This window comes from Harpegnathos saltator, unplaced genomic scaffold (genome assembly GCF_003227715.2).
Source record: "Harpegnathos saltator strain DR-91 unplaced genomic scaffold, Hsal_v8.6 scaffold68, whole genome shotgun sequence".
Taxonomy (NCBI): domain Eukaryota; kingdom Metazoa; phylum Arthropoda; class Insecta; order Hymenoptera; family Formicidae; genus Harpegnathos; species Harpegnathos saltator.
This window is the reverse complement of record NW_020230515.1, coordinates 32,678-104,582: the sequence shown is the minus strand read 5'-3', so window position 1 is coordinate 104,582 and position 71,905 is coordinate 32,678. Positions and strand designations below refer to the sequence as shown.

The following is a 71,905-nucleotide window of genomic DNA, read 5'->3' as shown; positions in this document are numbered from 1 at the left end:
CAACACGGGAAGTATTAGACCGTGATTACAATGGTCGGTGGATTGGCAGAGGTGGCTCGATTAATTGGCCTGCTAGGTCGCCTGATTTGACATCGCCGGATTTCTTTCTGTGGGGTTACCTAAAGATAAGGTTTATCAATAAGTGCCAACAACTCGTGAAAATATGGTAGAACGCATAAGAAACGCTTGCGCTGAAACTCCCGCAGATATGCCTCTATCCTGTGTACAGTCATTTGAAAAAAGGATCAATAAGTGTATTGAAGTTGAAGGTAAAAATTTCGAACACTTACTCTAATTAATTGAACAGTGAGAGGCAAGGGGACTCACATTAAAAAAGCACCCCGATCTATGAGAGGCAAGAGGACTCACATTAAAAAAGCACCCGAAGGGAACATAAAACTACTACGTCCTCGTCGTTGTTCCTGTGTAACGCTAAAAGTAGTTTCTCGGAAAAGTTCAACGCTATCTATCACGAATTAAAAAAATTGTTTCAATAAAAATTTCACGTACAATCTAATTCTGCAATGAAAAATGTGGGTCCCCATTTGAGATTTGAACGTTATCACCCACCCTACCCCGAGAGGATGGGGGGGAATAACTTTTATTATGTTCTTTAAAAATATTGAACAGGTATTTTTTATTTCTCAATCCAATGATCATTTCTGAAGAATTGCCGAAAATATAATTTTTTGCGATTACAGCGCCATCTATCACGAATAAAAAAAAATTTCGGATAAAATTTACGTATTTTGTGGTGTAGAATCCGTATCTGCAATAAAAAATGGGGGTTTCCATTTAAGATTTCAAAATTTTCCCCAACCCTCACCCTCAGAGGGTGGGGTGGGAGGTCGAGTTTAGTATCATTGGATGTCCCCCTTCGAGACTAACAACTTTCATTAACCACTTTTTTTTATCCAATGCACAGTTCTCGAGATATTTCAATGTCTTCAGATAAATCGTGCACCCTGTATATTGGGTTAAGTAAAAAGTTTTGAGCGTTTTCCGCTAGATGGCTTTAGTGAGGTCATATCTGTGGGGACTTTGAGTTTCCCCAACGCGCACGCATCCGTTTTCGTGCAGCGCTACAGAGCACGCGCAAGTCTCTCGTGCGCAAAAAAGCAACGAAAGAACAGTAACCGTTGGAAGCGCTCACAGAGCGAACTGAAACACAGTCGCTAATTCTTAGCTTCGATTTTTTCCGTTTCTCGTGTGATACTGCGATTCCGACACGCAGACGTGTGTGTGCGAGAGGAAGTAGGCAGGTGCATCGGCCCCTGTCTGTCTACACATATACAAGTCTGTGACCTGTATGCGTGCGAGAGCAATGACTTTTTATACCTTAGAGGCACATGCGCCACATCTGTGATTCACGTGCTCTGCGACTGGCAGGCACGTGCGCAATAAAGATTGCAAAAGAAAAGAACACGCCTAGGTTATTTTTAGGAGCCTAACCTCCACCTGCAATCGGATAAGAGAGCAGGAGAGGACAAAACCCTAAATATCTCACTATGTATACGTCGCATCTGGTCATTCTATACTGCGACTTAAAGGTGACATAACGCTTTAAAAAAAGTTCTTTGACAGTTTTGTGTTTGGTGAAGCCAGTTGTGTATTAGAGCGTTCCAAAATGGAGATAAAAAAGAGAAAATTCGATACATTCTTCAGTACCACTACGACCAAAGGGAAAAAGCAGAGCAGGCGGTCAAAAAAATTTGTGCTGTTTATGGACCCAATACAGTATCGAATGCAGCAGCAAAGCGGTGGTTACAACGATTCCGTTCTGGTAATATGGAGAAGATGAGATACGCTCTGGTAGGCCAATCGTCGAAAATGTCGATAAAATCTTGGAAATCGTCGAGTCGGACAGGCATGCGAGCACTTATTCCATTGCCCAGGAACTGAAGATTAGCCAGAAAACCGTTTGGAACCATTTGCATAAGGCTGGTCTCAAGAAGAAGTTCGATGTATGGGTGCCATACGAATTGACGCAAAAGAACCTTTTGGATCGAATTCATGCCTGCGATTCTTTGCTGAAGCGTAACGAAATCGACCCATTTTTTAAGCGGATGGTGACGCGATGAAAAATGGGTCACATACGAGAACAAGATCGTGGTCCAAGCGCGGTGAGCCGGTCCAAATGATCGCCAAGCCCGGATTAACGGCCAAGAATGTTTTACTGTGTGTTTGGTGGGATTGGAAGGGAATCATCCACTATGAGCTGCTCCCATCGGGCCAATCACTCAATTCGGACCTACTGTCAACAACTGACCAGATTGAAGCAGGCGATCGACGAGAAGCATCAAGACAATGCCAGGCCGCACACATTTTTGACGACGCGCCAGAAGCTCCGAAAGCTTGGATGGGAGATTATATCGCACCCGCCGTATAGCCCAGACCTGGCTCCAAGCGATTATCACCTTTTCAAGCATTTGCAAAAATTTCTTGATGGTACAAAACTGGCCCCAAGAGAGGCTTGTGAAAATGAGCTGGTCTCGTAGAATGCGGCTACGGACACGGCCTCAGTGGACGATACAGCCTGAAGAAATAACTATTGGAAGAAACGTGTAAAGATGTCACCGCGAGTGAATACGCCGATATGATTATAACGTACGGTTTGGCGGGTGAGAACGCACTTGCCGCGGAATGTTTATACGCAGAAAGATTTCCCGCGCGTGACAAACCCTCTCGACACACAATTGTCTCGTGTATTGCAAGATTAAGGGCGACGGGATCGGTCCTGCGACATACACGAGAAGAAGATGAAAGAGCGCAGAATGTAAATACTGAAGAGCGCATTTTGCACGAATTTGAGAGAGACCCCGGCAACAGCATGCGAAAGGTAGCGACTGGATTGGATGTCTCGCGCAATTTGGTGCGGCGCACATTACGGGAGAACAATCTGCGCCAGTATCATTTCCAACGCGTGCAGCAACTTTTCCCAGCAGATGAGCAGAAGCGCGTCTTTTTCTGTGAAGGTATTGGCTTTACAAGTTATTTCTTTTGCTGCCAGTTTATTGATTTTATTAATCACCGTTGAAATGCATAGGTTTACTCATGCAGTGTCGGCGGGATATTTCATTCCCCGACCGCATCCTGTGGACGGACGAGTCGACCTTTACACCGAACGGCGTGTTTAATTCGCGGAATTTTCTATTATGGCAGGAGGAAAATCCACACGCCGTTCGAGAAGGCGCGTTCTAGTACCGCTGGAGTATTAATGTTTGGGCCGGAGTAATTGCGGACCGAGTGGTGAGTATCATTCGATTGAAGAAACTTCTTTCTCGCAATGATTTTCTAATATTTCATAATTTTCAGATCGGTGCATACTTTTTGCTCGGCTTAATGGCGAGATTTACGCGGATTTTATCAAAAATCAACTCCCAGGGCTACTCGAGGACGTCCCTCTACAGGCACAAGCGGAGTTGATCTTTCAACATGATGGAGCTCCTGCGCACTTTAGCCGGCAAATGCGAGATACATTAGATACACGTTTCCCGGAAAGGTGGATAGGTCGAGATGGTCCGATCACCTGGCCGCCGCGATCTCCTGACCTTAATATGCTCGATTATTTCTTATGGGGTTACGTTAAGAATTTAATCGAACAGCGGCGTGATGGTACAGAACAAGAAGTACGTGAGGCAATTGTCGCGGCCTTCAATACTATCACGCCAGGAATGACGCACTGAGCAACGCGCGATATTAAACGAAGAGCCAAATTTTATATGCGAGAAGAAGGACGGCACTTCGAGCAGTTTTTACATTAATGCATTAATGTACAGTAGATTAGGCCTCCTGGGGATACCACTATAAAAAAACGCGCCATGCTATCTACCGCTAGGTGATGTGGAAAGGATAGCACCGATAATCATCTCCGCGAGGAAAACGCGTGACGAAATCGCACTTTATAGGGTGGCCGGTTATAAGCTGCCAACCCGAAGTGTGAAGGTAGATTGGGTTAAGATAAACATAAAAGTCCCATACCGTGTTGCAAAATTCGCAATAATTATCGAGTTATTAATGACAGAAATCTGAGGAGTAGAAGCGCGCCGACATAGCGGGAAGACGAGGGGAAGGACAACGCGCCGCTATTCGTTGTTTTATCTCGTCGGAATTACGTCTCGCCTCACGCCGCACACAGTTGCTGGGCCGAGTGGGCCGCGCCGTAGCCTGAGCAGCTGCAACGTTTCTCCAATCATCTATGCCGGCGCGCTCCCACTCTTCAAGATTTCTGTCATTAATAACTCGATAATTATTGCGAATCTCGGTAAACGGTATGGGACTTTTATGTTTGTCTTAATGTAATCTACCTGTACACTTCAGATTGTAAACTTATAACCACCCACCCTGTATATACAGGGTAAAGAAAAAACCCTGGGACCCTTGAAAATTTCGAAAAATATACACTTTATAAAAAAATATTTCAGACAAAAGTTATAGCGTTGAAGAAGATCTATTTACCGATCTTAACAATTTGACCTTGGGTGACGTCATCAAGATCAGGACAAAGTCACCTCGGATTTTTTAAATAGAACCCCCAATTTTTTATTCTATATTCTTATAGCCCTTCTTCAGACCTTTACAAAGCACTATGGTTTTATCCAATTTGAATAAGCTGTTCCGAAATTATCGAGTTTTTTAAAGTAAGATATCTAGCCAACTAAGGCAAGATCGGAGGATGATCCAGCCAACTAAGGCAAGATCGTAGGATGATCCAGCCAACTAAGGCAAGATCGGAGGATGATCCGGCCTATACTTGACTACACATATACAAGAGGGAACCGAGAAAGAGGAGGAATTAAGTGACTTGTTGGAAGAAGATTCTGAGCTGGAAAGGTAGGATTCAGGACCAACGTTTGGCCAGGGTAGATAATCCTCAAAAGCGGGAAGTTCACCATCGGACTCCGTCAGCATGTTGAACCATGAATCAGGGAAACGATTGCCAGATTACTTAAAAAAATTAAGGGCATCCCCTGGGCCCAACCCAAGTTTAGCCATAATAGCTTTTGTTTTACGATTTTTAATGAAAACGGGACAATCGTTTGAGTAGGCAGGGTGCCTGATTTCCGTGAGCTTTCTTCTAATACAATTAATGCAGCTATGCAGAACAGATTGACACTCTTTGCTAGGATGCTCACCTGAAGCGCATTTGCCGCATACTCTTGCTTTAGGACCACCTCTACTCTGCTTTTCTAGATGACCGAAACGTTGGCAATTAAGGCCTCTCTCTTTGAATATAGGGCGAAAACCTAATTTTAGAACCGTAATAAAGAGCAGCTTTAGGGGCTGAGTACCCTTTGAAGGTTAGTATTACCAAATTGGAATTTCTAAAAGTATTCTTTGATAAAGAATTTGGAGGTTTCCTGTTAATAATTTTAACATCCAAAAGCAGTGACCAGGGGCTCCTCCAGAAGGGAGGGGGAAGTAGATTATTTAAGATCTTTTGAGGAGAATCTGTGATATCACAGTCTTGAGATATGACCTTGATTGTAACCCTGTAATCAGGTATATATGCTATTCAAGAAGTATCTGAAATGATGGACCTACTCTTAGAGTTCATCTCTTTGACCATACGGTTGGCAGTCATTGGATCAGGAAAATCAACGGTAAACTTGTGAGAACCTAAGTTCTTTAGATTAAAAGCAAACTTCCAAGCATCAGGGAAGCATTTATGCATAGTTTTACCAAATCTAATTTCGCTTGTGATGATATTTTGAGTGGATCTACGATCATCAAATTTCTCAAAATGGACCTCAAACGGTCCTTTAGCACTGTTATCATATACATTACGCTAAAGTGTAATGAGGTTGTCAGGAACAGAAGAAAGAGCGAGAGGAACCTTCCTCAAATGAAGTGTGACAGGATGGAGTGAGGTTAGGCACTGAGGCAGAGATATTACCTGAGATCTCCGTTATTAGATTCGGATCCGCACCCTCATTAGAGGAATTCATCCTGAGAATTGCGTTACTCAGGTTAGAATACAGCTTGAGAGGATGGATTATCATTCATCTTATAAACGGATGTCTAGGAGAAAGCGGGAAAGTCCAGATAGCGTAAGAAATCCAATCAGAATAGAAAGAGAATTGGTTGCCAGAAAGCAGTGGTAGTACTATGTAATTTTATAGATATAGAAAGGCGTAAGCAAGAAAAAGAAAATAAATAAGACAGGAAAGTTGATGCTTATAATAATTCGTACTACCTAATAGCTTTTCTATGGCAGATCGGGGATTTCGGTTATAGAGGATTGTGTTATACTATCTTTAATGTTTTAGCTAAAAACGTTCGGCAACGGATAAAATAGTATAGTGATTTTTATGAAATTACTAAATATTATTTGGCTGCTTTGATATTTTTTTCATTATGGATTAAATGAATGTGTACTGACAGCTAATATAACCTCATTTAATAATATACATAAGATTTTTTGTCATCTTTATCTTGTAAGTATACATTTTATTTATATATCTTATTATTAATAAGAATATTAATAATTATAATAAACTAATTTATTATTTTATTTCTAATAACCTCTCTCTCTCTCTCTCTCTCTCTCTCTCTCTCTCTCTCTCTCTCAGTTAGTGATTATTAAACAATCTTCAACTAAAAAGGATTTATTAGAAAAGAAATTAATATTTGTAAAAAGAGAGAGACAAAGAGATAGCCCAATGGATGCAATAATGAGAATTTTAATGGGAGAAGAAATAGAAGAAGAAAAAAAAATTTACGATTAAAATGCATATTTTTAAGAGATTGAAGCAATCCATTTGATTAGCATAAATCTCCTGGGGACGTCCAGAGACATCCCAGGGCCGTCCTAAGGATATAGGACGTCTCCAGGACATCCCTTGGATGTTTTCTGAACATTTTTGCTATCAGGGATGTACAGTGCAGTTAGGGTAAAATATTAAATAAAACCTTTATTTTCATAAATAAATAATGATACTTATAAATAATAACATATACTAATAAGATTTTAATATAATTTTCATGTTTTATTTCATTATTGATTAAAATATAAGAAATGGAACAAATACAAGGTGGTTCAAATATGAATTTAATTTAATAAAGTAATTTTGTGTGTGTGTGATAAGATATATATATATAAAGGGTGGACCATTTTAACCTTTAATGGAGAATAACTCGACCGGTGAGCGAAATAATGAAAAAAGTTTCATACAAAAGTTGTTGGACAAGGAGGGGGACGTATGACCATATCCTTGAATTTGACCTTGACTTTGACCTTAGGGGTTATTTGAAGGTCAAATAACATCTTTTAAATGGAATTGCTTATTTTCGACCCCGGATTTGGAAAGAGCGGGAAATTTTAGAACAGGATATGGTATGATCGATAAGATCAAATGTCATGTTTTGAGGTCATTTCAAAGTCAAAAGGAACTTGTACGTATATTCATGCGAAAATCGTATCTGTATACGGGGATTTCTAAATTATCTTCTACACTTAGCATTACCCAGAGACAACGACGTGGACGTGGTAGAATTCTGCCTCTTTCGGGGTGCTTGTTTAGAGTGAGTCCCCTTACCTCTCACTATGCATATTTTGCTATTGTTAATCTAGCTATTCAAAAGGTTTTCGAAAGTTGCACCGTTAGCATTTATGCAATAATTGAGCCTTCTTTGGAAATGGGCCACTGTGCTGAGCAAGACATTTCGTGGAATCGCTTCACAAGCTCGTCTTATGCGATTTTCCATATCTTCTCTTGTTGTTGGTTCTTCTTTGAAAACAACTTCTTTCAAATAGCCCCAGAGATAAAAATCGAATGACGTCAAATCAGGAGAACGAGGAGGCCATGCAATCGGACCCTCTCGACCAATCCATCGGTTCGGGTACCTTTCATCTAAAAACCTCCTGACTATACGTGCAAAGTGCGGTAGTGCACCATCCTGTTGGAAGAACATCCTTCGCCTGGTTTCCAAGTCTACGTTCTCCAACAAATGAGGCAATTGGTCTGTGAGCAAATCGAGGTACGTATTTGCATTCACAGTACGTTCGAAAAAGAATGGACCGACCAAGTATCCATTAACAATCCCGCACCAGACATTGAGGCTCCAGCGGTGTTGATTGTCAATCGCTCTATGCCAGTGCGGATTGGTATCGGACCAATAATGGCAATTATGCCGGTTCAACTCCCCTGTGTTCTTGAACGTCGCTTCATCGGAAAACATCACAAATCTAAAAAAATTAGGGTCCCGATCGATCTGCTGTAAGGCCCACCGGCAAAACTCGAGGCGTCGATCAAAATCGGCAGGTAATAATGTTTGGGTCAAAGTGATATGATAAGCATGGTACTTCCGAGCCTTCAAAATCCGCAAGAATGTGGACTTCGGTATTCCTGTGGATACCTCCAGTCTACGGCTCGAAATATGAGGATCGAGATAGACCGATGCCAAAATAGTCAGCACTCGAACGTCATTCTCGTCATATTCGTGATGACGACGTTGACGTGTCATTTGCCCAGTACGTGCCCTCGTGGTCAAATTTCTGATCGTCACGTTACACGGATGTCGTCTTCTCGGAAAGCGCTGAGCGTAAAGTGCTGCGGCATTCACATGTGGCCGGTAGGAGCACGCAGGGAAATACAATATGTCCACGTCGCTTCCGAGTAATGCTCACATTTTTCACTCGTAAGGAATTATTCGCTGAGAATACAAAATAGTGTTATCATTGTTATTATTATCATTATCCGCCCAAAAATAATATTGATAATAATAATTATAACAATAATTATTATAAAGCTAGTATAATAAATATTGTTCATTGAGATAAAACTCAATTATTATCATACAGCTTGTCTGTTAGTATTAATAAGCAGAGATTTGGTGTGATTAAAATGGGAGATTATACACTCAATGAGATCGTTGATATGATTTATATTTTAGGAGAATGTCGAGGTGTCTATGTGAATGCCGCAGCACTTTACGCTCAGCGCTTTCCGAGGAGACAACATCCGTGTAACGTGACGATCAGAAATTTGACCACGAGGGCACGTACTGGGCAAATGACACGTCAACGTCGTCATCACGAATATAACGAGAATGACGTTCGAGTGCTGACTATTTTGGCATCGGTCTATCTCGATCCTCATATTTCGAGCCGTAGACTGGAGGTATCCACAGGAATATCGAAGTCCACATTCTTGCGGATTTTGAAGGCTCGGAAGTACCATGCTTATCATATCACTTTGATCCAAACATTATTAACTGCCGATTTTGATCGAGTTCTGCCGGTGGGCCTTACAGCAGATCGATCGGGACCCTAATTTTTTTAGATTTGTGATGTTTTCCGATGAAGCGACGTTCAAGAACACAGGGGAGTTGAACCGGCATAATTGCCATTATTGGTCCGATACCAATCCGCACTGGCATAGAGCGATGGTACTTTTCGTCCCATTGAGCTGCGACACTTACATTGCTCCATGCGCCGTCGCACGCTCGAACCTTTTTTTAGCAACTTTTCATGTTCTCCTTTTTATCACACGCCATTTTGAAAAAATATCGTTGCGCACAATTTCGATAGATCTTTCGAAAAGTACGGTTTCAAAGCTTTCAAGCCGTTTTTGAAATTTGCTGCTAGGATATTTAGGTGTCGAGATATTCAATTTCGAATTTGCATCAAATGTGGATTCAGCGAGGCTTAAGGGGCTAAGAGGCTCTGCGGTTCGTTTGGCTCTTTCATAATTTCAATAGCCGCGTTCATTATTCTCTATACAATAATTTACACAATTTTGCGAATTGGAAATTTAATTTTTATCAAAAGTTATCATTCTTTACCCTTCAGTTACACATGATCACTGTGGTATACACTTTAGTTCGCGAAGCTGTCCCTAGCTCTCTACCTTCTCCGTACGATTGGCCATTATGGTACACAGCTTGAATATGCTGTTCAGGATCGCGCCTGAGTTCGTGGTGACCCGGTGCGCGGGATGCCGAGTCGCTGGACGCCACCTGAACGTCGAAATTCCCTGGCGCTCCTAGTCCACGGAGCCGCCGCGACGCGGCGATCTGGGTTGTCGCGCGCGCGAGCCCCTCGGCTCGCACGCGAGTTCGAGCTGCCCAGGGCATATAAGAGTGCCCGCGGAGACGATCAGAGATTGCCTTCGTACAGCTTTTGGCCTTCGTACAGTCCACCGCCGATAGTGGCACTATCTCTTGTACGCTGGACTTCGCGAGTTTGTCAGTACGCCGGGCTTACGTTCTGGCTGCTCAAGTTATTGCTTTAATTGAAGATGGCAGAAGTCGAAGGTACGTTGCTCAGGCACTTGATTTGTCAGTGTCAACTGTGCAACGTGCTTATGCCAGGTAGTTACAAACCAATTCTTTCCATAGAAGGCCTGGTTCGGGACGTCCTCGATGTACCAATCACAATGATGACCGATTTATTGTTTCAAATTCGTTAAGAGACAGACATCGAACATCTGTTCAAATTAGAAACAATTTAAGGGATGTCCGCAACATTAATGTATCCGTTAACACCGTTCGGAGAAGATTAAAGGAACAAAATCTGCTTTCGCGCAGGCCAGCAGCTGTACCTTTGCTTAAATGTCACCATCGCGTAGCTCGACTCAATTTTGCAGTTGAGCATAGAGACTGGACTTATGCAGACTGGAGCAAAGTACTCTTTAGCGATGAATCTCGTTTTTGTGTCTATTCTCCAGATGGACGAGAACGAGTTTATCGCGCGGTGGAGAAAGATTTGCAGACTGTACGGTAAGTGAGAGGCATAGCTACAATGGAGGCTCTGTAATGATTTGGGCAGGAATTTCAGCTAATGCTCATACAGATCTGCACTTTTTGACAAGAATATGAACGCAGATGTATACATGGAAGACATACTCATTCCGTATGTTGTTCCGTACGCACCCTTCATCGGAGAGAACTTCTTGCTTATGCTCGACCACACACTGCGAGAAGAGTGCTTGATTTCTTCGATGAAGTTGGCATAAATCGACTCGATTGGCCAGCAAATAGTCCAGATTTAAATCCAATCGAACACTTATGGGACAACCTCGGCAGGAAAGTACGAAATCACGTACCTGCTCCTCAGTCACTGCGAGAACTGCGAATAATTCTCGAAAACGAATGGAATACAATTACGCAGGATGAAATTAAAAGACTAATAAGGAGTATGCCTGATCGTATGAATGAGGTAATACGCGCACGAGGCAGTCATACCCACTATTAGTACACACACCACAAGGAGGGTGTGAAATCTTGAAATACTGTGGAGCTGACGAACCACGGGGTCCTTATCCTTGTGGTATACAAACACAGACACACACACACACACTACATACAATGGGACTTTTCCTACCAGTAAAACTCCATGAGGTTTATATTGGGAAGACTTACAACCATAATTTGAGCTAATGACAGCGGTATCTTAAAACGCAATTCATCTTTGTTACGTAATATCGATTACGCAAAATGAAGAACATAAATTGAATTTTACTTTCATTTCCCTGGCTTTCAAAATAATAAATGCAAATCATTGAATATATTGTGCAGGTTATGTAAATTATTATATAGAGAAACATGAACACAGCTATTGAAATTATGAAAGAGCCAAACGAACCGCAGAGCCTCTTAGCCCCTTAAGCCTCGCTGAATCGACATTTGTTGCAAATTCGAAATTGAATATCTCGACACCTAAATATCCTAGCAGCAAATTTCAAAAACGGGTTAAAAGCTTTGAAACCGTACTTTTCGAAAGATCTATCGAAATTGTGCGCAACGATATTTTTTCAAAATGGCGGGTGATAAAAAGGAGAACATGAAATGTTGCTAAAAAAGGGTTCGAGCGTGCGACGGCGCATGGAGCAAAGTAAGTGTCGCAGCTCAATAGGACGAAAAATACCTAAAAGTATAGAATGTTTTCTTTAAAATACTTCGTTATAGAGCTTGATGCGATACTTATTCACTGAATTATGCAAATTTAACAAGAAAACCGTATTTTTAGCAAAATGTGGAACAACTCAGTGAAAAATGATCACATCGAGCTCGGTAAAGTAGCATTTTAAAGATAACACTCTATACTTTCATGTGCATTTGGTCCCATTACGCTGCGATACCCGATGCACACCATGCACCATTGCAAACACGGACTTTTGATTATCAATTTTGCATCCTCTCACTTTATCATCCGACATTTTGAAAAAAATGGCCGAGCATAATTGCCATTCAGATATTCTTAAAAAGGACGTTTCAAGCTTCATTTTGCATTTCTGCGCATATTTGTATCTTCATTATTTACCAAGTTATGATCATTTGAAATTTTGTAATTTTTTCCCAAATTTTTAGTGTACCGGGTTTTTTGCGTTTGAGTGTATATATTGTGTATATTATAAATCAATTATAAAATTAATTTGTTATAGGGGCTCTTACTCCAGAGGAGGCTAAGGCTCGTTGGAAATATTTGCGAGACAACTATATGAAAGCTCGCAAAAAGGTTAAAAGTTACATTCCCAGTGGATCGGCAGCCGAAGTCGCCAGTATACTAAAGAAACCAAAGTTCAGATTTTATGATCTCATGACATTCTTGAACGATGTTTGTGAACGGCAGTAAGTTCTTTCTCTTCAATATAAAAAATTTTAACACTTCTTTTCGTCAATCCATCATGGATAATAGATATTGAGCACAACTTGTTTCATGTTTGACCCAGGCTAAATTCGTCTTACATGCTTTCGTGCTGAAAACATTTCAGCAAACACAACATTACATGTAACGTACATATTACTTTGTTTGTCATTTTCTATTGAATAATATAAATGTTATATAACACGCATGTTATGATTGAATTATAGAATCTATAAAAATATAGAATATTATATAGAATATATAAGATATATTCACTTAGCCATACTCATATAGGCTGGTCAACTGATTCAACTCTAATTATTTCCACTAATTAAATCTGGTATCACTTTTATCATCTTTTGGAGTATATAAGCTAATATTCTAACAAAAAAGAAATATATATACTTAAAGAGATTGTTTAGGAGTGAGTGTGCCGTCCTCGAGTCGCGAACGGAGCCCGCCTGTCATGCATGGTGGGCGGCATGGGTTCCGGATGCCGGCTTACTCGAAGTCAGCGTAGCGGTCTCGCTCGGCGAGTAGCTCCCGCCGTGGCTGCTACGAGGCGCACCATCCGACTCCGCAACCCGCGGGCAAAAATCCGCCGGCCGTGTATATCATCCAGCGCAACGGCCAGCGCGGAGCCTTCGCATGGCCCAACGCCGATTGTGGCATTCCCTGGTGTTAGGTCTGTACGACTTATAGCGCCCGTCTTTACCGGCGTTCTCTCTAACGACGTTCTTTCCTAGAGCACTTTTCGCGCATAGTCAAGATTCAAATCAACGCACTCTACACTCTGCTGAGTTGACTGCGGTGCCAATAGACCCTGCTGGGTTGAGGCTTTATGGTGAGAATCGACTTTAGCTTTGAGTTCACCTCGTGGCCACGATTCTGGAGCGAACTTGTCGCCTCCATGTGGAACGTGGTAACTCTCTATCTCTGAGCGTCCGTTGAAGACCTCAGCTATTAGGAACGGCGTTGCCGTTCCCTTGAGAGTTCGGCGATCTCTCTTTTGCCAAGTATCCGTCTAGGATCTTGGCGCGTTCGGAAGCGACGTGGTCGCCTCTTCGAGAACTCTGAGCTCTCTCTCCAAGCGTCTTCAAGGCCTTGGCAAGTCGCCCCGGAGCTACTAAGTCGCCTCTCGCGTGACACGAGCTCAGCGCATTCTCTAGTGCATCTCCACGCTTCTCAGGAACGTGGTGGCTTGCAGGCCGTTTAGTCCAGAAGGGCAGGCCATAAAGCGAAACGACGGAGGTCGGGCTTTAACGCCCGTGGGCATCTTTGTTACGCGGGTTTTCGGCCCAGATTTAGGACTCGAACAGCCTGTACAAGACCTGAGTCTACTACCATCCTCGACTCCGATCCTTCTGGTAAGGGTGTTCCGGCATCCGCTTATCTCCGCTTATTTGGGAGTGGAGTCGCAAACAGAGATCTGAAATATAAAAATGAACTGTGAATAGCGGACATAGAATGCTATATGTATCAGGTGTAGTAAAAAGAAATCCATTATTTTTGCATGAAATTGAAGGCTTTAATTACCATAGTTAGAATGATCTGATTTAAGTCAAATGCGCCGTTTTATTCGATAACTTGTTGCCATTTTGAAGGTAATTTCATTATGCCTCTCTCATAGAAGCCCTCGTCCCTATTGGCAAAAAATTGAGACAGTCGATTTTCACAAGCCTCTCTTGATGCGAATTTATCACCAGAAAAATTGTTCGCCATGGACAGGAACAGATGGTAATCACTTGGTGCCAGGTCCGGACTATAAGGATATGGATGCATAAGAACCTCCCAACCAAGCTCCCGGAGCTTCTGGCGAGTCACTATCGATATGTGTGGCCTGGCGTTGTCCTGATGGAACACAATTCCTCTCCTATTGGCCAAAGCTGGCCGCTTCTGGGCGATTGCTTCCTTCAGACGGTCCAATTGTTGACAGTACAGTTCCGAGTTAAGAGTTTTGCCGTAGGGGAGCAGCTCATAGTAGATAATTCCCTGCCTCCCACCAAACACACAGCAAAACCTTCCTGGCCGTCAATCCTGGCTTGGCCACCGTTTCCACCGGCTCACCGCGATTCGACCATGACCGTTTTCGCTTGACGTTGTCGTAAGTGATCCACTTTTCATCACCAGTGACCAACCGCTTCAGAAATGGGTCGATTTTGTTGCGATTCAGCAGCGATTCGCAGATGGAAATTCGGTCCATGAGGTTTTCTTTCGTTAACTCGTGTGGCACCCATACATCGAGCTTCTTTTTGTATCCAGCCTTATTCAAATGGTTCCAAATGGTTTTTTGTGCAATCTTTAGCTCTTGGGCAATCAAAACAGTGCTTACATGACGGTCGGACTCGACAATGTCCATGATTTTATCGATATTTTCGACAATTGGCCTTCCAGTGCGTGGTGCATCTTTGACATCGAAATTACCGGAACGGAATCGACGAAACCAAAATTGCGCGTGATTGGCTGTTACAGTATCAGGACCATAAACTATTCACTATTCACATTTTCAGCCGCCTGGCTTGCGTTTTCGCCTTTATCGAAGAAAAACTGTAAAATATAGCGTATTTTCTCTTTGCTAGTGTCCATCTTTGACGCGCGCTCAAGCAAAACTGAGTCAACTAATCACAAAACTGTCACAAAAGTTTTTTTAGTACGAAATCTCATCTTTCTAAGGCCATCTAGTGGAACCCGATCGGACTTATACAACGCGAGATACAGATAACTAAAGCCATCTGTTGGAAAAATAATGGATTTCTTTTTACTACACCTGATATAAACAAGTATATTATTCCAGAACTGTGAATTCATTACCAAATGGCATTGCTGAAAGTGAAATATATGGAACACCTGAGCAAGAGTACAAGAATTATGTTGTTCTTTCATCTTCAGAATCCAGTGATATTTCTTCTCGGATGTTGACTCCCATTCGTGCTCTTGCACGAACGTTCACACCAACTCTCTCCACAACCGGCCTTCCACGGGTCTCGACATCCAACAACGTTCCTCTAGGAATGTCATCAGTTCACAATTCGACTTCGCAAATACCAGCCATAAAATCAAAAAGTTGGTAATTTCTTAATTGAAATTTGTCAATTGCAGTTTTTTATTTTAATAATATATTTTGCTAGAAGTATGTTTGTATTGCGTTCAAATGATGTACATAATGTAATTCGATTGATATTAAACATATCTTATGTTTTAGAACAAAAGAGCGATGCTTTGCAAACAGCTTTAATAGAAGCATTGAAAGAGCCAATAGCGTAGGCTGCTGATCCAGTAGATGGATTTTTATCACGATTAGGAGAAGGCATGCAAAGGTTACCATATCGCGACAGAGCTTGCTTAGAAATACAAATTTTGAAGTTACTCGCCGAAAAAGAAAATCTTTGTGGTAACAATGGTTGAAATACAGCATCAATGCACTATTACTTTGAGAATGTTTAAATTTTTTTTATATTTAGTTTTTTATTTACTTATTAACAGTAATGCGGGTGTAGAAGCTTCAATTTGTTTTTTATTTATAGTTAATATTATTAATAATATATTAATAATATATTTATGTAGAAGCTACACTTTGTTTTTTATTTATAGTTTATATCATTAAAAATATATTAATTAATAATATATTTATGTAGAAGCTTCACTTTGTTTTTTATTTATAGTTTATATTATTAATAATATATTAATTAATAATATATTTATGTAGAAGCTTCACTTTCTTTTTTATTTACAGTTTATATAATTAATAATTAATAGTTAATACATATACCAGAAACGCTGAACACACATTTCTTCCGAGAAGCTACCTTGAATTAGCCCTTCACCCGAGTAACGCACCGACGCGGCGGCGAGCAAGGCATCGCGGAAGCGACGAACACTTGTAAATCTGCAAACAGATACTTAGAAATATCCTGTGCCGGTGGCTAACTGCTGCCGACACAGACGGACGAGCACGTATGAATCCGCGAACAGATACTTAGAAATATTCTGTGTCGGTGGCTAACTGCTGCCGACACAGACGGACGAGCATTTATATTCACGAACAGAACTTCGAAATTATTCTATGTCGGTGGCTAACTGCTGCCGACACAGACGGACAAGTACGGTAAAGTCGCGATGCCTGATCGGCCGACGAGGCTCGGCTGCCGGGTCTTGTAAAAGTTCCCGGTGGTTCGGTACGGTGTGGAAGCTTTACTCACCGGCGGATGCCTTGCCTTCTCGTCGACTTCTCTTCACGATTCTCGCTGGAGCTCTCTTTGGTAGCTGATCTGGTGGACTCACTGTCTCTCACGGTCTGCCCCGATCTCTCGTCGAAAGCGGGTTTTATACCCTAAATTCTTCTCGACGATCGGTGGCCGATAATCGGGGGATTAGTTCCCCCCGATTTCCCGGAAAATCGCGCATGCGATTTTCGCGAATTACCCCTTTCTGGGGGGACCGATCTTCCCCGACCGCTTCGCAGAATTCGGCTTTTTCCGGCGGTCTGGCAGGTTGCCGCGGCATAGGTGTTGCCGGGCGCTTAGCGATGATTTCTCGCGATCGTGTGACGATCGGTGGTCGCCGTCACACGATAGTAACGGGGGTAAAACTCCTCGTTACAAAGTGTCAAGATTGAAAAATTTTACGTTCGGATATGACGTTTTCAACCTTGACCTTGTTCTCAAAATTATGCATTTTACGTTACTTCACTGATCATGAAGTCTACTGAAAGTAAAGCGTCTCGGAACCTGACCACTGAAGGCAAAGTGTCTCAAATCCGACCACTGAAGGCAAGGTGTCTCAAACCCGGCCACTTAAGGCAAGATGTCTCAAACCCGACCACTGAAGGCAAGGTGTCTCAAACCCGATCACTGAAGGCAAGGTGTCTCAAACCCGACCACTGAAGGCAAAGTGTCTCAAACCCGATCACTGAAGGCAAGGTGTCTCAAACCCGACCACTGAAGGCAAGGTGTCTCAAACCCGGCCACTTAAGGCAAGGTGTCTCAAACCCGACCACTGAAGGCAAGGTGTCTCAAATCCGATCACTGAAGGCAAGGTGTCTCAAACCCGACCACTGAAGGCAAAGTGTCTCAAACCCGATCACTGAAGGCAAGGTGTCTCAAACCCGACCACTGAAGGCAAGATCTCTCAAACCCGACCACTGAAGACAAGGTTCAGTTAGTCCCGACCACCGAAGGCAAAGCATCTTGTAACTCGGCCTGAGATTATAAGAGATGTTCAAAATGTTCCCCATTGACCGTTTGATAGTGTGCTAAGCGGACGTACAAATTGTCAGTCATACTCCTTATCATTGGAGGTATTGCAGCACATTCGTCTATGATCCGTTGTTAAAGCTCATCCAGGTTTCGAGGTTTAGTGAAATAAACTTTATTTTTTATGTAGCCCCAAAGAAAGAAATCAAGTGGTGCAATGTCGGGCGATCTCGGTGGCCATTTGATTGTTCCTCTTCTACCTATCCATCGATTAGGAAAAGTATCGTTTAAATAGTTCCGAACAATGCGTCCATAATGTGGCGGTGCCCCATCTTGCTGGAACCAAACATCATAAAAATTATCACCAACAATATCCTGTATTGATGGAACAATTTGGTCTGTTAGAAGCTGCAGATAAGTTTCTGAGTTCAAATTCCCATTAAAAAAGGCTCATAGAAAAAGGCTCAACCACTTGATTATCATAAAGACCTGCCCAAACATTCAATTTTTGAGGTCACTGCGTATGTGCTTCAAGCATCCAATGAGTATTTTCGTTGTCCCAATATCTAAAATTATGACGGTTTACCTTACCAGTAATTTCAAAAGACGCTTCGTCTGAAAAAACGATATTATGCAAAAAGTTCGGTTGCTGATCAATTCTTTACATCATAACTTCTGAAAACTGCATCCTGCGATAAAAATCACCCTCATTGAATTCATGGTGGAGATGAATTTTGTAGGGGTGGAACTTAATGGTCTTTAGATTTTTGGAAATTGACACTCATTTGAAGCTGTTGAGATGCTTTTCTAATTGACAATCTGGGATTTTCAACAAATGATTGGGCTACTTTAAATTGTCGCTCTTTTGTCGTTTGGGACCTTGGCCCCCCAGATTTTTGGCGGTTTTTATTATTCCCAGTTCTACAAATCGTCTGATGGTGCGAGATACAGTCGATATTGAAATACCTTCGCCTTCATTACGAAAGTTTTCATTGAACAGCAATCTCACTTCACTGTATGACTTTTGTCTAACCCCCCATCCTCTCATCATCAATGGCGAAACTCTCTCATGCTCTGTAAGAGAAGCCATTTGGAATTGAAAACAAAAAATTTGCAAAAATTTGGTGTAAAAAATTCGGTTTCTTTACCTTTAAATAAAAATAATAAGTAATGTACCATTGATCGTTAATAATAATATGATAATAATTCAAAACGGACTAGAATGACATCAAAACTTGTTAAATCGATGAAAACTCAAAAACAATATATTATCTGTTTGACACTGATAGAATCGAGACGAATAAAAACCTTGAAGCATACATTTTATCGATGGCGAATAAATTTTTCGGATACCGATCCTGGAATTTTGGAGCTCGCTAAAACTGAATCCGACGTCGGACTTTGCAAATTCAAGATGGCCGATTCAAGATGGCCGATTCAAGATAGCGGCCGATATTTAAGAATAACAAAAATTGGATCTCGTTTAAGGAATTTTTGAAATCGTTTCTGAAATCGAATCCGACGTTGGATTTTACAAATTCAAGATGACCGATCCAAAATGGCGCCCGATATTGAGGAATTACCAACAATCGGAGTGTGACCTCGTATGTAACGTAAAATCTCGCTCTTCACATTATGGGGGGAGGGTAAAAGTATATGTTTCCAGCCTAAAAAATTAATTGACCTTGATACGACTGACACATAACCTTAAGAGCAAGGTAAAGGTTAAAAACGTCATATCCGAACGTAAAATTTTTCAATATTGACACTTTTAAGTCAAAAGTATGGATTTTCAGTCCTAAAAAAGTCCGGTTTGACCTTAATAATATTAACTCATGACCTTGAGAATAAGGGCAAGGTCACGGCTGAATGTCCTTCGTTGACCTCTACATTCTTATGCGTAACATTGCTCCCTAGCAGGTGCATTTTCGAAAATATTCGCGTTTTCAGTCTAAAACAAGCTTAGACCTTTATGTGACCTTCAGAGGTCAAATTTGGCAGTGTTCAAGGTCATATCCGAACGTAAAATTTTCCGCTCTTTTCATTTCTTGGGCAAAAGTATAGGTCCCATTTAAAAAAATTGACCTGACCTTGAAATGACCTTCAAGGTCATTGTCAAGGTCAAATCCAAGGTCACGGTCAGATAGCCAGGAAAATATCATAAAAACCCAGTACTTCGCATTTTTTCTAGGACTCATTTTTCGAGTTATTTTGCTCTTCCGGGACTTTTATAACACTCTGTATAAATATACATGCATACAAATATTGTGAGAGTCTATATTTTTGATATATTTTATACCTTTTTTCGACGGTTTAGACGTCCACTTCGTGGATAAGGTTGCATCATATAATGGGTTAAAGCGAATGCTTCATCACCTATTAACACAAACGGTAATTCGGGTCCAGAAGCTTCAATTGGTCTCGGTTGTGGTAAATTCATTTCTTTTCTTTCAAATCGTTGACCAAAGTTTGAACGCGCAAAGATCTCGCCGTCACTGTGTCTGCCTTCCATACCAATGTCAAGTAATGTAAAAGAGTAATTGGCATCACAAACCGCTAATATATTGATGCTATATGGTTTCTTTTATAATTATGGAAAGTTGAGCCACTATGGGGAGGTGACTGAAATAGAAAATTATTATTTTAATCTCTGAAGTACATATAATGTGCTTAATTTTATTAAGCACATTTTAATAAAATTAAGCATATGAATAAAATTAGGCACATTATTGAAACATCAACTCACTTGAATTTGTACTTATTTTCCATCTATTGCACCTATGCAGTGTGGAAAATTCCACTTTGTTCCAAAATCATTCGCTATTCTTAACCAATTCTTTTCGTTTATTTCGGGAAAAATTGATATGTGGAGAGTATTCCACAATTGTTCGCATGTCTCAGAAATAATTTGTGAGACAGTGGTGACTCCTATTCGAAAAGAATAAGTTAATGAAACCATACTATGCCCAGATGCTAAATAACGCAAGCATATTAGAAGTCGAGTACGGGCTGGTATTGGATGTCGAATGACATATTTTTTTTCAATATATGGTCTAACAATATTCAATAACTGATCAAACATTTCTAAGGACATTCTACAATAATTGTAGAACAATTCATGATCTTCAACTTCTTTTTCTTTAATAAGACTGTCACTGGCACCTTGTAATAATCTTCGTTTTTCTGTAAATATTGGGTGCATCCATATTCTATGAGCTCTATTTTCTTGATGTAGCATGAATTTCCATATTGCACATAGTTTTAATATATAACGTTTCTTAATTTCTTGCTGTAGAAGTGTTTGTTTCATTTTTTCTCCCATTTTTTCCACTGCTTCCATATAATTATTAATAGTTGATCATGATCCATTCTTTTTATTAAGGCTTTTTTCTTTGGGATGTCCGGAATAAAAAGAAAAAGAAGCTTATCAACTACAAAACTATAAAGCTTATATAACTGATCATTACTTTAACCACGATAATATAATAATCAGTTTTTGAGTGCGAAGATGGTGAGACCGGCCTATAATGTTGTGTTTACTTCAACTTTATATCACATACATTCCGCTTCACACATACTTGTAAAGTATCGGTTCCCCATGAAACGTACTTTTCGAGACGCGTAAGTTACAAAAACCAATCGCAAATTCGTTTAGCATTTCTGTTAGACTGTACAACAGAAACTCTAGTCAACAACTGGTTGTATTAGTTACGCATCATTACGCATTTCTCAAAATACGCTCCATGTGAATGCCGACTTTCGACAATGGCTGCATTCAGTAGACTCAACAGTTGGACAACATTATTAGATTTTCTGCTGAATGACACTGTGCTCACTCGCTACATCTCAACAAGTTGAGAGAGCAGATGCCATGTTTGATAGCGGTTTTTACTTACGCTACCTGAGCGGAAAGTGTTACAAATCAATATGGCGACGTCTAGTGAAAATAAGCTGATAGAAAAGATATATAATTATAAAGGAGAATTGTACAAGGTAATAGAAAATGCTGAGTTCCATAATCGTCTTCAATCAGGTAAGTTAGGAATAATAAAATTTTACTTCACACGTAATTTTCTATAATCTTTTTGTTTAACTTAACCTATCTCTTTATAATATACTTGCATAAAATACTAGAAATAAGAAAAATATTTTGATCCGTTGTGTATGTTCTGTTTTATTACTTTTGTTATTCTGTTATGACAATACTTATACTATTTATAGTATACTTAAGAATATAAGCATAATAGCCAATTGAACGATTGAAGATAATTATGCCCAATATTTTTTGTCTTAATTACCTAGACAGTATTGGACATCCAGTGGATGTACGTTTCACGCACAATTTATGTCCGTATGTCCAATTTACGTCCGTGGACATAAATTGGACGTAACAAGGATGTCCTTATTGGACATTGGACTTGTAGGACGTTCGATGTACGTCCATCGGATGTCCTATGTCCGAAGTTGTGACAAACGTATGTCCTATGGACGTCTTTTGTAAAAAGAATGGACATATAACGGACGTCTAATGGACATTCGTGTGCTGCCTGGGTAATAACTGTTTTTGATTTAAGTCAACTTATATTACTTTCTACTACTAATACATACGTCCATGATCTTGGGTTAGTTGCTAATATTTACAATAAATAAACTTATGTATATAAAAAATATTAAACTAACAATAATGACTGCTTAAATCTATAAATCATCTTCCTTACTTAGGCTATAAAATCAATGTATATATTTTCAGTACTGTCAGTAATAACAGAATATATAAAATTATATAAATTATATTTTATTAAAAAATTTGATTTATTGTAGATCCATTTAATGGACCTCTATTTTAACGATTCCGATCAAGTTGATAAAGAGTCTGCGAACTTAATATCTGAAAACAATGAAACAATAGGTAATGTATCATGTTCTATTATTATAAAAAAATATATCTTAAAATATTCTGCAGTATCCCAAGTTCTATCTTCTCTCCCCCCTCAGTTATTTATTTCTCCATCACATCTCAAGGCCTTGATATTTACTGTCAGTACTTAAAATTTATAATTTATGTTACATATATTATAGATTTTTAATACTGGATAATAAATATTGAAACGCAGCCGTTTTAATTATGTTACATTGCTACTTGGGAGTAATGATAAACATTAACTTTTACCACTTCATAATACTTAATAAACACGAAGTAATAGATACGTTACATTAACGTTATTATTTCTCACTTAACAGTGTAACTGTTACATAACATGTGTGTTACATTGCTGAGTGAAAAATAATAACGTTAATGCAACATAACTATTACTTGGTGTTTACTGGATATGTTATTTGAATAATGATAGAAGCTACAAAAATGTTTATTCTTATTTATTTGCAGATGCCAACAAAGAAAATTTTTACTATATAATGAATAATGAAAATACAAACAAAATACAAACTTTTATTACATTTGTTTCAAGAACGTCACGAAAAATTTAGAGATCCTAAAACAAAAAAAAGACCTTGTGGACTGAAATTGCAGTAGAATTTAGAAAACACAACTACAAAAATGTAACAGAAGATATATTAAGTAGAAAAATGAGAAATATGAAGAAAACATATCGAACAATCAAAGATAACTAAAAATTAACTGATCGAGGAAGGATAACTTGGGAATATTTTGAAATATTTGAAGACATGTTTTTTGATGATAAAACAATCAACACCGGATCAACATTATCATCTATGCAATTACAAGTAAGAAAATATACGAATGTAGAAGGTATTTTTATAATGTAAAATATCCTAAAATTTTTTTACGGGTTGGAATTTTCAGAATTTTCTAAAAATATTTTATAATTCGTATAAACGATGATATATTTCTTTATATATATATATATATATTTAAAATTTGGGAGACAAAACATATACATATATATATACATATTTTTTTTTATTCTTTCATTAATTGTTCCAAAATTTGCATAAAAGATTAAAATGTAAAAAAAATTAATAACAATCAATTTAATAGGGTTCAAGAGAAATCGTTAAACAGAGGACTTCAATATCGTTTGATAATTGTGACTTGATTAATGTACCATCAAGAGATTTAAAGACACTGCAATATAATTCTAATTCTTTATCAAAAAATCGGTCTCCTTCCTTTGAAAAATATATGATACCGTCACTGTCTTCAAAAGATTCGAGACCACTTTCGATATGCTCCATATCACCTTCAACAAACTCAATAGTTTCATCCATAGCTTCAACATCTTCATGTGATGCTTATGATTTTACATCTTTGACAGAAGGACATACTTCAGATTCTATTGATTCACTGCCTTTAATGAATATTGATGACCCATATGAAGAAGATGCAGATGGCAGCTGTACTCCACCAAGACGCAAGCCATATTCTATGAAAGATAGTGCTGTAAGGAATAGAGCTTTCTATAAACGCCGTCGTAAAAATGAGAGAGAGAGCGTGTAAAAGAAATTACAGAATTAAGGAAAATATTTGAAAAAAATAATGAAATTCAAGAAAATAGAAATAAACTTTTACAAGATTTACTCAAGGAATTGAAAACATCTAAATAGAATTTAAAAATAAAATTGATAAGGAAAAATAAGGTGAAATATAAAGATATAAAGTTAGAAAGATATAAAAATATAGTCTAAAAGTAAAAGAGAAGAAAAATTCCTAATATGGAGAGAAAATTCCTATAAAATGAAAATATATTATATTTTTCTTCTCTTCTATATACAGGGTGTTAAGTTTCAAACGTAACAGAACAAAAATCTCGAAAGCTATGGGTATTAAAAAAAGCTAAACCACGTTTTCCATGATTTCGAAGGGGAAAGAGAATGGCATCAGTTTTTTATTTGGAGGGCATTTTCAAGGTCAGTTGAAGATCAACTTAATTTTTTTTAATGGAAAGCCCAATTTTTTATTATATCTTTTTTTCTGCCAATTATTGCCAATACTACACAATTATATATATACACAACTTACAGTTTTAATTCTCGTATCCGTATAGTCATATTATCTCTATTTTGTAGCCGTTAAAACGGCTGATTGATTGATTATTTCACTGAAATCTTACGATTGGAATCCAAACGTTCACTTTCAGGGTATCTATTATGGAACTCGTCGATTCGATCGATTCCGATCAGAATAATTCCGTTTCCCTTAAGCGTTGTCTACGCTTAGCAATGAAGCTTTTAGACTTAAGCTTTAAGAAATTGACCAATCACAATCGACTATTACAAGAATGATCCAATAGAATTAGTCAATTTCTTAAAGCTTAAGTCTTAAATCTTCATTGTAGACGATGCTTTAGAAAAGACAATAGAAATGTAGGAAATAATTGAACGTTTCCGATCGGAATCGATTCCGACGAGTTCCATAATAGGTACCCAGGAAATGGCGGTAATCGAGCATCGATCATGTGTCGCGCGGGTCGTGCGCTGACGATCGATATTATTGGCTCTGCCACTTGTAATATTCTTTTCTTTTTTACCATTGGTTATGCAAACTCGCGAACTAAATATGAATCATGCATTTATTATACACAAATTGTTAGGCCGGTATTCATAGTCAGGTCTTATATTTAAGACTATCTCAAGTTCATCTTCAGATACTCAGTAGCCAATGAAATGATCCATACATTATCTCAAGATAAACTTAAGACGTTCTTAAATATAAGATCCCACTATGAATACCGGCCTTAGTGTTAACTTTTGATCACAAATGCAAACAGTGAATTTTATGTAATACTCATTACCATGTAATATTTAATATTTATTACAATATTACAGATGAATTACGATAAAGAATTTGTAAATTTCCATCCTTTTTGGAACAAAAAATGAATAGTCCAAAACATGTCCATGTACGAACATCCATTGGACGTACAGTTGCGACGTGATTTTCGCTCGCCGTCGGCAAACGGCCGTCGGTCCACGCGCCTCGGTCGTTCGCGCCTGCACCAAAGGGGTTGGGCGCCAGGTGCAGCGGGCTGCACCGTTCATCAACACGAGACGATACACCCCCCAAGACCGAGACACGCGAATTCGACGGGACCGGTAGCTCCGCGGTATTTTACAGTCGGTAGACGGGAGGGTTCGATCGGGAGTCCGGAATTTAGTCGGGAAGACACAAGAATCGAGACGCGCTTCGCTTATCTCAGTCTTTATTCTTTCGGGGATCGGCACGATCCGACCCCTCGATACGGTACACTCCGCGAGACGCTCTCGCGAATTCGAAACTTGCTCTACGCCGCTAACTAATACGAGACACGGTACGCCCGGGATACCGAAATAGTGAAGCAGGTGGACGGTCTTACAAAGTCGGGAACCTCCCGGCGGCGTGGTCCTTCGCTTTCCTTCCGCAGCTCGCTCCTACGCCACGTAGCCACCTCCGGTAACTCCCTGGGCGCGTGGAACTCCACCAGAGCCTCTCCTCTCGCTCCCGGCAGACGATATCCCTTTTTGTTCGGTATTAGCACGACACTTCTTTTCACAGCGATATGTTCGATACTCCAAGCGGTACTTTTCTCGCTTTAGCCGACAACAGACTAACGATCCCCGAGATAAGAGATAGGAGAGAAGAGAGAGCGAAGACGGGAGTTCGCTCTTTTATCCTCTGCCAAAAACAGTGCCGCTCCTTTCTTCATTGTTGTGTCTCGCTACGTTGCTCTCCCCGTTCCTCGTTTCATCTCCCAATACGGGAATCCTTCCGCGGATCTTTGTTGTCGATCCGCGGAACGGGTCTCGGTCTCACTCTCGCGCGTTCTCTCTCTCGCTCGCGCTCCCGCTGTCGTGTCGCCTAGGCCGGCTTTGTCTAGCCGGCGTTCACGTTTCGAGCACGGGAACGCCGACCGTTTGGTGCGATATCCCTGCTGGCCTGTGGACAACGAAGTCGGCAGCGAGAATCTTTCACTACGATACGGAATCGATAAAGGTATTCGTAAAGAAGTGCATTCACCTGGGGTAGCGGTCTGGCTGAGGGGTGTCATCTTCTTCCCTCCTTCACTGGTCCCTCCGGTCTTGATGGGCGGCGCAGGAGGTCCAGGGGCACAGAGCTCGGAGACGCGGGACCGTTCCACCTGCGCGCTCCTATTATTAACACTAATTAATGCGGGGGAGTGCAAGGCGGCGCTCCCCCCCTCCGTAATTCTCGCGCGATGTACTGTTCGCCCCCCCCGCACCTTCGCCTAAGGGTCGAAGGTTCGGCCTGGGACGAGCGCCTTCCCGGCTGCCTCGTCACACAGTATATATCCATACATTAATTATATAAAGTGGATTTCAAATGGATGTCCACTGGATGTACATTTATTATTAGTCAATGTACATACTTATATGGACGTACAATGGACAACTATTTTATGTCCATGGATATATGAACGCATAGACATAATAAGAATAGACTGCGTGTGAGGGCCAAAACTTGAAGATTAAGTAGAAAGAGACGGACAATAGGTGCCGAATATCTTTCTCTCTCACACAAGGAAAGGAGTGGGGAAAGAGTGGGGAGCGAAAAAGAGTAGTGAAACAGCTGTATGCGGTTGAAAAGAGGTGCGTAGTCGGTTCCCAGTTTATTTGCTGCACGATTCAGGAGATGCTCTGCTTTATTTATTTAAAGTTAGTATCAACGTATTGTTACACGCTTAATTTCCCTGCGATCACACGCGCATGTCGGTCATAGCAGGATTAAGGGTAGCGTGAAGGTTAGAATCACATTGGAAGATCTTCTCTAACTGCTCTGTCCGCGTTTCTCTGCAGCTTTATTTCTCTACTTTCCTTCTAATGCCTCGGACATTCGTTTCGCATTTTCATTTAAGAAAAACTGATTATTCTGTCAGTGTTGTGTCAGTGCTGGTGTGTTGCTAAAAGTTTTTGTTGACTACAGTTAATCGAATCCATCGACGCACCATAGCATATACATATTCACGGAGAAAACAAGGAATAAAATAATTTAAAAAATAGTTACTGCGTGCTGTATTTGTGGTGTGGAAGAAAACCCTCTTTATCCACGATCATTTCATAAATAATTTAAAAAATATATTTGTATTCAATATGAATGTAAACATATCGTAATTAATAATATATATACACATATATATAAGTGAAAATATATATGTAAAAAATTTACAGAATCCCAAAAAATGAAGAAATGTGAAAAAAATGGTTTCACGTTATTGGCCGTGATGTATCTTACAAAGGAGTAAAAATATGCAGTGACCACTTTACAAAAAATGACTATCATGAAATGAATGAATATAAACAAAATAAAATATTGAGAAAGATTGCAGTTCCATTAATTTTCGTGGAAGAAAATTGGTGAGAATGTTAAATTATAAATAAGAACATACATGTAATAATCTTACAGGAAGATGCAATAAATCCATTACATTGAAATATTTTGTTTTGTAGTAAACATGTGGAGAAGGATACAGATACCAATTTAAGCACAGATATAAATACAAATACAGCAGAAAATAATGACATAGACAATGAAAGAAATAGGTAAGAAACACTAAAGATACACTAAGATATACACCAAAAGGAAAAATAAAGTTATCGTAATATATAAGATAAAACATTAATGTATGTGAATATTTTTTGTTTTATAGTCAAAATACGAGTAAGAATTCCATTACGGACACAGATGCAGATATACATACACATGTAGCAGAAGATGTTAATAACATAAACATCCATAGCAACCACAGTAATAATCACAGTAGAAAAAGGTGAGATATCTAAAGATTTAAATAATTTTTCCTATCGAGTATTATTCCAACAAATTATAAATTATCAAAATTTTATTTTCAGGAAATTATCGCAAGAGAATTTTAGAAACTCAAAAATTAAAAAAATATTTGTAAACACTTCTAAATATGCTACAAAATGCTTCCGTAAAACAGATTTTGTGTCTGATGCAAAATGGGAGCAGTTTGTAAGATATGTGTCATATATTCGAAATGAAACAAAAAATATGTGGCAAAAGAAACACCGTATGCAGAAGAAAGTTTTAACTTATAAAGATTTGCTTCAGGACCTGAAAAGTAAAAACTTTATAACAAATAATAGTATACATGCAATCAAAGTAAGTTGAGTTTAGCTATTTTCCATTCCTAGAAAGATTTGAAATTCACATTGTCCACAATGTTTATTCTTTTATAAGAAAGTTCATGATAACTCTCCAATCACAATGTGACTTCATCATAATATTGACTCTTATAGAAAGGTCCATGCTAATGAAGCAAATGATAGAACAATACTTGATTTCTACATCATGTTAAAAATATGGTATAACAAATGTTGTGCGTATACATATACCCTCTCAATCTACAAATCTACAAATGCACTAACGATGTTATATCTTCGTTCTAAATAAGTTATTATGTTATATATGTCTATGCGTACAACCATTTGTCTCCTTGATTTCTTCTGTTTTTATATCTATATTTTGTACTTCCTTTTTCTTTATTTAGGATATATTGTCACCTGTTATGCAACAGTTGCTACTTACAATGTTAAATAAGAAGCGAAAGAAGTCGTTCCCCGAAAGTTTAAAAAGTTTTGCATGCGCGTTACATTTTCATTCGCCTGCAGCATATTTGTATGTAAGAAAAATGTTTTTAAAAAGTTTACCTCACCCCAGTATATTGCGCATGTGGACACAGACAATTCGTAGCAATTCCGGTATATCTGAACAATCGTTTAAAACTATACTCGATAAGGTGCAAAATGCTAGAGAGAAAGGAAAAAACTTAGTTTTCAATATAACTTTTGATGAAATGAATATTAAGAAAAAAGTTGATTGGGACGGCAAAGAATTACACGGTTTTATTGAAACGGATATTAAAGATAGTAAGTCTGACAGTCTGCCACTTGCTACCCATGTCCTTTTTATGTTAGTGTGCATAAATGATCATTTTAAAATCCCAATTGCATTTTACGTTATCGAGGCATTAAATGGTAAGGAAAAAGCAAATTTGTTAAATAACATTTTAAGTATTCTCCATGAAAAAGCAATTTACGTTGTTAGTATTACATTTGATGGAGCAACTTCTAATATTGCAATGTGCGAGATACTAGGCGCACAGTTAAAACACGTCAATTTTGAACATATTGTTCCGTATTTTAAGTATCCTATTGACAAATCTAAAAATATTTATATTTTTTATGATGTCACATGTTGAAGCTTGTGAGGAATGCAATTAGTAAAGGGGTTATTAAAGATAAAGACAAAAATGTAATAAGTTGGAACTTTCTGAAAGAATTAGTAAATGTGCAAACTGTGGAAAAATTACATGTTGCCAATAAAATGCAAAAAAGACATATACAGTTTTTTAATGAAAAGATGAAAGTTAATCTAGCAGCACAAACATTAAGTAATTCTGTGGCTGATGCATTGACATTTTTAGAATATGAATTAAAAGAACCAAGATTTATAGGAGCTTCAACTACTGCAACATTTTGTAAAACTTTCAATGACATATTTGATATCTTAAATTCACGTAACATATACAATAAAACTGAAAATAAACATGCAATAACAAGAAATACATTATGTACTATTAAAGATAAAGCTAAAACTTTTATGCATTATATTGCTTCCTTAACAATAAATGATGTTCCCGTATTACAAAGCATCCTCAAAACAGGTTTCATTGGATTTATAATTAATTTGCAGAACGTTATTGCATTAGCAGAAGAATTATTTAATGTAAATGCAATAAACTTTCTTCTTACTTATAAATTATCACAGGACCATATCGAAACTTTTTTTTCATTGATTAGAAGAATGCATGGTTGGAATAATAATCCTAGCGTAAAGCAATTTAAGGTGTCATATAGAAAAATATTGCATTTAGCGAATGTGTCAGTCTCATTGAATGCTAATTGCATTCCACAAGATGATACTGTATTGCTAACACTTTCACATGAATCTACGAATGATATACAGACAATTAACGAACATGTAGAACAAAACAAAGATACTATTTTAGAAGAAAGATTTTTAGAAGACGAACCTTCAGATCTTATCTTTATTGAGCATAATTATGTATTACATGATAAAAATGTTAATGAATATGCTGAAGAAATCATTGTTTACATATCAGGATATGTTGTTAAAACTATTATGAAAAGAATTAATTGTTCAGAATGCAAGCAATTACTTTCAAATAATACATAAAAACAATTGAATATAGAGCGTACCAGTAAACTTATACAGATAAAGGATCGAGGCAACTTATGTGAAGCATCAAATGATGTGATTACGATATGTAAGATAGCATATAAAATAGTACGATGTAATCAACATAGACTATTTACAAATAAAAATATTCTTGCACATCTCATATGTGAGGCTGTACGCTCCATTCCTGTGCATATATTTGACTATAATAATCATATATTCAATCAAAGTCCACTTTTTGATCACCGAAACCAAATAATTAAATTAATTTTGAAAACATTTTTTAATTTAATTTTAAAACATGAAAGTACATCATTCGCAGATTCGATACAACGAGTTCGGATGAAAAATAATAAAATAACCTTGTTCAAAAATCAATAAATAAACAACAACTTATATAAAAAAATATATATATTTTTTTAATAAAGATTATATTACTTTGTAATATTGACATTTTTATTACAACTTTTCCACACATTCATGTATAAAATATTTAATCGTTTCAATATAAATGTTTACACGTAGTTTATAATAGTTGAAACACATTTATCTCTAAATTTTAAACGGTTTTATTTAACATTACACAACTTTTTTTAACCTAACATCATGTATATAGCACGTTATATATTACTACGCATCACTGCGCATGCGTGAGCAGAGAAAGAAAGATACTCGGCACTTGCTTTCTGTCTCTTTCTACCTGATCTTCAGTCTTCACAAGAGTACACGCGCAGTCTATTCTTACTATGTCTATGTATGAACGTAAAATGGACGTAAAATGAATGTCCATAAGACGTACTGCGCTATTTGGGAAAGTACTTTATAATATGAAAGAATGACGCACGTCGTAAGAAGTCGCTAACACGGCTGTATTGCGACTGTGTATCTATGCTGAAAAGTTTCTCTTTGCTGCAACATACAAAGAGTTTCATATTAGAATAAGAATATAAATAAATATTTATATATGTTGCTTGTTAAATTTTCTAAAAGTATAACCTCCAATTTTATGCAGTGTTTTACTGACGAACTATTAAAGATGCGTGAAACATATGATACAAAATATATAAGAAACTATTCTTACACTTTATTTATTGTTTGATACAATATGATTTACAAAAGAAAGAGGAAGATTACCTTTGATTAAGATTATGTCAAGAAATGTTGGCGAAAGGGCACAGCGAAAACAGAGTCTGGAGACAACGAAGTTCGGTGTCGTAACTCACTTCGTCGTGTATAGATGGCGACTTTGTAGACGTAGGCGCGAATTACTGATGTGAACGCATAATATACCCATATAGCAAACGGACATTCAATGGATGTTCATTGCACGTTTATTTTGTTGCGAAAGACGTTCATAGAATATACGTTTGGCACAACTTCGAATGTCAAAGGAACATGGACATACATCGGACATCCACAGGACATCCACAAAATATATTGGTGAGAATAATCGAAAAAGGAAGTCGGTAGTATGTTCTACTTACATTCAATAGAATATCCTACTCGAATATTCTAAAAATAGAACATTCGTACTTCATAAGAATATTCATAGAATATTGTGTGCTATCTGGGTAGTTCCTAATATAGAGATATGATTTTTTCTGGCTTATATATATCTGTGCAATTATTTAGTTTATATAAATTTTTGGATATTATTTTGTTTTATTTAAGGAGCTATTGATTTTTTGTTTCTTTAAAAAATTACATCTCTTTATCTCTTATGGATATTATTTTTTTATGTAGAGAAAACCAAAGTACAATATATAAATATAGAGTTCTGTTTATTAAAAATAAAAATATATATACATGTGTTAATATTATAAATATATTTAATAAAGTTTTATTACATATTTGATATTTCCAGTCTTTTACATCTTTATGTGTACACTTGCACTTATTACTATACATTACGATATAACGTACGCATAATTTGTTCGCGCTTTTGTATGGCAATTATCTGTGGACGTTCTTCGTTTTCTATATATATGTTTAAATTTTCTTCATTAGATATTTTTTCAATCGCGTCATTGATATTATATTCATCCATCTCGTTTTGCATAAAATTGTGCAATACATAACATGCTGCAATTATTTTTTTTCCTAGATCCATATCCTCAATATCCAAATATTTCAAACGTCGAAATCTTCCTTTTAAAAGTCCAAATGTTCGCTCGATTACTGAACGAATTGAACTGAGTCTGGTATTGTATAATGACTGAGCGACTGTTAAATGTTCTGTGTCTCTAAATGGTATCATTAAATTGATCATTAACGGGTATGCAGAATCCCCAATTATGTGTTCATCAGCTAGCAATAATGGATTTCTTTCATTTATAATACGTTGGTAAATTGTACTATTTCTAAATACGCAAGCATCGTGCATTCTTCCAGATAAACCAATGAAGCAATCAATAAATTTTCTGCGATGATCACAAATACCTATAACGAAAAGTAATCATATTCGTACAAACTGGTTCTCTAAATTAGTAAGTTAATACATTTTATACGTTTAGTAAAGATGTACCTTGCAATATAATTGAAGGGAAACCTTTTCTGTTGTAATAGTCATGTGCATTATTTTTTGGTTGTTTGCATGGAATGTGACAACCATCAACTGCTCCTATTACTCCCGGAAACCCAAATGACTTCTGCTCGAATATCTGCCACATAAAACACATTGACTAATGTAAATAAAGACACAAGAATCACACATTATTATGATTAAGTTTAATTTTAACTTTTTTTATACTTTTAACTTATTGCTAATAGTGATTTTAAGCATAATAATAATAATAATTGTATATTTACATCTATACATGTGTTTTTGTAAATATGATTTGGCCATTGTATGTACACTGGCATCAAGTCAACAAGTACATCAACGATTTCTTTAAAAATATGATGTGCTGAACTTGTAAGTATATTAAATCTATCTCCTGCTGCTAGAAAAGTTACTGGTCTGCTTAGTAACCATATTGTCGATAATACTTTTTTTTGGAGAGGTGCATATTCATTTGCATGTCTTGCAAGATATTGTCTAATAACATTTGACAAATTCTATTAAATAAAAATAAAAGTACAAAATATAATTGATTAATCTGCTACAAATAGTTATTCTCTAGATACATATAGCTATTCTCTAGAAAATTAAGTTTAGATGTAAACTCATATTTGATATTAAATTGTACAAAATTCATTAACTAATTTTCATAATTGTTTCATGTATACTATAGTTGCTTACTTCGCAAGTTGCTCTGTTCATTCTGAACATTTCTTTAAACTGGTCCTGTGTAAATCTAGGAATTGTTGCCTCAAAATAATGCAAATTATGACGTTTTATTCGGGCACGACATTTTTTAAAATTAAGGTTGATATCAGGTCTTATTAATAATTGTATAATGTTGTCTAAATTATGCATGGGTATTCCATCACCTTCCGCAAATAATAACATTAATTTAACAGCTATTGATTCCATTTTATCTGTATATACTTGAAACTTTAATTTTTAATAACTTTATTATCTATACATTATCTGCACATAGATTATATATTGTCAGATTATACATATTTTTCACTGTATTATTATAATTTACGTGTAAATGTACAATTCTGCTGTTAATCCTAACCTTATTCACTTTTCAACACATTGGAGGTAGCCATCTTTATAAGTAGCGATATCGCAAACGGATCATTCAGTGGAAAATTGGCCGCGTTCAGCAGACACAACTGTTGTAAAACTGTTGTACAACTGTTGGATGGATGTCTGCTGAACGCATTTTGATCAGTTACTGCTCCTCAACATGTTTAGGGAGCGGACGCCATTTTTTCCACCAAAGATTTTCTTCGCTACCTAAGCTCAACATGTTGGAAAACAATATGGCGGCGCCCATGTGTTTGGATGTATTAGCTGAACTCATAAAACTTATTAAACGTAAAAGAAAAAATAATGAATTGTCGCATTAGTAATAATGATATGTATAATGTTAACTATACATTTAATGGTGCCGAATATAGTATAACAGACACAAACGTACACTCAAGACTACGATCAGGTAAATACTCAATATATATTACATATTGTTTGTTTCTTAAAGTGTACTTGCAAGTAACTTTTTCTTCTTTTTTCATTTAATAATATTTTTACATGTGTTAAGCTTTGTTTAACTATTTTGATATTATTATAGAATAAATATTATAGAAAACCATCATCCACTGCAAATAACGCTATAATATCCAAATCGTCCATTTTTTCCAATTATTAAACACACTAATGCTTAATTTCTTTCGGCTCTTTCTTCACCTGATGGTTAAATTTAATCAGTTATTTCAATCGAATTGACAAATCGTATAAAAGGTTTGAAAAATAATGCAAGATCACGAATTGACTAATCGTATAAAAGATTAGAAAAATAATGCAAGATCACGTGACACGCTGTATTCTGAGGCTAAAATCCCCGTTCAGCAGACACGATCCGTATCACTAAGCGCTCACTGATTATTCGCTCACCGATTTGCAACTGTTATAATCTGCTGAACGCGCCCATTCATAGCGGAGTTCGATCCATCGGAAACTGATGTCTCAACTGTTGAGTCTGAATGCAGCCAATGACGCACTTCTAATAAATTACTAGAATACGCAAGTTACGCTTATGCAAATTACGCCGCATGTGACGGCACCCTTATACGACGATGCAGCGCGCACGCGCACTCAACATCCGACTTGAATGTAATGCAGGATTCACACTACGTCCGATATCCGACATACGACGTCCGATATCCAATAGGAGAACTTTCTAATAGAGAATTCAATTCTCCATTGGAAAGCTGTTCTCCTATTGGATGTCGGACGTCGTACGTCGGACATCGGATGCAGTGTGAGGCCTGGTCTACAATACGTGTCGTAAGTTGTAAGCCATAAGAATTGGCGAATCACAGTCGATTATTACAAAAATAATCGGCTATAATTGGTCAGTTCTTACGACTTACAGCTTATACACATATTGTAGACCAGGCCTGAGGCTAATATTACATTTATCGTACGACAATCTTTTCGAATACGTTGAATGGTTAACAAACAGAATATTTCTAGGATTGCTCTGCGTATGCCAATCAATGTATCCGAAAAGCTTGTCGTACGACACATGTAATATTAGCAGAATCCTTCATAATATTATAGACCAGGCTTAAGGTCATTCTACAATACGTGTCGTAAGTTGTAAGCCGTAAGAACTGACCAATTATAGCCGATTATTTTTGTAATGATCAACTGATTCGCCAATTCTTACGACTTACAACTTACGACACGTATTGTAGAATGACCTTTAATAGTGACAAAACGATACTTGGCGATACTCGGTCTGTTCTTTTTAGCTGCACTGCGGAACTAGTGCAATAAGTTAGAATGAGACAACTATATTTTTTCTCACTTTAACTTATTGTACCAGTTCAGTAATGCAGCTAAAAAGAACAGACCAACTGTCACAACGTAACCGAAGTGACGTGTGCTTCGCTCGGTATGCATGCGTATGTTATATGAACCGTATGAATGTCGTCTGCGATCTGATTTAGTTTGATATCAATAGTATCACTGATTATTTCATCACCAGTAGTACTCTATCGTGCGAAATATGTCAAAGTACGCATGTGTTTTTATTCTCTTTCTATGCAGTCTCAAATTTGGGACTGGGCTGTATTTTCACATTGGTGAGACAGAACGAAAATGTTTCATCGAGGAAATTCCCGACGATACTACGGTTCTAGGTAAATAAGATATAACGTTTCTAATTATTCATGCAAAATGGAACTTGTTAATCAGGATAGCAGTAAATCCGTTAGTTGTTATCGTACACAGAGTTTGCTACCACGTTCGTTAGCACGGTACATCTTCGGCGCATTCTATATTTATTTTTGTTCAATAGTATGAAACTCAGGCTCTTAGTTTATATATACGTTATCACTGTGTGTATATGTTTATATATACGTTATCAATCATGTGAAAAATGAGTGAATTATGTGATATATTTGATGTTGATCTCTCATAATAAGGATTAGTATATCATGTGTATGTGATGTTAACGATGAATATGGTAATAGCTTAAAAAATAAGTTATACCCTATTGATCAAACTTTTGTAACTTTTGTAATTTTGTATATCATTTTAGAGCTTTAGAAGAAATGTATTATTCTTTGAAAGGATGTACACAAAGGTATATCATCCTGAAGAACAAAGTCACTATATCTTCAATTTTGTTCGCAGAGTTAAATAACTATACAATCATGTTCTTTCAGCTATTTTACAATGAAAAATAGCTCACTTTTCTTCAAAGTTATAATTTTATGTGCTGAGGTTCATCTCACTGATCAATGTATTCATGAGCATACGCTAGGTAGATTTGCTACATACAAAATTCTTGACAGCTGCATCAGAATTATCTCATCATTCTTTCATATTCTTTCATATTTTCTTCATGCAGTGTCAAACATATGTCTGCTTTATCTAAAGTATAAACAATGTAACTATGTATATCAAACAATTAGATATATTTTTCTATGGCACGAATTATGTTTTATACAGTGATAGATAGTAGGCTGGTTTTTCGCAGTAAGTAATTGGGTGAAAAAGAGGAAGAAAAAGAAAAATATGAGAGATCATCTAGTGTATAATATCCATCAAGGAAGAGAGGACTGTAATGTTTTTTTTTTTAACTTTACAGTAAATTATAAAGTGGAACTTTACGATCCTAGAAGCGGAGGTTTTATGCCAAGCAGTCCTGGCATTGGAATGCACGTCGAAGTAAAGGATTCAGATGATAAACCTATACTCTCTAGAGTTTACAGTTCAGAAGGACGAATCTCCTTTACCTCACACACACCAGGAGAACATGTTATTTGTCTATATTCTAACAGCAGCGCATGGTTCAGTGGTAGTCAATTGGTAAAGTGTACATTTTTTATAGATATAAATACATATAAATATATAAGTATATAAATATGTAAGTATATGTATATAAATATATAAATATAAATAAATATATTTATATATATATATATATATATTACAATGAAGGAATAGACAGATGAAGAAGTAGAAAAAAAATATGAGAGACAGGAATGAAAAGATATAATTGTTCATGTTTATTCATAGAGAGTACATCTTGATATTCAAGTAGGAGAGCATGCAATCGATTATGCTAATGTGGCACAGAAGGAAAAATTATCAGAGCTTCAGCTTAGAATACGTCAGCTCCTCGACCAAGTTGGTCAAATAACCAAGGAACAAAATTACCAAAGGGTAACTACTACATATGATACACATTATATAGTTTGATAGTTCAATAAAAAACAGGCAATTGTACGAAAAGAACCATGGAAGAAGTATGTCGGAAGAATGTCAAATTGATATATTTTCAGTATCGAGAAGAACGCTTCAGACAAACATCAGAAAGCACTCATCGTCGTGTGTTTTGGTGGTCCATTACTCAGACTGCAGTTGTAGTGATTATGGGCGCATGGCAAATGAAACATTTGAAGAGCTTTTTCGAGGCAAAGAAATTAGTTTAATCAATATGATATAATTTGTTTATTTAAGCGAAGAGAATTGGTGATTGAAAACAAAAAAATAGCTTCACACAATGTTACAACATATACACAATATTAAAAATAATTATTCAATATATCGTGTATCGAGTTATTTTAAACATATTTGTATGAAAGTGTTGGTCATCCGGAACAATAGATAAATTGCTTAAGATTGTACAATGTTGTGTGATTGGTAATATGTTGTAAGAAAAATAAATCAGTAGCTCCTTATATGTGAAATGTGCTTGTGTCAAGTGATATGGTGATACTTGTACACATTCTAATTTTCAAGTAATATTTTTTTGTCTCCTAAAATTTGTTAAAATGATAAATAGAATAATTGTAAAAATTTTATCTCTGTTGTGTCGAGGATGAGACCAAGGTTGCGCTTCTATGTATGGTTCATTGAGAGTTTGGATGTCAACAAAATCAGTAAAAAGTAGAAAAAATGATACTTAAGGGAAAAAAGATAAAATGTGCTCTATGTCCGTCTGTAGTCCTGGCTTGGAATTAGTAATTCAATTCAATTCAATAGATGGCTCTGAGCAAATCGGGTACTGCTCTAACGCCACTCTCTCGATGTAAGTTATATAAGATACTGTATATGTCGGCCACAATGTTTGACTGGTCTCCTTTAAGAATTTTGCAATTTCCGTATAGCTGGGGATAAATTTGTTGTTGAAGGCTGAGTTTACGATTTCATTACTGTTAACAATATCTCCTTTATGATAAAGTTTTAAGAACAGTTGGTCTGATTTTTCTGCAAATAAGGGGCATTTAAAGAGAATATGATCTACATCTCGATTATTCCATCCACATGGACAAGCAGCATCCTCTATATTGAGTTTCTTGGTTAAATGCTCCGTAGTGCTAATATGACGCGATCTTAGTCTTGCCATCAAGGTAATGGTTCTTCTTTTGACGTGGATCAAATTAGCAAACCATGGTTTGGTGGCCAGCTGAGAAACTTCAGTTATATATTTAATGCCTTTGTGCAGAAATTCATTTTCAAGAAGCTCCAAGGCATTCTCATGAAGATTCTTCTTAAAACCATCAATAAAGTCCCCTAGGAATGGAGGTGTACGCAGTTCATTAGGTGGTTCAGTACTGCGTGCTCCGAGTCCGGCAAGAGCGCCTGCCAACTCATTGCCAGGAATGCCCCTATGTCCAGGTGTCCAGAATAAAGTGATATCCAGTCCATTAGCCGAGGCTTTCCACAGAGCAAATTTAATAGTTAGAATAATACTAGCGGCTTTTTCCTTAAAATTATCTGAGCCAATGGCATTGATGGTACTGAGAGAATCGGTAAAAATACCTGTTTTTATGAAATTCTCATCTGAGATAATATTAATAGCCCAAAGGACAGCCAATGCCTCAACGTAAAAGATACTGGAATCATAGGAATGGATGGATTCACGGAATTCAGGAGACGGGACATATACCCCAAATCCAGCCTTCCCGCTCTCAAGTACTGAGCCATCAGTGTACATCTCCGTGGAGATATTTAAATCACGAATAATGCCACAAGCCCGTCTATGTAACCCGCCAACCGACCACTTATTATTGGAGTCAAACCAAAGATTGCCATTGCTCCTATTGAATCTCTTAATTTCATCAAAGAGATTGACATTAATGTTAGGACGAAAAAATCTAAGATTAAAGGGATATTCAAAGGAAGAAGGAAAAGAATGATTTCTCATTATCTTAAGAGAGTCCTGATTTGTTAAGACTTTAGACAGAAATGTTGGGACAGGGGTCAACTCATTACGAGCATTGCATCTGTCAGAGACAGAGACACACCAGTCATCGACAAATCTAGTCAACGGATTATCCGATAAAGTACAACTTTTGACAAAAGTCTTCATTTCCAAGAACCTCCATCGGAATACAAGTGGCCACTCAGCAGTCTGATCCAATAAAATATTGGTAGGGGTAGATCTCATAAGACCCAGAATTACACGGACACAACTATACTGAATCCTGTTCAATTGCATGATCAGATTCCTAGGAATTTCCGTGAATACAATGCCACTCCAATCTAGAATTGACCTGACTAAACCTTTATATACCGTTAATAGAGTAGCGGGGTGTGCACCCCATTTGATCCCAGCAAAGGATTTGATCAGATTAACGCGCTTCTGACCCTCATCTTTAATCTTTTTGATATGAAGTTTCCAAGAAAGATTTGAGTCAAACACGAACCCTAAAAACGTGATACAGGGAACAAGAGGAATGATAGACTCCCCTAGTTGCAACCACAAACGATCAAAATTGACGATGGACTGCAATGTTTGAAATCTCTTATGCTGATCAAAAATACATCAATTTGTCTTCTCGGTAGAGACTTAGATCAAGTCTTGACAGATTAACATTGAGAATTCTAAGATTAGCATTTAAATAGCTCGAAATAGAATGAGTATCCTTATTTTTGGTAAATATAACAAGATCATCCGCATATGCCATTATCTCAACCGAATCATCTAAGCCAGAATGTATGTTGGCTATGTATAAATCAAATAACAAGGGACTAAGCACTGATCCTTGGGGAACCCCCAGGGAGCCAATACGTGACCCTAAAAAGTGACCGCCAAAGTATCCGAGTATATTGCGATTTAATAGCAAATGTGATATAAATATAATAATCTTGTAAGGAATGCCAAGATCCTCGAGGATATTAAGCAGCTTATATGGATTAACATTATCGAAAGCTCCTTTGAGATCTATAAAGACCGTACCGACCATCATCTTATTTAAAAAAGCATTACTTATAAAAGCCTTCAAGGCTAAAACACTCTTGGCACAAGACCGACCTCTTCTGAATCCGTTTTGGTAATGCGGTAAAACACCACGTGCTTCACACCACCATTCCAGTCGATTTTTAATAAGACTTTCAAATATTTTGAGAAAGGAGTTAGATAAAGAAATAGGACGTAGTTTAACAGAATGAGTTTTGGGGATAAAGACCATATAAAAAAGTTTCCAAGAAGGAGGATAAATACCCTTAATAAAGAATTCATTAAATATTCTAAAAATGGCATCGAAACACCATTGCGGAAGGTGCGATAGTATTCGAAAAGAAAGAAAATTAGGTCCTGGAGCTTTATTCTTTTTCTTTTTAAGATTATGTTGTACTGCTAAACTAAATTCATCTTTACCAAAATCCTCCTGAAGGACTTGACAGTCATGATGATGATTGATATGCAGCGATGAGCAATTCAAGTCTTTATTTTTAATGTTATCTCTAGTAAAAGATGACGTTACAATACTAGAATGTTGTCTAGTTACAGTATCTTGAAAAGTTTTATTAGTTATTTCCAAGCATTTATCAGATTGTTCGAGGTTATTATTAGAAATTGATTTTTTCCTTTTAAACGCCGAGACCAGGTTCCAAACTTTTTTAATATCCATGTCTTTGTTCAGAAAGGAGCAGAACTCTTTATACTTTTGGTTACGAATTAGTCTAAGCTGTTTTTTAACAGACTTACATATAGCATTATATTTAGTCAAATTTTCTCCAATGGGATGCTCTTTATATTCATGAAACGCATCAATCTTTGGTTTGGCAATTTTGGCACAATTCTCATCCCACCACGGAGAAGGAGGCCTACGCAAGTATTCCGATTCCCTCTTAACACGTGCTCCAGAAGCACAAAGAGAATCTTGCGTGAGCTTAACAAGATCTTCATATGCAGAGACAGGGCTTATGTTTCCTCCTTCTTGCATAAAATCTTCATGAATAGAAGAGTTATTTATATGTGCATCAGACGTTTTCCAGTCAATTTTGGCAATGGAGAAGTGTGGTCTACAAACAAATTTGTCAGGTATTAAGTCAGAGAAAGAGATGCTAATAGGATAATGGTCACTACCATGTGAATTATCTATAATGTCCCACTTAAACGTATTGCACAGCGATGGCGATATTAAAATAATATCAATGACGCTAAAACTAGCCATGTCAACAGAATGCTAAGTTGGAGAGCCATTATTGCATACGCTAAACTGCGAATTAGAAACAGCATCATAAAAGTAGTTACTAATGCGATTAGGAATACTAGTATAATTACACCACAGAGGATGTTTATAGTTAAAATCGCCAGTAATAATAACTTTGTCACAATTATCAAAACAAGTTAAAATTTCCTCCCACCCATTCTTATTACAGGATGAGTCAAATAGATTATTATTAGGAGGGTTGTAAAACGACACGAGTACTAATTGTGAATTGTTAACTGAAAAGCGAATAGAGCAGCAATTGATATTATATTTATAACATAAACGTTCTAGAGCATCATCTTTGAAAAACGAAAATTTAATATCATTTCGACAGGCAATGGCAGAACCTCCCTCTATCGAATTGCGATTGTGCGTTACTATCTGAAAATTAGGGATGTTGAAGATGTCTGAGTCACTAAGCCAAGTTTTCGAAAAGCAAATAAACTCGGGAAGAGATTCAAAGGAATTGAGCAAGATAATTAGGTTAACCCTAGCCTTAATAGAACGACAATTCCATTGCAAGATATTAAAGAAAATTCCCTTTTTTTTGGTCGATTCTGATCCATAGAGCAAAAGAGTAAAAGTCAAAACTGTTTGAACATTAGATTAAAGAAGAGGCTAGGAATGAAAAGGGTGCAAGTGAATTTAGTAAAATTCCTGCGGTTCGCCATCAGGACTATCAAGATGATGCTTGAGAATAAGTGAGGAAACTAAATCAATAACACGAGAAAGTTGTTCAGGATATCCAGCAATAGAGAGACTAAGTTGTTGATTTTTTTTAGGTGATGATTGGAAATTAGTCTGGAGTTCTCTAAGAATGCTATTGAACTCTAAAAGATAGTCAATTTCAGCATCAGGGTTGAACTCACTGGTATATATGTTATCCTCAGGAATAGATTGGGGAGCGGTTATTACAAAATGTTCTTCTTGAGGAGTGGAAGAAACAGTTGTTGGCGGAGTCAAGGAAGAAGAAGGGGTTTCTTTTAAAGGTTTATCAGGGGGCTAAACATTGCCCCTTCCAGAAGGTTGTTTGATCGAATCATACCTTTTACGTTTTCGGCCTGTAGGCTGTTTTGAGCGATTAGGTTCTGAGCTTATATAGCTTTTATCCCTGTCAAGGGCATTTACGGCGATCTGAGGTATAGCGTTGCCTTCATTTTCAAGAGTCCTACCCAAAGTCTGCTCAGTAAACCAGGGTATGAAGTTCCCAAAAGTAGGCAGATCATTTCTTCTGTCAATATCGATCTTGTACCAGTCATCAGGTAGACGTGAACCAACTTGCTTATGAAAGTTGAGTGCGTCGCTGGGTCCTAGTCCAATCTTAGCCATAATCATTTTCAAATGGCGACATTCTATAAAAACAGGACAATTATAGTCACTGGCACTATGATTTGTAGATGTTAACTTATTCCTTATGCAGTTGATGCACAAGGGATTACGCGATATACAACTCTTAGTATCATGGTCTCTGGAGGCACAGTTGCCACAAACCCTGGCCTTCACTCCTCCCCTGCACTGCATTTCAAGATGCCCAAAACGTTGGCAATTAAAACAACGTTTCACTTTTTGAATGTAAGGTGTCATCTAATTTTCTTTTCCCTAATTCCCCTAATTTTCTTTCCCATATATAGAGCAGCAGTAGGTTGGATGTGACTTTTAAAGGTAAGCATTAAAATATTGGAGTTCTTTCTGTTAGAGTGATCATTATTTTTGAGATCCAAACGTTTCCCAGGCAGAAATTTGGCATCAATTAACTTAGGCCATGTTCCGTGCCAGTAAGGGGGAGGCAACATGTTATTCAAAATCTCCTCTTTAGTTTCAGATGAATTAATATCCCGTGTGATAACCTTAACCAACACTCGGTAATCAGGGATATAAGCAGACCAAATAGTGTCCGAAACAATCTCTCGTCCCAGCTTTGTCAAGTAAGTGACGAAGCTATTCGCAGTGATAGGATCCGGAAATGTGACTGAGAATTTATGAGTACCTAGATTTTTGAGATTAAAAGCAAACTTCCATAAGTCCGGTACCACCTTGTTCAGTAGTTTGCCAATACCGATTTCACTAAGATTTTTTTATATTCTTCATCATGGCTATCAGAAATTTTCTCAAAATGCACCTCAAAGGGTTCAAGGGCGTGTTCGTCATACGAATTTTCCAATAATTTCTGCAAATATTCTGGAGAAGTTGCACCGAAAGTCTTAGGCTTACGTACATTACCCAGTGTATCAGTATTCTTAGTTGCATGAGCGCTTAAGTCCTCGCTCAGCGTGTTCGAATTTTGCTCTATAGTAGAATCCATATCAATGTCCAGGAGAATCGAGTCTTTTTCTTTGTCCATATCGGGAAAATAGTATTCAAAATGGCGGAAAGAAAAATGCGTAAGATGTTTGTTAATAAATTTGGAGTCTAAAATCCCAAATTCAGTCCGAGAAACAATTCACGAGTGAAGCTAAGTCCGTTATAAATATAGTCACCACCGAAAGAAGCAAGAAAATCGTCGTGAAAACGACGGATTTATTATCACGAGAAGCAGGCTCAGAAAGAACGACACGTTACATTCACATCGACCGCACGAGTCCCCTTGGAATAAGTAGTAACAGAGAGAAGCCTGAGAGCGGTCATGACTGCATTTACAGCGTTATGGAAAAGTTGGCTGATTCGAAGCGCCAACTGGGTCCATTTTTCATGGACATGAACTACCAAGCCAATGTCCACGATTTGTTGGTACTATTCCGTGCTATGTCCATAATTATTTGGTTCTGTTCTGTGCTATGTTCACGAGCGAGCTAGATTAGTTAGATAAAAACGAAGAATCGGTCTTTCTCATCACCAGTGAATAGACAATCGCGACGAAGCGAGCCAGCCGCGATATTATCGTAAGGCAGACGTCGCCGTCTCCCCTTTTACCCCCTTGTTTTCCTTTCCACATTGTTTTATATTCATAATTCGGGAAGAAAATAATTTCGAGAGTTCGGACGATTTTTGGCAATGACACGACAGAGATAACGCGCGGCCACATTAATTTGTCATGACTTTTATATTACTTATAATTACAGAAATGCTCATATATGCAAATTATAGATAATTATTGCGCGTATATTTTAATATTGTACAATATGGTATATAATAACAACAACTTCATTTCTTGCAGTAATTTTTTTAAGATTTCGTTGAGGTCGTGAATTAATTTTTTTCATCAATCAGTTTTCTGCAAAAATTAAGATTTTTTAAATAAAATATAAAATGTTTCTTTTCTCTTCTCTCCGAAGAGTTAATTAAAAAATATGTACTCCACAGAGTCAACTAACAAAGTGTAGTCAGAAGAGTCAATTTAAAAGTGTACTCCGAAAAATCAATTTAATAGCGTATTCCGAAGAGTCAATTTGAAAGCATACTCTGAAAAATCAAATTAATATTGTAATCCGAAAAGTCAATTTATAACAGAATATTTACTTCGACGATTCAGCTAAAGAAAAAAACATTTATTTATTATTATATTCAGAGAATAATATTTAATTTATTATTTATACTTATCTTATTTATGCTTACCTTACATACGCTTCTTTGAATGAAAAATTGAATTTGTTGACTGATTCAGATTCAGATTTATTAAAATATCTCTTATGCGCAACTTTTGAACAGGTTGGTAGTAAAATAATTTTTTTTCTTTACGAATTTTATAAACTTTTCACGAACATAAAAATTGAAAGATTCTCAGAGAACAAATAACTTTTCTTGAACATTTAAACCAAAGGAAAATCTTTTTCCATTAATAAAGAATGAATAATTAATATCTCACACAAGAGGAATCTTCATCCTTGAAATCACCGTGCGATTTTGCTTTTAGAAAAGTATAATATTGATATAATAATAAATGCTATCCAAAAACGGTGCAAATCTTAAACGTTTTTGAGAAATGCAGTTTGAAGTTTAGTCTTTTCTGCTAATGTCGTTATAGCAGAAGAATTACCAATTTGCTTCAGTAGCGCAGTGGACCAGGCTTTGTAATATGAGCGTAGAGGTTGTTCAAGTGTGTTATTTTTACTATCGCAGGGAGAACTATGTAGAATGTATAATAATACGCAGACAAATTCTTTACATAATCATACTTATTTCTTTTAGCATGAATAAAAATGATCAATGCTAACATGATAAGTGTATATCGCAATTGTACGTGTATACATACACACACACGTACACACGTATACCAATGATGTCAAAACCGAACAATTCGTGAAAATTTTTTATTGATCAAGAGGCACGGTAGTGCCTCGCGCCAAGTTCAAGCGCAACGAAGTTGCGCCCGAATAGGCACACCGTGCCTATTATTACGTGAAACTCTGAGTTGAAACGAGGTGAGATTTTCATATCTCAGCAATGGCCGAACCGATCAAGGTTTTTTTATATCCAATCGATTCGGCCTTCAAAAATAGGAATAAAAGTGTTTTTGTGCTTTTTGTGTACGTTGTCTCTAAGTGGAGATATTTTAAGATAAAGTCTGAATCACGGAAAATTTCGATGCAGTAAGAAACGTCGGATGCAAAGGAGTGGGGCAAAACGTGCACATTGCTTTCCCGACACCAGGGGCGCTACGAGAGCGCTGAAGAAGCAAAGAGCAGCGAGTGCGAGTGAGCAAGTGATAGAGAGTAAGAGAGAGAAGAATATTGCTAGAATACAGGAGGTGAAAATGTGTGACAGAGAGAAAGAGAGCGAGAGCGAGAGCGAGAGAGAGAGAGAGAGAGAGAGAGCGCGCGCGAGAGAGAGAGAGAGAGAGAGAGAGAACGGGAGAGAGAATGGGAAAGAGAACGGGAGAGAGAACGGGAGAGAGAACAGGAGAGAGAATGGGAGAGAGAACGGGAGAGAGAACGGGAGAGAGAACGGGAGAGAGAACGGGAGAGAGAACGGGAGAGAGAGCGAGAGCGAGAGCGAGAGCGAGAGCGAGAGCGAGAGCGAGAGCGAGAGCGAGAGAGAGAGAGAGAGAGAGAGGGAGGGAGGGAGGGAGGGTGGGAACAGGCGAGAAAGAGAACGGGCGAGAGGGATGAAAGAGAGAGGCATAAAAAGGTGAGAATGTTGGTATGCGTTGGTATGTTATGACGCACGTCATTTGATTGCCGATCAGCTGGTGCTGAGCAGACGATGTGATGAGCTATGCCATCGAAAAATCAATACCAGTGTTTATTGACTCGTCGTCTAGGGTGATCGCCTTTCAATTACTGTGAATTACGGTGAAGATAATAAAAAAAGGCGCCAAGTATAAGCGCAACACGTATTGCGTTATTTTAAAAAATTTCAAATTCAAATTATTTTTTTAAGGTATATATGTGTACATAACATAAGTTTCTACAAGTAAAACTTATACTATGTACATACATATCTACATAGATATATACGTATGTACATACGTACATATTATATACATACATATGTACATACGTACACACGTACATACATACATACATACGTACATACAAATGTTCATACTCACGTAAATACTTATTCAGATGTATGTAACTACTTACGTATATACGTACAAACATATGTATATATATATACGTACAAACGTACATAAACATTTTTTAGATATTGAAGGTCCGCGTCCACGTCTACATGTACGACAATATTTTCGAATTTCTTAGCTTTTCCCAACATTTGTGCCTCTAGGTATATATGTTTACATATTCGTAATAACATACATATACACGTATATTATTATTACGAGTAAAACTTATAACTATAATAAAACTCTGTAACACTTTTTTACTCTACAAAAGAAGCGATATATTAGAACAGTAGCGCCAACTGAGAAACCTAACATATATATATATTGGGTGAGTGCAAAAGTTCGTGCGGAGTTTCAATAGATGGAGTTATAAGCGTCGTAAAGTGTTGTCATTAATACTTCCATCTACATATTATATAACGTTGGAAAGGTGACGTCTTCAGCTGTTATTAAAAAAAAAATCATTTGTTTTCATATAAACTGCTTCGAAAAATATCACTTTAAAAATGAGTATCAATAAGGTGCATTTACTGCATGTTATGCTTTACGATTTTCGGAAGGGAATAAACGTTGCCGCAGCCGTAAAAAACATTCAGGATGTTTATCAGGATGAAGCACCAGCTAAACGAACTGTGGAAAAATGGTTTGCTAAATTTCGGCGCGGAGAATTTAACCTTGAAGACGAGCCACGCTCTGGTCGACCTTCTGACATTGATGACGATGTTTTGCGTACTTTAGTGCTCAATAATCCGCGAATTTCAACAGAAGAAGTTGCTACAGCACTAAACGTTGACCGATCAACCGCTTTTCAGCGTTTAAAAAAGATGGGATTCGATTTGAAGCTCGATATATGGGTGCCCCATTTGCTGACCGAGAAGAACAAAATCAAGCGAATTTCTGCAGCCGTTTCTTTACTCGGGCGGCTCAATAACGAGTCGTTTTTGGATCGACTAGTGACGGGCGATGAGAAATGGGTCCTCTACAACAATGTTCAGCGCAAACGGACATGGAAACAATCAGGTGAGCATGGTGACGCAATGCCAAAGGCCAGTTTGCACCCGATGAAGGTGATGCTCTCTGTTTGGTGGGATTGCAAGGGCATAATCTATTTCGAGCTTCTCCCCGCTGGCGAAACGATTGATTCGGACAAGTACTGTCGCCAATTAACCAATCTGAATCGAGAAATAAAAGAGAAACGTCCGATTTTGTCAAATCGCAAGGGAGTCGTCTTTCATCACGACAACGCCAGACCACACGTTTCGAAAAAGACGCTGCGCAAACTGAAGAGCCTGAAATGGGATGTCTTAACGCATCCACCGTATTCTCCTGATATCGCACCATCTGACTATCACTTGTTCCGGTCATTGCAAAATTATTTAAATGGAAAAAACTTTGACTCTTTGGAGGCCTTAAAAAACGGCGTCTCTTCGTTCTTCGAATCTAAACCGCGCAGTTTTTATGATCGAGGCATCCGTATGCTGCCAGAACGTTGGGAAAAGATTATAGAAAACGATGGAGAATATATCATTGATTGAATAAAGATTTTTGTTTGCCTAATCACTGTGTGACTTTTACTCACAAACTCCGCACGAACTTTTGCACTCACCCAATACAATACAATTTTACAAGTAAGATACAATTTTTACAAGTAAAATTTATATAAAACTTACCTTTTTAAACAAAAAGGTAAAAAAAAGGTGCCAAGTACAAGCGCAACACGTATTGTGTTATTTTTAGAAATTTTAAACTCAAATTATTTTTTTGAGGCATATATGTGTACATAACATAAGTTTTTACAAGTAAAACTTATAACAATAATAAGACTCTACACTATTCACTCAACTCAACACTATTCTACTGTACAAAAGAAGTGATATATTAGAACAGTAGCGCCAATTGAGAAACCTAACATATATATATGATTATTGTATACTTAATATTTTTAGAAATCTCAAATTCTAATTATTTCCTTTTTTAAGATATATATTATGTACATAACATAAGTTTTTACAAATAAAACTTATCAAATTATTTTTCTTGCAAGATATATATGTACATAAGCATTTAAAAGTAAAAATTATATAGTATTATAAAAATTTAACACGTTTATTAATAGTGTCCAATATTTAAAAAAGAATATCTTTTTAAAGGTTATTGTTATTCAAGAAAAACCTAGCTACAAAAAATGTCTATGGCATAAATTTTTACAAGTAAAATTTATCACTATTTATTAGAACACTAAGTTATATGGTTATTTTACTTGTTATTGTAACAAATTAATTATTATAACAATGCAATAAAAAATATTTAATACAAATAATCTTGGTGTGGCTGCACCAAAAACTATATCGAAGATGTATGTACATAAAAGTCAAATTAGATATCATTGACATTTCGTCGATTGTAATAAGAATAACATCTTTGAATAAAAAAATATCAAAATATGTAGAATATATTCACATTCGACATCTATATTCTATAGTGAAGGTTTATCATTCAATATAATACTATATAAACTTAAATAGAACATTACACCGTATATGTATAGAGAGAATTTATAAGTATATTTGATTATAATAAAAATGCTCATGTATGTATTAAACAAGTTTTAGTTCGATATAGTTTTTGGTGCAGCTGCACCAAGATTATTTGTATTAAATATTTTTTATTGCATTGTTATAATAATTAATTTGTTACAATAACAAATTAATTATTATAACACATTAAACAAAAAGTAACCATATAACTCAGTGTTCTAATAAATAATGATAAATTTTACTTGAAAAATTTATGCCATAGACATTTTTTGTAGCTAGGTTTTTCTTGAATAACAATAACCATTAAAAAGATATTCTTTTTTAAATATTGGACACTATTAATAAACGTGTTAAATTTTTATAATACTATATAATTTTTACTTTTAAATGCTTATGTACATATATATCTTGAAAGAAAAATAATTTGGTAAGTTTTATTTGTAAAAACTTATATTATGTATAATATATATCTTAAAAAAGGAAATAATTAGAATTTGAGATTTCTAAAAATATTAAGTATACAATAATCATATATATATGTTAGGTTTCTCAATTGGTGCTACTGTTCTAATATATCACTTCTTTTGTATAGTAGAATAGTGTTGTAGAGTTTTATTATTGTTATAAGTTTTACTTGTGAAAACTTATGTTATGTACACATATATGCCTTAAAAAAATAATTTGAGTTTAAAATTTCTAAAAATAACACAATACGTTGCGCTTGTACTTGGCACTTTTTTTTTACCTTTTTGTTTAAAAAGGTAAGTTTTATCGCAATTGTACGCAAAGACGAAAGAGAAGTACACGGGTCTCCGCGGGTATCTCGTCATATTAATTGTCTATGAGCTGATAAACAATTGATCTCCGGTATTTACAAGTTACGTATGTCCGCAGCTTGTTCGGTTTTGACATCATTGGTATCAGTGATGCGAATTTGGTGACGGGCTTGCACGAGGATTCTCCTCCCCCCCCCCATATACGCACACAGCCAACTCGGTCAATCCGTGTAAGCCATGTGATCGGCAATTGTCGACGCGCCGAGCGAGCGAGAGAGAGAGAATATCATTCCCTCCTTGTCGCTCTCGTTCTCGCTCAGCCAGCGAGCCTAAAGGCCCATTTATGCTGGCCGTAACCGTATTGCGATAACTTAACGGCCGTTAGCTTATGCCGCTAATTTAGACTTTCTGGTTTATAATGGTTTGCTGTATGCCGTAAATCATAGATAAATTCTAATACCGAGACTACCATTTTGAGTTTATTAAAAACTGTCAAACGTGTATTACCTCACTTTTAACTATTTTGATATTCTTTGTATTAATGAAATGGATTCAAATAAGGTAGTTGTATGTGCAATGTTTATAACAATCATTGGGTTAACATATTATGCTGCTAATGCAACACCAACTGCTAAAGCACACAGAAAAAAACGTCGTTGGGCAGTACGTCCAATAAATAAACAAAGAAGAGACAAAGGACATTTTCATAATTTATTTCATGACATGAAAAGAGTTGATGAAGAACATTTTATAAAATATACGAGAATGTCGTCTGAATGTTTTTATATATTATTAAATCTTATTAAACATAAATTAGTGAAGCGCAGCAACCGACCATCGATAAGTCCTGAACATAGACTTGTTATTACATTATTGTAAGTATACAAATGTTATAAATTATGATAGTTAATTTTTGTTTTATAAATAATAAACGTAGCTGTTAAAATAATAGTATTATATAATAATATTACATAAATTATTATTGCAGTTATCTGGCACAAGGCTGTAACATGCAGGTAGTAGCATGATCATTTTTAATAGGAAAAACAACTGTGTCTGTAATTGTTCGTGAAACGTGTGAAGCCATTTGGGAGGTACTTTCTCCAATTTATTTAAAAACACCAACAATTGACGATTGGCGAAACAAAAATAAACGTTTTTATGAACAATAGAACCTTCCCAACTGTTGCGGTGCTATAGATGGAAAGCATATAACCATTCAGGCTCCGAATAAATCTGGAAGTGCCTATTTCAACTATAAAAAATCTTTTAGTATCATATTAATGGCTGTTTGTGACGCTGATTATATATTCACTCTCGTCGACATTGGAGCTTTTGGTTCACAAAGTGATGGAGGTGTTTTTAAAGAGTCTACTTTTGGAAAAGCACTAGAATCTGCTATAATAAAGTTACCACCAGATTCGCCATTGCCAAATACAAATAGTATTTCCATATTATTTTGTAGGAGATGAAGCCTTCCCATTAAAACCTTATATTCTGAGACCTTACCCTGGAAGGAATTTAGATAATCAAAAACAAATTTTTAATTATCGGTTATCAAGAGCACGACGTACAATTGAAAATACATTTGGCATTCTATCGTCAAGGTGGCGAATATTGCGAAATAATATTATTGCTGATGTGGAAACTGTAGAGAAAATTGTTGCAGCAACAATGTGTTTGCATAATTTTTTACGTATTTCTGAAGAACAAGTTCCTGTGCATAATAGAGTATATTGTCCTCCATCTTTTATCGACAAAGTTCATTCTGATGGGAACATTACACCAGGCTTGTTTAGAGAGGAACATGTGTATAGTTTCGAAAGAATTGGACGCTTAGGATCAAATAATGCTTCCAGAAGCATAATTGGACTTCGGGACATTATGGCTAACTATCTTTCCAATGAAGGAGCAGTTCCTTGGCAATGGGATTATGTTCTTAGAGGATATAATCCCGAATAAGTATTCTCATATTCTTTTTATTTTTCATAATAAAGTATAAGTATATATATTAAAGTATTTGTTTAAATTATATTGTTTTGAGATATTTTCGTAATAACATTATGCTTATTATTGTAAAATACTTTTGTTCAGCAAGTTTTTTGCGATATTATATAAAATTATATGTACAAGTACTCATATGCATGCACACACACACACACATACACACACACACATTGCTTTTTTATTTAATCGTTTTGTGCTACGTCGAAATTGCGTTTATGCTGAATAATATTAATGGTAATGCTAATATTAATGCTGAATAATATATATGCTAAATATATTAATACATGATAAATTGGAGATTAATCATAATAATTAATACATTCCAAGAGAGAAAACAATATATTATTTATTTACTCGTTTATACGAAAATAAATTGTTTACAAAGTGTTATTGATTGTTTGCGCTTATACTGAAGACTTATTTCTTCTTCTTCTTATTATTATTATCACATTGAGTTGTAACCATTAATTATAAGAGCTAATATATTCTAAGGAATAAAAAGTTTTTTTTTTCATATAAAAATTAATTGTTCACAAAATATTATATACACTGTTTGCACTTATACTTAAGACTTATTCCTTCTCATTATTATTATCACATTGAATTGTAACAATTAATTATAAGAACTAATATATTTTGAAAAAGAAAACAATGTATTATGTTTTTATTCTGTCATATGAAAATAAATTGTTCATACAGTGTTATAAACTGTTTGCATTTATACTTCAGTCTTATTCCTTCTTATTATTATTACATTGAGTTGTAACGAACGTTTTGTTTGCAGCGAACTTGTAGTAAACTAAATTACAATTGATTTAATAATACTGTAAATTAATAATTAAAATAAACATAATTACAATTAATAATGAATTAAATAAAAAAACCAATTAAACAACGCTACTAGAACTTTTACCACAACCCAATACAACTATATATATATATATATATATACTTGTCGAAATTGGAGCTTTTAATTCACAAAGTGATGGTGTTTTTAAAGAGTCAACTTTTGAAAGAGCACTGGAATCTGGTAGTTATCACCAGACTCGCCATTGTCGAATACAAATAATGTTTCCACACTATTTTGTAGGAGCCATATTCCATTAAAATCTTATATTCTGAGACCTTACCCTAGAAAGAATTTAGACGATCAAAAACAAATTTATAATTGTCGATTATCAAGAGCACAACGTACAATTAAATATGCAAAGCTCCAATGTCGACATATATATTGTTTTATTAATATATATTATTGTGAATCGTAATAATATACACTTATATCAGGTGTAGTAAAAAGAAATCCATTATTTTTCCAATAGATGGCTTTAGTTATCTGTATCTCGCGTTGTATAAGTCCGATCGGGTTCCACTAGATGGCCTTAGAAAGATGAGATTTCGTACTAAAAAAACTTTTGTGACAGTTTTGTGATTAGTTGACTCAGTTTTGCTTGAGCGTGCGTCAAAGATGGACACTAGCAAAGAGAAAATACGCTATATTTTACAGTTTTTCTTCGATAAAGGCAAAAACGCAAGCCAGGCGGCTGAAAATGTGAATAGTGTTTATGGTCCTGATACTGTAACAGCCAATCGCGCGCAATTTTGGTTTCGTCGATTCCGTTCCGGTAATTTCGATGTCAAAGATGCACCACGCACTGGAAGGCCAATTGTCGAAAATATCGATAAAATCATGGACATTGTCGAGTCCGACCGTCATGTAAGCACTGTTTCGATTGCCCAAGAGCTAAAGATTGCACAAAAAACCGTTTGGAACCATTTGAATAAGGCTGGATACAAAAAGAAGCTCGATGTATGGGTGCCACACGAGTTAACGAAAGAAAACCTCATGGACCGAATTTCCATCTGCGAATCGCTGCTGAATCGCAACAAAATCGACCCATTTCTGAAGCGGTTGGTCACTGGTGATGAAAAGTGGATCACTTACGACAACGTCAAGTGAAAACGGTCATGGTCGAATCGCGGTGAGCCGGCGGAAACGGTGGCCAAGCCAGGATTGACGGCCAGGAAGGTTTTGCTGTGTGTTTGGTGGGATTGGCAGGGAATTATCTACTATGAGCTGCTCCCCTACGGCAAAACTCTTAACTCGGAACTGTACTGTCAACAATTGGACCGTCTGAAGGAAGCAATCGCCCAGAAGCGGCCAGCTTTGGCCAATAGGAGAGGAATTGTGTTCCATCAGGACAACGCCAGGCCACACATATCGATAGTGACTCGCCAGAAGCTCTGGGAGCTTGGTTGGGAGGTTCTTATGCATCCACCTTATAGTCCGGACCTGGCGCTAAGTGATTACCATCTGTTCCTGTCCATGGCGAACAATTTTTCTGGTGAAAAATTCGCTTCAAGAGAGACTTGTGAAAATCGACTGTCTCAATTTTTTGCCAATAGGGACGAGGGCTTCTATGAGAGAGGCATAATGAAATTACCTTCAAAATGGCAACAAGTTATCGAACAAAACGGCGCATATTTGACCCAAATCGGATCATTCCAACTATGGTAATTAAAGCCTTCAATTTCATGCAAAAATAATGGATTTCTTTTTACTACCTGATATATTACTTTAGTATAAACTATATAAACTATAAAAATAATAAAATGTAAAACAAAATAGTATTATAAAATGTGAAACAGTATAAAACGTTGTTTTTATACTAATTAGTTTAAAGACAAAGTTTTATTTTGTATACCTTGAAATTATTTGCATAATCTCAATTTTACAAGATATTAAATCACTTTTATCGACACTTTTTAAATCTCCGTACAATGAGTCACAAAAATATTTTAAAGATTCGTCTTCTGCACTTGCGGTATTCTTGTGAGTAACGAAACTTTTAAAAACATCTACGGCATTACCTAATTGTTCTTTAATGTCTGGAGATTCTTTTTTATTTTGACTTGTAAGTCTCTTTGGTATAGATGTGTTTGATGTAATAAGTTTTTTTGCTGCAGATGCTTTTGGTGTTATGGATTTTTGTAATATAGATGTTTTTGGAGTAACGGGTCTGTCTGCTGTAGATGTGTTTGGTATTATGGGTCTTTGTGATATTGATATTTGTGATGTGACAGGTCTTTCTTCTGTAGATGTGTTTGGTGTTACAGGTCTTTGTGGTATAGATATGTTAGGTCTGTCTGGTGTAGATCTGTTCGGTGTTAATAATCTTTGTGGTGTAGATGTCACAGGCTCTTGCGATATAGGTGTCGTCGATTTTGTTTCCTGTCTGAGATATGCTATCGTATTGTCGCCTAAAATATTTGAGAAAGATTGTAAAGATGCCTCCCTGCTAGGTATGTCAGTGACAATCCCTGCACATGTTGAAAATTAACATAGTTATCAATAAAAAGTATTGTTCATTCAAAGTTTTATAATAATGTGTATAATATTTAACATTAGAAACTATGGGAGAAAGTATAATTTTAGATATACCTGTCTCATCATCTAAATACATGTAGTCAACGTATTGCATAGAGTCATCCTCTGCGGTCAGGTTTTTTGCACTGTCTTTATAAAGATCATCAAATTCCTGTGTTTCTGAAGGGGAATTTGATTCGTCTTCCATCGCAATGTTCCCAAATGTTCTTCGTTTTTTCACCACAGAGTGTAAGAATGTTAGATATTTCATTAAGGGCCATTCCGTTTGCATAGCTGATCCAGAAAATATTTTTCTAGCTCTCTTTTTGGAAAATCTGTTATATAACGACGTCCATCGAGCAATACATTCATTTGCTAAAAGAAAATATATAATTATTAATAAATGGTATTTGACTAAACCTTAACCGAACTGTCTTAAGTAAAGAATTTTATATATATTTAGTTAATACATATATCTTATTTCTTCAATTATAAAATCAAAACGTCTTATCTTAGATATGTTTTATTATATTACTGTATTATAAACTATAACATGTATATACTCACTTGATTTTTGTAATTCTCCATTTATAAATAACCACGAATTGTCTATTACTGTTCGATTTTTATATTTTGGATTTGTCTTATCATATAAATGTGTAAATCTTTCCACTAAAGTTTTTAATTTTATGTCATTATTCATTGAATCCATTTCACTCATATTTTCGTACCGCAGCACTTTGCACAAACAAGTATAAAAATGAGGTTATCTTGATTACAACCATAGACTTGTGTATATCAAGTTTGTATTTGTAACCAATCTCCATAGCATTTTCTTTTAAGATCGCTTGCCGTATTCCTTAGAAGTTAAAGTTGAGTTAACTTTACAATCACCAGTATACGGAAATGTATTGTGAACGAAAGCATTGTAATCCCAGTGTTGAACTTTACCGCTTCCGGCATAAGTTAGCGGTTACGGCCAGCATAAATGGGCCTTAATTCTTTCCTATCCATAATCTGAATCGCGGGCGCGACTGTCTCTCTCTCCTTTCCTCTCTATAACAATACTGAAAAGTTTTGTCTATTCGACGTACCGAAATTATTACAAATAATATTTTATTATTAATAATATTATTTGTAATATATATTATTTGTAATATTATTATTTGTAATTTTATTTGTAATTGTATAATAATGTTACAAATAATACAAATTTTTACAAATTTTACTTGTAAAAATTTATATCATTTGTAATATTATTTGTAATAGTATTAATAATATTCGGCGCCAAGAAAATGAAATATATTTTATTAATTATTTTGCGGAGTCGGTTTTGCGGAGCAGGTTCACATGTTTGATTATTGAATTGTTTAATAATATTTTAAGAATAATTTTAAGTTATACAAGGATGAAATATAAAGTAGTAGGAAGAAATATAAAGTAGTATGAAATATAAAAGAATATTGTAACAGAATTAAGAAGTACGAAATGAAACCTCTTTGCTTTTATTACAATATCCTGTAAATTAATAAATATTTTTCATACAGTATTAAATAATTTCCAAAAACAATTACATCCGTGCAATTTTCTATCTGCGCAAAAAAAATTCATAAAATATATTTGTTTCGTCGCTCTAAATGAGAAAATTCTCAGAACAATGTCATAGTTGTTCAGTGCACTACTCAATAAAAATATAATAATACTATGTTTGTATGTGTGAAGAATATTTGTTAACTTACAGGATATCGTAATAAAAGCAAGGAGGTTTTATTTTGTACTTCTAAGGCCAAGACTTATTAACAGCTAAAGATATTGGGTGAGTGCAAAAGTTCGTGCGGAGTTTCAATAGATGGAGTTATAAGCGTCGTAAAGTGTTGTCATTAATACTTCCATCTACATATTATATAACGTTGGAAAGATAACGTCTTCAGCTGTTATTAAAAAAAAAATCATTTGTTTTCATACAAACTGCTTCGAGAAATATCACTTTAAAAATAAGTATCGATAAGGTGCATTTACGGCATGTTATGCTTTACGAGTTTCGGAAAGGGAATAAACGTTGCCGCAGCCGTAAAAAACATTCAGGATGTTTATCAGGATGAAGCACCAGCTAAACGAACTGTGGAAAAATGGTTTGCTAAATTTCGGCGCGGAGAATTTAACCTTGAAGACGAGCCACGCTCTGGTCGACCTTCTGACATTGATGACGATGTTTTGCGTACTTTAGTGCTCAATAATCCGCGAATTTCAACAGAAGAAGTTGCTACAGCACTAAACGTTGACCGATCAACCGCTTTTCAGCGTTTAAAAAAGATGGGATTCGATTTGAAGCTCGATATATGGGTGCCCCATTTGCTGACCGAGAAGAACAAAATCAAGCGAATTTCTGCAGCCGTTTCTTTACTCGGGCGGCTCAATAACGAGTCGTTTTTGGATCGACTAGTGACGGGCGATGAGAAATGGGTCCTCTACAACAATGTTCAGCGCAAACGGACATGGAAACAATCAGGTGAGCATGGTGACGCAATGCCAAAGGCCAGTTTGCACCCGATGAAGGTGATGCTCTCTGTTTGGTGGGATTGCAAGGGCATAATCTATTTCGAGCTTCTCCCCGCTGGCGAAACGATTGATTCGGACAAGTACTGTCGCCAATTAACCAATCTGAATCGAGAAATAAAAGAGAAACGTCCGATTTTGTCAAATCGCAAGGGAGTCGTCTTTCATCACGACAACGCCAGACCACACGTTTCGAAAAAGACGCTGCGCAAACTGAAGAGCCTGAAATGGGATGTCTTAACGCATCCACCGTATTCTCCTGATATCGCACCATCTGACTATCACTTGTTCCGGTCATTGCAAAATTATTTAAATGGAAAAAACTTTGACTCTTTGGAGGCCTTAAAAAACGGCGTCTCTTCGTTCTTCGAATCTAAACCGCGCAGTTTTTATGATCGAGGCATCCGTATGCTGCCAGAACGTTGGGAAAAGATTATAGAAAACGATGGAGAATATATCATTGATTGAATAAAGATTTTTGTTTGCCTAATCACTGTGTGACTTTTACTCACAAACTCCGCACGAACTTTTGCACTCAGCCAATATATTCGAATTGATCTTGCCTTAATTGGTCGGATCAGTGATCAGTCTTGCCTTAACTTCCAAGCCTCATAACTCGGAAAGTATTCAATGAAATATAACTTTGTTAGAGTGTTTTGGAAAGCTCTTGAGATAAGCTACAAGAATATGTAATAAAAAATCGTAGTTTCTATTTAAAAAAACATTAATGACCTTGGCCTGATTTTGACAAGGTCACTCAAGGTCAAGTCCACATTTCTGTTATGTGTCGTCCTTCAAGCCATGCAACTTTCGTTCGACAAATTTTTTAATAAAATCATCGATAGTGGACCATATCACTTTAGTTAGAAAAGTCTGGAAACGGTCAAATATTTCGAAAACGAAACATTTGTAGGAAAAATGTTTCCAACTGAAGTTGTAGGGTTTTAAAAGTTCTATTGAATGATCATATCCGTTTGACCTTGAGTAGAGGAGTCAAGGCGAGGTCAATGCGAACATGATTTTTTTAAATGGAACATCCAATTTTTTATCACACAGTGTTAAAGGTGACAACGAGCCGTTTCCAAAATATTACTTGATGATCCATTTTTGTTGAGAATTGTCTGAGTTATGAGTTTTAGAATTTACGGTGCCGCCAGCATTAGTATTATTCAGGACGTACCGCGTGGAGGTTGCATGGTCGGACTTTATACCCCCCTGTGTGTGTGTGTGTGTGTCAATGATATCTAATTTGACTTTAAAAAACTATATCGAACTAAAACTTGATTAATACATACATGACAGCATTTCTATTACAATAAAATGTTCTTGTAAATTCTTTTTATACATATACGGTACAATGTTTTATTTAAGTTTACATAGTATTATAATAAATAAATTATAAACCTTCATTATAGAATATATTATAATAAAAATAAAGTCAAATTAGATATCATTGACATTTCGTCAATTATAATAAGAATAACATCTTTGAATAAAAAAATATCAAAATATGTAGAATATATTCACATTCGACATCTATATTCTATAGTGAAGGTTTATAATTTAATATAATACTATATAAACTTAAATAGAACATTACACCATATATGTATAGAGAGAATTTATAAGTATATTTGATTATAATAAAAATGCTGTCATGTATGTATTAAACAAGTTTTAGTTCGATATAGTTTTTGGTGCAGCCGCACCAAGATTATTTGTATTAAATATTTTTTATTGCATTGTTATAATAATTAATTTGTTACAATAACAAGTAAAATAACCATATTACTCAGTGTTCTAATTAAGAATGATAAATTTTACTTGTAAGCTAGGTTTTCTTGAATATTTGAATATTTTGAATAACATAACCTTTAAAAAGATATTTTTTTTTAAATATTGGACACTATTAACAAACGTGTTAAATTTTTATAACACGATATAATTTTTACTTTTAAAAGTTTATGTACATATATTATAATATATATCTTAAAAAAGAAAATAATTTGAATTAGAGATTTCTAAAAATATTAAGTTAAGTATACAATAATCATATATATACCAGGTGTGTCGGTAATTCCTTTCCGGTTTTTTCGCTAAAGAAAACACATTATTTACAATGGATAGTTAAAATATATTTATTCAAAGTATTGGCCATTTGTTTCTATACATTTGCCCATCTTTCAGCCAATTTATGGATGCCATTCCAAAAGAACTGTTTCTCCTTTGAGCTAAACCATTCATCGAGCCATTTTTTAACTTCTTCGAAATCGGCGAAGTACTGCTCTGCAAGCGCGTGCCCCATCGATGCGAAAAAGTGGTAGTCGGATGGAGCCAGGTCTGGAGAGTATGGCGGGTGCGATAAAACTTCCCATCCAAGTGATTTCAACACTTCTTTGACTGGTTTTGCTGTATGAGGCGGCGCGTTGTCATGCTGCAAAATCACCTTATCATGTCTTTGAGCGTATTGTGGACGTTTTTCGATCAATGCACAGTTCAAATTGATCATTTGTTGTTGGTAGCGATCAGTATTAACTGTTTCTCCAGGTTTCAACAGTTCATAATATACGGCACCAACCTGGTCCCACCAGATACAGAGCATGGTCTTGCGACCAAAGCGATTTGGCCTTGCAGTCGATGGGCCGCCTTCGCCAGGTGATAACCATGATTTTTTTCGCTTGGGATTTTCGAAATAAATCCATTTTTCATCACCCGTTACTATTCAATGCAGAAATGACTTCCTTTCATACCTTTGAAGCAGCATTTCACTGACGATTTTTCGATTTTCCAATTACCTGTCATTCAATTCATGTGGCACCTATTTTCCCATCTTTTGGATCTTTCCCATCGCTTGTAATCGTTCACAAATTGCTACTCGGCTCACATTCAACTTTTCTGCCAATTGTTTTTGAGTTTGTGTTGGGTCTTCATCAAATAACTCCTGCAATTCCGCATCTTCAAACGTTTTCGGCCTACCAGGACGTTTTTTGTCTTGAACGTTGAAATCACCACATTTTAATTGTCGAAACCACGTTTCACATGTTCTTATGGTTGGAGCATGCTCACCGTAAGTCTCTACCAGCAAACGATGACTTTCAGCGGCTTTTTTCTTTTGATTAAACAAGAAAAGTAATGCGTGCCGCAAATGCACGTTTTCAGACACAAAACTCGACATTTTCAAAAAATTATTAATCTATAACGCTGTTATTTTGGCGGAACGTAACTTGTGTAGTTTTGAGGTTAATGTCAGTAGAATAAAATGACATATGTATCAAATCATAACATTGCATACTTATGGCTAGTGACATCTGTTACAAAAACCGGAAAGTAATTACCGACATATCTGGTATATGTTAGGTTTCTAAGTTGGCGCTACTGTTCTAATATATCACTTCTTTTGTACAGTAGAATAGTGCTGCAGAGTTTTATTATAGTTATAAGTTTTACTTGTACCCAGATAGCCAAACCTGTGCGAGCAGGTCTTGAGCAGAGCCTGCTACCAACTTTTGATGCCAAATAGGCAACAAATTTGATGCAGGATCTGTTATATCAAATCAGGCTGCCAAAGTGCAATCAGATATACAACAAAGCCTGCTGTCGGATAATTGCTGCAGATTTGCAACAAAAACCGCGCAGGGCCTGCATAACCTTGCAGCAGATAGGCGGCTGAAACTGAGCAGATCCTGCGCACAAAACTTGAGAGCAGATTGGCAGCAAAACCGGAGCAGGCTCTGCGCGGAATCAGCTGTGATTTAAATGAACGCGCGGTGCATTGGCTTTTAAATGATTTTTAACCTATATCGTTATATTAATGCAGCTTTTTACATGAATGTAACTTTTTGGTCCATATTCTGAGCTCTCTTTTATCGTTAAAAGCGCCTCCAAACATGGCTTATAAGTCTTGTGATTACAAGTCTTGTGCTACATACCACTTTTAGAGACGTTTTTAGCAATAAAAAGAATTCAGAATATGGACCTTTGTGTTAAGAAGGAGATGTAGAAAGAAAAACTATGATAAAAAGAGAATATATGTATATATTTTTTTTATTTCATATAAACATATGATGTGTGTAAAAAACAATTGTATTAAAGTTTCTTTTTTCCCTAAGGTTGGAGTGTCATGGAAGGTATTTTCCGCGTAATGCGTAACTGCGTAACCAATCAGATGCATTATGAACTTTCTCGCATAGTGTTATAACGCATCTAATTGGAGAGTGGAATGAAATTAATTAATCATAAACGATTCTCATCAATTCTCGAAACGTTAATTTCGTTAATACAAGTTATTTTAACAGAATTAAGTAAATTAAATTACTCACATGTCGGACTCAGTGATGTAAACTCGGTGAACGAGAGCTTGTGGCGCTATTCACTTTACCAGGACCATTCATCCGTTAGCAATTTTCAATACGTATGTATTCATCTGTGACAAGGAAATTTTTGGTGGCAAAGTACTTCATCCCTCATGCCGCTTGGTACGTAAAGGAAATCAGGTCTTTCTGCGTCTTTCAACGTCTTCTGCTTTTTCAGATCATACTCTGAACACTGATCTGTGACTGCATGTAAAGTCTCAAAGTTTATTGCCAGGCATGAACTCCAACACAACGTACAGCAGATCATTTCGTATGCAGGCGACCAATCCACATCCACATCGATGTATATTTGATATGCAATTTTTTTGTATAATTAGAATAATACAATTACACAAAGAATAGAAGTTTTTAAGTTAATGCGTATGAATATTTGTCAAAGTAAAAAAGAAATAGAATCCTCTCTCTCTCTCCTTCTTTTACTTTGAAAAATATACATACACATTAATTTATCAACTTGTATTATCCAATTTGTGTCATTGTAATAATAAAAAAAAGAAAATTTTTTTCATCACATATCGTCGTATGTTGAACGAAATGTGATGTTTTTATTATATTCAGTGCGACGCTAAAAAGTGCCGTGTCATGTATTTCGAACACGACAGGTTTCCACGTTTAAGACATCAAAATAGGCACTGAAAAGTGCCGGTTCGTCTGACGACGCAGGCAGAAACTAACCACCGGTTTCTCCTCCTTCTCCTCCCCTTTCTCCTCCTATCTCTTCCTGCTTCCTTCTTCTTCCTCTTCTCATTCTGTCCCTGCGTTCCTCCACTGCACCTTCCTGGACGTTCTCCCTGCGTTGCTTCATCGCGTTGTTTCTGCGTTGTTCTATTGGACTTGTATTAGACCTAGATCCTGCGAATAAAGTATGTATGAAAATAATGTACAAGGAAAATCATAACTGTTACAATAAAAGTACTAATACATCAATATATATCTATACATCTTTTATTTACATTTAAATAATGTTGTTACTCGTCGTCGCTTGCTTCAATGTCGCTTTCATCTGCCTTGTTCCATAAATTCCATTCCATAAATTTTGGTTCGCTTCTGCGTAGATGTTTCGTCTGCGTGGACCACGCATCCTGCTCCGATGTCTCTCCTTTGCTACACGCAGAGATTCCCGCATATGCATCTGGAATTCTGATTTAAGTGGTCTGTCAAAGTGCCGGTTCTTGCACAAGGCATATGCAAAAGAAGCATAAGATATATTATAAATAAACTATTAACATTTCTTTTTTTGTATAACATAACAAAAATGTTTTATCATAAATCGCTTGGACCAGTCGAGTATTGTATAACGGTAGTCGTCCTTCCTCGCGACCGAACCATGTAAACGACTGTGTCAGCGAGACGGATAAGCCTTCTTTTAAACACAGGTTGATAGTTTCCTTTAAGTGAAAGCCACCGACATAATAAAAATAATTAACCTAAAAAAATAGTTACAATAAATATAATATATAAATATTTCTTTTCTAACAGCAAAGGTATTTATGTCACTTACAACATTGGAATAATCTTCTTCGATCAAATTTTCGAATTCGTCCATCTATTGTAGTGTTGAAATGGGTAATACAGCCGGTTTTTGTGGCGCAGAATGGCGATCCTGGACGCATTTCAATATTTTCTGCGATCCATGCGATTTCCTGAAAATAAAAACATCAAATACAGACATACTTTACACATACTGATAATCATGATGTACGAATTACTTACTTCATGTCTGTCTCCATAATCTTCAATCGGTCCTCCATAATCTTCAATCGTTCTTCTATTTTCCTGTAAGTATACACAAATTGCAATGATTATTTATTATTCACAACTAATTTTTTCTTACTGTTCTTTATCTTACTGTTCCAATTGTAAGAATATATTCTATATATTAGAAACATACCTATTATCTGTCCTTTCCGTTTATAACGAGATATTCTGCGCTTGACAGACAGCATGTCCTTCGCTCTCCTCACGTTGGTAAGATACATCCTGTTGCGTAGGCAAGGTGTCCTGCAGCTGAGACAAAATATCATTAGTATAGTACATTTTGTCAGACTCAGTGCGTACTGTGAAATGTTGAGTGTGTGTGCATGTTCTTGTGTCACTATGGGTGATGTATATGTGTGTGTCTGTCTGTGTGCAATATTTGTGTGTGTCTCAATGTGTGGAGTATATGCTGTGTTTGTGTGTATCTGTGTGTGTGTGGAGTATATACTGTATATGAAGAATTGTTCGTATTTGTTTGCATGTTTGTATATGGTTGTGTATTTTGTGTATGTGTGTGTGTCATATGTGTTGTAATATTAAAATCAGTTGAATTCTTATCCTGCTGCAGCATCCTGTTGATATCGTTGCTATCTTCATCGATTATTCCAGATACAATGGCACCTGCTGCTCCTGTAGCTGTAGTATTCCTTCTCCGCTTTGGACCCTCGTCAGAAGAAGTTGTTTGATAGCGCAATGGCTTGGGAACAATGCGCTTTTGCCGTTCCATCTGTAAGCATTATAACATATATATTAATATATATTTCATACATATGCATTTATGTCTTGTCCTCAACATTAAGACACAACTTTTAAGAAATAATAATGATAATATTTATTTCACAAATTTGTGAAATAATAATTTAATTTTTGTAAACATTCCAGTAAAATTTTAACGACATGGCAAATCATATTAGCTTAATGTTTACAAAATAAAATAGTGAAATAATTCTCTATTATTATGAAATATTTAGATACTTTCAGTAATATTCAGATCTTGTCATTATTTATTTTATTTTATTTATTTACATTTCTCAATATCGAATAATGTTTGCAACATTCTATAGTAATTCTAGAAATTCTACAGTATACGTGACATAAACTATGTATTTTCAGTACTGGCAATGAATTTCGGAACGCAGCCGTAGATGTAGAATGGAGTCCTATAGAAGGTATTTTTCGCGTAATGCGTAATCGCGTAACCAATTAGATGCGTTATAACACTATGCGAGAAAGTTCATAATGCATCTGATTGGTTACGCGGTTACACATTACGCGGAAAATACTTTCCATGACATTCCAACCTTAGGGAAAAAAGAAACTTTAATACAATTGTTCTTTACACACATCATATGTTTATATGAAATAAAAAGAAATATATACATATATTCTCTTTTTGTCATAGTTTTTCTTTCTACATCTCCTTCTTAACACAAAGGTCCATATTCTGAATTCTTTTTATTGCTAAAAACGTCTCTAAAAGTGGTATGTAGCACAAGACTTGTAATCACAAGACTTATAAGCCATGTTTGGAGGCGCTTTTAACGATAAAAGAGAGCTCAGAATATGGACCAAAAAGTTACATTCATGTAAAAAGCTGCATTAATATAACGATATAGGTTACGACATGATTGGAGTTGCCGTCGGCAAATTGCCGTCGGCCCACGCGCCCTGGCCGTTCGTAATCGCACAAAGTTGTTGGGCGCCAGGTGCGGATAGCCGCACCGATCATCAACACGAAAAAAATACTAACGGTCGGCCGCGACGTGAGAATCCGACGAACCCGGTAGCTCTACGGGAATTATAGTCGGTAGACGGGATGGGTTCCGGCAGAAATCAGAAGGACGCAAAAGAAAGAAGGACGCGATTGTTTGCGATAATCTGACTTTATTCCGGGAACCGATATGCTCCGAAATGTTTACGGGACGGTACAATTAATTTTCCCCCGTCGCTCCTACGCGAAGTCGATACCACTCGACGCACACAATGACTTTCTCGGGACGCGACACGTAAACGGAACAGCGAAAGAATTGCAGGTGGACGATCTTACAGAATTTCGGGAACCTCTCGGCGGCGTGGTCCTTGATGGTCTGTGGGCCGGTCGATCCGGTCGTGGGGTTAGCGGCCGTCTTTGTCTTCGGTTTCGCCTCGCTCGGTACGGCCAGGCACTGCACCCCGCTTCTTCTCAATCGAGATCGGAACGTTTCGAGAGCGGTACGAAATCACTCCCTCTAATTAGAGTGGAATACCAAACAATCCTTTCTTTCGAGGACACCAACGCACTCTTTTTCTCCGTGGCGAGTTCAAAAAACGAATCTCTTTCTTCGGGAGGCCAAGCTAATCTGTCTTCCGTGCGAGACGAAAACCAATCTTATTATTCCGAGAGAAAAACGAATCTTCTCGTCTCTCGTTTTTGTTGCTTTTTTTCCTTCCGGGAATCCTTCCGCGAATTTTGTTGACAATCTGCAGAACGGATGCTCTCTCTCTCGCTCGTTCTCTCTCCGTCTCTCTCTCTCTCTCTCTCTCTCTCTCTTTTTCTCTCTCTCTCTCGCTCTCGGCGTCCCGCGAGCATTGTTCTCGGTCCGTCTAGCCGTTGTTTTTCGGCTAGCGGCCCATGCGTCGAGAACGTGCTCGACGGTATCTGGTGGCCTCGTCCGTGTTGCCGTTGTAGCCTATTGAATAATACACGGCAGCGATAATCTTTGCGGGATAACGATTAATTTTCTGAGACGAGACGAGAAAAGAGCGTAATCACCTGATCTGGCCGCGCCGGGCGATAAGCGAAGTCCTCGGCATCCTTCCTGGTCGTCCTGTCCTGGTGACCGGCTCGGGAGGTCCAAGGGCACAAATCTTGGGGACGCGAGACCGTCGCACCTGCACGCTCTTAACTCTAATGTCTAATTACTTCGGGAGGGGGGGCCAATTCGGCTTCCTTCTCCCCCCCGCAAATCTCGTGCGGTAATCTTCTCCCCCCGCAATTCTCGCGTAGGGACCAAGGGTTCGCACTGTAACAGGCGTCTCCACGGCCGCTACGTCACAAGGTTAAAAATCATTTAAAAGCCAATGCACCGCGCGTTCTTTTAAATCACAGCTGATTCCGCATAGAGTCTGCTCCGGTTTTGCTGCCAATCTGCTCTCAAGTTTTGTGCGCAGGATCTGCTCGGTTTCAGCCGCCTATCTGCTACAAGGTTATGCACGCAGGCCCTGCGCGGTTTTTGCTGCAAATCTGCAGCAATTGCCCGACAGCAGGTCCTATCGCCAAAACCGTAGCTGAATGCGGACACAGATGGCTATGGTTTTGATGTGGGTTTCTGATCAAATTTGGTGCCAATCTGCGCGCAGTCTATGGTCAATTTGCTTACTGGATAAAAACTTATGTACACATATATACATTAAAAAAATAATTTGAATTTGATACTTCTAAAAATAACACAATACGTGTTGCGCTTGTACTTGGCGTCTTTTTTTACCTTTTTAAACAAAAAGGTAAGTTTTATATAAGTTTTACTTGTAAAATCTTATGTATTATCTTTAAGTTTTACTTGTAAAAACCTGTTATGTACACATATATACCTTTAAAAAAAGAAATTTGAATTTGAAATTTCTAAAAATAACACAATACATGTTGCGCTTGTATTTGGCGCCTTTTTTACCTTTTAAAAAGGTAAGTTTTATAACAAATACTTTTACATGTAAAAGCTTATGTTACGTACATTTTTTTTCATTAGGTTTTTCTTGAATAATAATAACTTTTAAAAAGATATGTCTTTTAAATATTGGATACTATTAATAAACGTGTTAAATTTTTGCCATGAAAAGAATACAAACATTTGTAGCGCCTCTGGGCCAGTGTTTTTTATTTGCGTATCATCAGCTTCAATCCAATCAGATTTACCTTCTCTACATATACTTGTGTAATGACCGCTTGCAATGCACGATCCATGATGAAATATGGCATTCATTACTTTATACAACTGTCCTGCTACTGATACTTTAGTTGTTGGGACAGCACGCAGAGTAAATTTGTTTATACATATATATATACAGGGTATTAGAAAAGTCTGAAAACGGTCAAATATCTCGAAAACGGAACGTTTCTGAGAAAAATGTTTCAAACCAAAGTCGTAGCATTTTAAAAGTTCTATTGAATGATGATATCCGCTTGAGTAAAGAGATCAAGGCGAAGTCAAGGCCAACATAATTTTCTTAAATGGAATATTCAACTTTTTAGCACACAGTATTAAAGACGACAGCGAGACGTTTCCAAAACATTACTTGATGACCTATTTTTGTTAGGAATTGTCTGAGTTATGAGCTTTAGAATTTACGGTGACGCCAATATTAATATTATCGCACGCACGTGTGCGTGCGTGCATGCGTGCGTGCGCGCGCGTGGGCGTGCGTGAGCGTACGTGCGCGTGTGTGAGCGTGCGTGTGCGTGGGCGCGTGCGTATGCGTGTGTGCATGCGTGTGTGTGTGCGTGTGTGCGTGCGTGTGCTTGCGTGTGTGCGTGCGTGTGTGTGTGTGTGCGTGCGCGCGCGCGTATGTGTGTGTATGTGCGTGTGTATGTGTCAGCAAAAATAAGGTTCGTCCCTCCGCTGTTCGTCACTACCTCAGTATTTAATGACTCCAAACATTCTCTGCTATAGTGTGTATATGTGTGTGTATGTGCGCGCGTGCGCGCGTGCACGTGTATGCAGGCGGGTTTTTATTGAATTAAGTGTTCAAATTGTCTTCCGTCTGCTGCTTGACAATAACCTTATCGTAGATGAAATTCATTTAAAATGTTTCGTCTCATTTCTGAAATAAGATTTACTTTGTAACGGCCGAATTCCGCGCTTCGGTCATCGCTACGCGTTGTGCGCGGGTAAGGCTCGTCGGAGTCCGGGTTCGAGGAGGAGGAAAGCAGCGAGACATTTGAGAGTAGAAATATAAATAACTTAGATTTATTCTATGCTGACTTATATACAAGAGCTCGGCCCCGAAGGCGTTGTCGCGGGTCGCGTCTATTAGGCGCGTCCGTACTGTACTGTACGGTGCGGTGCTGTGTGCGGTACACGCGCGCGTACGGACGGATAGGCCGCGCGGAAGGCGGAGCCTATTGCGCGACGGGTGTAGACGGTAACGACGATAACGGCGCGGTGATCGGTCTCGCTTCGTGACGCTGGGCGTCTCGGACAATTATCGCCCAATACTCGGCTCGCAATCGCTCGCGTATAGATGGTCGCCGGACCGGAGATTTCGACTCTCGGTCGAACGCACGCACGCAAGTCGCGGAATACGCGCAATGATTTCGTCCGTCGGGGCCGAGAACTCTCGATGGAGAAGGCATACGCACCTTCCCTTTTCTCTACGTTCGCGGAGGAGAGCGACCAAGTGCTGCGGACACTCAGCGGAAACGGCGGACGCACCGTCCCGGGTTCTTGGTCACTAGACCGATCGCCTAGAGGCTGAGTACGCTCAGCGGAGTTCGCCGACGGACGAACACCTGACTCAAGGCGGAGGGTAAGAGTTAGAGACTGTCGAGTACGCTCGACTGAGTACGCGCACGCACGAGCCCAGGAAGACGGGAGACGGCCAAGTATCGAGCACGCTCGATCGAGACTGCGGACGCACAATCCCGTTTGCTTAGTCGCCGGTCGGGTAGTCGGAAAGCGGAAGGCAGAACGAAACGGTCCGGATCTTCTAGCTGTCGGCATAGAGCGTCTAACTAGAACGGCGGTACGGATCGGTCTGGTCCTCAGGAGCTCGATCACCGCCGTTTTATAATCGTATTCGCTACGATTGATACGGCGGCGTTCGAGCGGCGCGCCTATCAGCGCGAGGCACGGCGACGGCACGTGATCGCGGCCGCGCGCGCTGGAGGCAGCGCGTGATCGCCGCGGCGCGCGATAGCGGCGGCGCGAGATAACGACGCGCGATCGAATAGGATGGTGCAAAGCGCCGTTCTTCGGCCCGACAGGTGGTCGGTTGGGCCGGTAGTAATGAGGTGCATTTGCTCCTCATTACAACTTGGTGCAGTATGCGTTCCCTAAGGTCTGCCAACCCTCACGGAAAAAAAATTTGGCACTATTGTCATGACAACTAGTGAAAACTATTAGTGTACACTAGTATTAGTAATTTCGCGCACTGTTGGTATTTACACTAGTAGTTTAAACTTAACTATTAGTGAGTAATGTACACTAATAGTTTTCATTAGTTATTATGACAATAGTGCCACTAGTTCTTTTCTGTAAAGGACGTAAATACATGAAAGAAATGGATGTGCACAGTTTTTAATAAAAACGATAAATATATTTCTATAGAAATAAAACAATACTGTTACATTTATTTTATTAATTATACTTTCATTCGCATGGTCAATTAAAAATAATAATACAACAGTTTGGACTTTTCAGTAAGAAATAATAATTTAAATTAATATTGATGTAATGTTGAAATGTTGTTTCTTTAAATCTATATGATTTAGACAAAATATTTTCGA

At 37.0% G+C, this 71,905-nt stretch overlaps 6 protein-coding genes across 9 annotated transcripts; 2 read left to right on the top strand and 4 right to left on the bottom strand.

The window, feature by feature from the left end:
* Positions 1-27,249: 27,249 nt before the first annotated feature.
* On the top strand, positions 27,250-30,117 carry LOC112589981 (uncharacterized). Of its 2 annotated transcripts, none has more exons than XM_025305209.1 (5): positions 27,250-27,345; positions 27,925-28,110; positions 28,204-28,296; positions 28,404-28,523; positions 28,606-30,117. In XM_025305209.1, the coding sequence occupies exons 2-5, from the start codon at positions 28,040-28,042 to the stop codon at positions 28,886-28,888; spliced, it is 567 nt and encodes a 188-aa protein (XP_025160994.1). In that variant the 5' UTR covers positions 27,250-27,345; positions 27,925-28,039; the 3' UTR covers positions 28,889-30,117. The 2 variants fall into 2 exon arrangements, with proteins under 2 accessions (XP_025160994.1, XP_025160993.1); XM_025305208.1 differs by having other exon boundaries at positions 27,284-27,411.
* Positions 30,118-32,455: 2,338 nt separating this feature from the next.
* LOC105191816 (putative nuclease HARBI1) lies at positions 32,456-35,022 on the bottom strand. The gene is made up of 6 exons (XM_025305201.1): positions 34,606-35,022; positions 34,221-34,411; positions 33,788-34,036; positions 33,504-33,639; positions 33,054-33,418; positions 32,456-32,491 (listed from the first exon to the last, which is right to left on the bottom strand). Exons 2-6 carry the CDS (start codon positions 34,395-34,397, stop codon positions 32,456-32,458), a joined length of 963 nt encoding a protein of 320 aa, XP_025160986.1. The 5' UTR covers positions 34,398-34,411; positions 34,606-35,022.
* A 1,420-nt stretch (positions 35,023-36,442) lies between these two features.
* eca (transmembrane p24 trafficking protein eclair) lies at positions 36,443-38,652 on the top strand. Its single transcript, XM_011153852.3, has 4 exons — positions 36,443-36,739; positions 37,693-37,913; positions 38,124-38,270; positions 38,390-38,652. The coding sequence occupies exons 1-4, from the start codon at positions 36,607-36,609 to the stop codon at positions 38,537-38,539; spliced, it is 651 nt and encodes a 216-aa protein (XP_011152154.1). The 5' UTR covers positions 36,443-36,606; the 3' UTR covers positions 38,540-38,652.
* Positions 38,653-39,075: 423 nt separating this feature from the next.
* On the bottom strand, positions 39,076-40,870 carry LOC112589977 (uncharacterized). The gene has a single exon (XM_025305200.1). The coding sequence runs from the start codon at positions 40,549-40,551 to the stop codon at positions 39,076-39,078; it is 1,476 nt and encodes a 491-aa protein (XP_025160985.1). The 5' UTR covers positions 40,552-40,870.
* Positions 40,804-45,129, bottom strand: LOC105190866 (uncharacterized). Of its 3 annotated transcripts, none has more exons than XM_025305205.1 (3): positions 44,771-45,129; positions 43,596-43,902; positions 40,804-42,359 (listed from the first exon to the last, which is right to left on the bottom strand). In XM_025305205.1, the coding sequence occupies exons 1-3, from the start codon at positions 44,889-44,891 to the stop codon at positions 40,868-40,870; spliced, it is 1,920 nt and encodes a 639-aa protein (XP_025160990.1). In that variant the 5' UTR covers positions 44,892-45,129; the 3' UTR covers positions 40,804-40,867. The 3 variants fall into 3 exon arrangements, with proteins under 3 accessions (XP_025160990.1, XP_025160992.1, XP_025160991.1); XM_025305207.1 differs by having other exon boundaries at positions 44,538-44,875; XM_025305206.1 differs by having other exon boundaries at positions 44,766-44,832.
* Positions 45,130-54,367: 9,238 nt separating this feature from the next.
* Positions 54,368-57,081, bottom strand: LOC112588041 (uncharacterized). Its single transcript, XM_025305199.1, has 3 exons — positions 56,813-57,081; positions 56,076-56,691; positions 54,368-54,452 (listed from the first exon to the last, which is right to left on the bottom strand). Exons 1-3 carry the CDS (start codon positions 57,027-57,029, stop codon positions 54,368-54,370), a joined length of 918 nt encoding a protein of 305 aa, XP_025160984.1. The 5' UTR covers positions 57,030-57,081.
* Between the last annotated feature and the right edge of the window lie 14,824 nt (positions 57,082-71,905).

What these genes read in the sequence shown, in the direction of transcription:
- LOC112588041 (XM_025305199.1), bottom strand. Translation starts at nt 57,029, where the DNA reads ATGCAAACGGAATGGCCCTTAATGAAATATCTAACATTCTTACACTCT. An exon ending in GTATTTAGATGATGAGACAG is followed by an intron (nt 56,692 to 56,812) that starts GTATATCTAAAA and finishes CAACATGTGCAG; the next exon opens with GGATTGTCACTGACATACCT. An exon ending in ATTATGCAAATAATTTCAAG is followed by an intron (nt 54,453 to 56,075) that starts GTATACAAAATA and finishes CCTACAAAATAG; the next exon opens with TGTGGAAACATTATTTGTAT.
- LOC112589977 (XM_025305200.1), bottom strand. Translation starts at nt 40,551, where the DNA reads ATGCAATTGAACAGGATTCAGTATAGTTGTGTCCGTGTAATTCTGGGT.
- LOC105191816 (XM_025305201.1), bottom strand. Translation starts at nt 34,397, where the DNA reads ATGCATAATTTAGACAACATTATACAATTATTAATAAGACCTGATATC. An exon ending in TGAACAGAGCAACTTGCGAA is followed by an intron (nt 34,037 to 34,220) that starts GTAAGCAACTAT and finishes TTTATTTAATAG; the next exon opens with AATTTGTCAAATGTTATTAG. An exon ending in ACAAAAACACATGTATAGAT is followed by an intron (nt 33,640 to 33,787) that starts GTAAATATACAA and finishes TTTATGTGGCAG; the next exon opens with ATATTCGAGCAGAAGTCATT.
- LOC105190866 (XM_025305205.1), bottom strand. Translation starts at nt 44,891, where the DNA reads ATGGACAAAGAAAAAGACTCGATTCTCCTGGACATTGATATGGATTCT. An exon ending in TAAGAATACTGATACACTGG is followed by an intron (nt 43,903 to 44,770) that starts GTAATGTACGTA and finishes CTGTTTTTATAG; the next exon opens with AATGTCGCCATTTGAAAATG. An exon ending in ACAGGCCGAAAACGTAAAAG is followed by an intron (nt 42,360 to 43,595) that starts GTATGATTCGAT and finishes ATTTGTTTGTAG; the next exon opens with ACCACACTTCTCCATTGCCA.
- eca (XM_011153852.3), top strand. Translation starts at nt 36,607, where the DNA reads ATGTCAAAGTACGCATGTGTTTTTATTCTCTTTCTATGCAGTCTCAAA. An exon ending in GGTTCAGTGGTAGTCAATTG is followed by an intron (nt 37,914 to 38,123) that starts GTAAAGTGTACA and finishes GTTTATTCATAG; the next exon opens with AGAGTACATCTTGATATTCA. An exon ending in AGGAACAAAATTACCAAAGG is followed by an intron (nt 38,271 to 38,389) that starts GTAACTACTACA and finishes ATATATTTTCAG; the next exon opens with TATCGAGAAGAACGCTTCAG.
- LOC112589981 (XM_025305209.1), top strand. Translation starts at nt 28,040, where the DNA reads ATGAATGAATATAAACAAAATAAAATATTGAGAAAGATTGCAGTTCCA. An exon ending in ATTTTCGTGGAAGAAAATTG is followed by an intron (nt 28,111 to 28,203) that starts GTGAGAATGTTA and finishes TTTGTTTTGTAG; the next exon opens with TAAACATGTGGAGAAGGATA. An exon ending in AATAATCACAGTAGAAAAAG is followed by an intron (nt 28,524 to 28,605) that starts GTGAGATATCTA and finishes TTTTATTTTCAG; the next exon opens with GAAATTATCGCAAGAGAATT.